The 61,004-nt window shown below is 38.3% G+C and overlaps 1 protein-coding gene across 1 annotated transcript; it reads right to left on the bottom strand.

Annotated features, from left to right (window-relative positions):
• Positions 1 to 19,563: 19,563 nt before the first annotated feature.
• Positions 19,564 to 38,515, bottom strand: LOC145984423 (NADH dehydrogenase [ubiquinone] 1 alpha subcomplex subunit 7-like). Its single transcript, XM_083118086.1, has 3 exons — positions 38,269 to 38,515; positions 23,736 to 23,932; positions 19,564 to 20,109 (listed from the first exon to the last, which is right to left on the bottom strand). The coding sequence occupies exons 1-3, from the start codon at positions 38,332 to 38,334 to the stop codon at positions 20,049 to 20,051; spliced, it is 324 nt and encodes a 107-aa protein (XP_082974212.1). The 5' UTR covers positions 38,335 to 38,515; the 3' UTR covers positions 19,564 to 20,048.
• Positions 38,516 to 61,004: the final 22,489 nt, after the last annotated feature.

The raw sequence follows: 61,004 nt of genomic DNA, 5'->3' as shown, positions 1-61,004 counted from the left end.
AAGGTAGTGATCCTCATACATATCAAACGCCAGAGGAAATGTACAGACAAGTATTTTTTGAAATAATTGATGTGGCTGTGGATTCGCTAAATTGTAGATTTCAAACAAAGGTTTTCGAACTTATTTCACAACTTGAAGCTTTTGCTATCAGTCAAATTGGTACTCATCGAATTCTGCAGTTCTATGGGACAGACTTTGATAAAGACACGCTAACATTGCACAGGGACATGTTTCTAGATGTGTGCAGAATGATCAAAGAAAAAGTGGCCGACTTGTCAGACATTACAAATATTTTAAGTAGGGAAAACAGTGGTCCCATGCGTGAAATGCTCACATAATTTGTGAAGTTTGTACGGGTGATTTTAACTATACCTGTTACTTCTTGTACCTCTGAGCGGTCATTTTGATTGAAAACGTTTTTGCAGTCAACAATGACCCAAAAAAGATTGAATGATTTGGCAATTTTGCATGTTCATAAAGAAATGACTAAAAATATTGACATTACCAAAATTGCAAACAAATTCATAAGTGCAATTGACATAAGAAGGAATGTGTTTTATATTGATGATGTCATGATTATTATTATTATTATTATTATTATTATTATTTGGTACAGTCATGTTCAAAAAATCTGTCGCATGGATTTTTTCTAAGTCCAACGTCTTACGAAATTATGTTGGTAGCTCTGAAACAAGGAAGTGTTGTGAAATATACGATCCTCCAATCAGAGTGAAGTTCGATTCGGAGGAGCAGGAGGCGTGACTCACGGTCTTGTTCACAGGAAGTTCAACCAATGCAGAATTTCCAAATATGAGATAACGGCCCCATTGGTTAAATATTGTTTCAATAATGCGAATCGACAGAAGATTGCGCAAAAGTTTAATTTGTCCTTTTAATTGCCTTTAATCGTTTCAAATTAGTATTAAATTGTCCCAATTATAGTTCACGAGCTATACATTCATACCACCTTTATTTCATTTGCTACAAAGAAGCGTTTGGGTACGTTGTTTATAAAGAGGTAGGTGGGGATTATATTTCTAATGCATATTGAACGAATTGGTCTTAACTCGTAATCAGGCCGTAAGAAGGAACGAACTCGTGGGGTAGTGGTTATTGCACTGGGTTGTCACTCTAATGGTCGTAGGTTCAAATCCCCACGGTGGCAAAAACTTTTCGTAAGCTTTATTCGTTCCCATTGTTACTATTTGAATTAGTCTTCTTTGAAACTAACAACGAAATATTATACAATTAACTCTCTCTCTTTCAAAATGGTAATATGAGGACAGGTTTCTTATTATAAAAATTGGAAATTTTAGTGGTCTCAACGCATCTAAAATCCAAAATACTAGTTCGACGTTATTTTCTACTGAATTCTAAATCCACGTTATACACAGATAGGCTAATGGGGTCTAGACCTACAGTTTAAAGTGAGATACGAACCACTATATGTCACCACTTGTTATCCTGCACTGAACGTAAAGCAAACAGCTCCCCGCCCCCATTTTTAAAACACATTACATTAAATATGGTATTTATAAGATAATCATCATTGATTTGATTGTTTTCATTACTGAACGTCAAATAAAACATTTTCCACAATCACCTCTTCGTCCCATCTCTCCCAATATCTTTCTGTCCCTCTCTTTTCCCCCTTCCCCACCCCCCACACACATGTTCCAAAATAAATATTTTCTTAGGTTTGTATGTGTATAAATACCCCCAAAAATACTAGTTATTTTCTACTTTCCGTCACCCCTCTCTAACTCCCACAACCCCTCATTATTATTGGCGTTCGCCAGACCAAGTGGTAATGTATCGACGTCTTGTAATCAGTGTGTCCTTTTCCGAGTTCCAGTCAGGTCGCATAATGTTTCAGATTCCAATTTAAATGTATCCGGAGTCGTGATTAGCCTATGTGTGCAAAAAGTGATGTTAAAACGAACTCTTGACCTCAATAATACAAGTTGTGTATTTTCTTTCAGCTGTGGTTCCCTCTTTTCGCGAGAAATAACGAATTAACCTAATCATTAACTCAACAAATAAAAATGCATCTCTAAATTAATTAATGAAAACTGTTATTACACCCAAACCACTATTTTATCGTAAATGTAAATGAAATGTCATCTCACGTAGTGAAAAGAATGTGAAAATTGTTCTAATGAGTGATATATGATTGTCAAACACATACATGAATAAATTATATTAAGCTCGTGAACTATAATTGGGACAATTTAATACTAATTTGAAACGATTAAAGGCAATTAAAAGGACAAATTAAACTTTTGCGCAATCTTCTGTCGATTCGCATTATTGAAACAATATTTAACCAATGGGGCCGTTATCTCATATTTGGAAATTCTGCATTGGTTGAACTTCCTGTGAACAAGACCGTGAGTCACGCCTCCTGCTCCTCCGAATCGAACTTCACTCTGATTGGAGGATCGTATATTTCACAACACTTCCTTGTTTCAGAGCTACCAACATAATTTCGTAAGACGTTGGACTTAGAAAAAATCCATGCGACAGATTTTTTGAACATGACTGTACATAAAGATAGTCATTTTGTAGTTTCTGTTAAAACAAAATCCTTGCATAGTTCTTTCTGCAATACAATTAAAATTATTTGCATTTATGAAGATTTTTTCATTTTAATTTGTATGAATGTGGTATTTTCTTTTAGTAACGTGTTGATAATATCATTGCCTCTTGCAATCATTGTGCATGTAAGTTGTTTAAAGTATACAATACTTGATAATTACAGATCTAACCGCCATTGATGTGCACCCACATAAATTTTGGATAGATAGCACCCTTGTAGATAGCTCAAAGTGTGTACTAATGCCTGATGAAAAAATTGGGATGGGTGGTTCAGAGACAGGGTGATAAAGAAATCATTTGCATCAAGTGTCATTGAAAGATAATCTTATTAAAAATGCTTATGTATTTAGCACAAAGCCTGAAGTACAATATGTTTTAAGGTATAATATTCAAAATTTCTGTTCACTATGTGTGAAGGTAAGCATAGGCGTAACCTGGCGGGGGCAAACGAAAGCATTTGCCCCCTCCAAAATTTATAGATTAATTAAAATTTACCAGTTAAATATATATATTGTGAACCTTCTGGCACTTTAAGAACAAACAAATAAAGAGTAATAATTGTGATTTTTCAAATGTATATTAGGAAATAATCTTGGACACTATTTTTATGGGATGGAAAACTTTGTGATTCTTTCAACACAAAGATAGTTCCCAATTTACGCCCATGAAGATAGTACTAATAATACATTCACTATTGTACTCTCTGCATTGCCAAAAACTCATGTACTATTAATTGTACCCTTCACATTTTAGAAGAATATTTTGACTATTTCGAACACACTAAATTATTTTGACTTATCACTAAGTACATATGTCCTTTAATTTGTGTTGTTAATGTCCACTGGACACAGAATATTTTGTGGCCAGTAGTAGGAAGTTGATGGACCAAGTGGATGCAAAGTAACACATAATTACTTTCAAAGTACCAGTAACTGTAACTGAGTTAGTTTTTAAATGAGTAACTGTAACTCTGTTACTTGTAAAAATAAATTTACCGAACCTGTAGCCTAAGTTCAAAATAGTGCATACTTAATTTTCCTGGTTCTGTTGTTTAGCTGACGCATCGTACTGCGCAATTTGTCATTTCACCTTACATGATTAATAAGAAATGTATGTCTTGAATACTATTTCTAATTGGTACATCATTGCCACACTTGTTACTTGATACTGTAGAAGTCAATACAAGTGTTTTAACTGTTCCAACCAGCCCGTCACAAGAGTTTCTGTGGTATATGGCAATAGCTCCATATTATGTATCCCCGTGAAGAGTAGCCAAAGAAAGAACTTCCATATTGAGATAAAATGCACAAAAAGAATGTTCTAGAAGATAATTTGCTAAACTTGGGAATATGATGATGATTAAATTTCTTAAAAAAGTGAAGACAGTTGAAACTGACTTGGATCATAATCATAATAATCATAATCTTTATTCATACAGTGGAACCTCGATTTTATATTATTCAGGCGACCAAGCTGAATAAACTTAGAATGCAACAAAATGTAAAACGGAGGAAAATTTCTTAGCAATTTGCCATGTTTGGACCACCAAGATTGAATATAAAATGCAGGACAGTGTAAAATCATGGAATTTGAAATCGGGGTTCCACTGCAATTATTATTTGTAAATTTTAATTAATTTATGAATTTTGGAGAGGGGAAATGCTTCCCTTTGCCCCCGCCAGGTTACGCCTATGCTTACCTTCACACATAGTGAACAGAAATTTTGAATATTATACCTTAAAACATATTGTACTTCAGGCTTTGTGCTAAACACATAAGCAATTTTAATAAGATCTTTCAATGTCATTTGAAGCAAATGATTTTGTTATCACCCTGTCTCTGAACCGCCCATCCCAATTTTTCCATCACGTATTAGTACAAACTTTGAGCTATCTACATATAAAATTGGGGGGAAATTGAAGGGGTCAATGAACGAAATTCACTCTTGAAGTTAGTAATTTATTCTTCTAAAAAATACATGAAACTATACATAAAAATACATGGTTATTAATACAATCATCTGAAAGCTTATTTAAATGAAAGCTTACACTATTTTGAACAAAAGAAAAGAAACATGAAATTTCTATGGCAAACCTGAGGGAAGATATCATCATTTATAACCTAATGCATGCCATTCAAAGTGGAGCCGCAAGTGGCATACACAGAGATTTGAAAAAGGTTTAACTTCTGAACCCCTTGACCAATCTAAAAAAAATGTCATTTTTGTAATCAGCATTAAAAATTCTATTGAGTATACCGAATTTCATCAAAATCGGAAATGGTGGGTGACATTTTCACAAAATTCTGGATGATTTGACGTGGAATGACCCAAATATAACTAACTGTTCCCAGCAATTCACTTATTCCCTTTCAAGACAAAAATTCATATAATGTATTTAAAAACAAACTAAGCTGCATTACTTTAACAAAATAAGTACAATTACTGATTGCACTGCCATCTATTTTGTCATCCGATTCAGAAACACAGTTTTTGGTCACTTTCTTGTAGGCAATGTAGTAAAAAATATAATTAATTACCTTTGTCTTTAGATTGTTCTCATTTGGTTGCTGGCACGGGGTGCCATTGATACTTTTCATTCAATATTCTGCCTTCATATTAGTCTATTCAAAAATGGTATAATTATTCCTAATAAAAATATGTTGACATACATGGCCTGTCTAATAAAATATCTGACCATTTATTTTCCGTCTACACTCTGCACAGAAGTGAAGAGATCTTTCATGCACACGTACGCATGTTGCTGGGCATGTCAGACTCACCAGTAGATGAAAATCAGCTGGCGAGTGAGGTAGTGTTTTTGTGTAATGTCGCATTTTCTTGTTTGCTCGAATGACGGAATGTGTGGAGCAGAGATAGGGTCAAGTGCCCATATTTCGGATACTTAATTTCAAATTAGATTTTCAGTATCTAAATGTAAACACAATAAGCCATAAATGTGTTGATAAACATTGAACATGTTTCTGAAAGTTATATTAACATTTATAAGAAATACTTGGTGTATATTTTATGAAACAAAGAATTGTATGCATATTTTTAGTCTGACAAAAAGATTGCCTAATGTCAGATAGGGTATTTCCTAATTTCAGATAGGGTTACTAATGACAATTTCAGCTTTCAATACAGTCAAAATATTTGCTAAACTCATAAAATGAAATCAACTGATTGTATAGAAAAGACGTGTATGTTCTTACAAATTGAAAAATATCATGAAATCAATTTAAGTTGTCTTTATCACTGACAGTATTCACACTTGAAAGTCTTCCATTTATTCTTGTCTGTTTTTGCACACATCTCGTGGACCCATTTGAGGCACTGCACACATCTTATTCAATCTTCTCCAGATGTATCTTCACGGTAGGGAACGGAACAATAGATACATTCTTCATCTGCACCGTCTTCGTCGTCTGTGGAAACGAGATGGGTAGATTCTTCGGAGACACTTCCCTCATCCGAGGATGAATCCTTATCAATCAATTTTGGCTTGCTTTTTCTCGATCTTTTTGAGACAGCTGGTTTCTTCTTTCTCTTTCCTTCATCATTTTTCTCTTCTCTGAAAATATTTCTCTTACATTTCAATTTCTTATTGCTGCTTGTTTCGCTTGTTTGATCCTTTTTTTCAACTAGTTCCTTCTGATAATGAGATGCAGTAATCACAGCTGCTTTACCAGCTTGTCTACTGATCATGGAGGAGCAAGGCAATGTTGGTGGAGGCCGAAGGTCGAAAGGCGAGACATGTGCAGGAGATTCAATTTCAGAGATTTCCTCTTGATTTATGTTTCCTCCACTAGTCTGTTGTTCTGGTAAGAAATCAGCGTCACTAAAAACTGTGGGGTCAAAGGGTAATATTCCACATTTCTTGAAACTGTTCATAGCAGTTTGCATGTTTGCTGCCTTCACATATGCCTTGCCGAATATTTCACCAATTTGAAACATTGACACTGCTTTGAACGGGTGGTTATCAAGTCACAAATCTATTTCCTGTGAATAGTGCTTTCTGAAGGGACCCATGAAACTAACATCGAGGGGTTGCAATTTGTGGCTTGAATGTAATGGGAGGCACACAATGTGGACTCCATGTTGTCTTCCTAGCAAAACTATGTCCAAGTTTCTTATATGGGAATAGCGCCTGTCTAAAATAAGAACTACCGAATCTTCGTTTGATGGCTTGACTGCTCGAATAAAATATTCAAACCACTGAGTAAAAATGTGGGTTTGTATCCACCCAGACGGATGACAGACTGATGGCGTTCCAATCAGCAGCTCAGGCTTCATCCTGGCACGTGGGAAGACGATCAGTGGAGGGGCAAATGTTCCTGATGCACTCATGCACGTCACATTGTGATTAACGAACCTCTCTCTGCTGAAGACAGTCGAGCTACTTGCCTCTTGCCTTTGATACTCAGGAATTGAGATGGAGTACCCTGAACTACACAAATTTCAGTTTCGTCAACATTAAAAACTTTTGTGGGATTAAATGTCACCTTTTGTAGTTCTGTTCAAAGAATATAAAAAAAGTGCAGTGATCTTTTCTTTGGTAAAATTCTTAACCCTACTTAACAAAATCAGCTCTGGCTTTCTGAATGAGTGTATAAGATGCCTTTTTAAAAAGCGTCGCAACCAATTCTTTCCAGCTAACCTTTCATTGCTGAGAATGGATGTTTAATATTATTTCGCACTGCAAGCTGGTATGCTAATATCACTGGTCTGCATAAAAATCGGCCCTGACACTATCCCTGCTGATTCTTACGTAAAATGACCTCCTGAATCCGAATATGACCCCCGTTTTCCCCCATCACCCACTGTTTTCGGTGGGAGCCCCCCCCCCCACCTATTTTTATCAGTTTTTGATAATTTGGAGGGTTGAAAAAGGATTATTTCAGCCTTTACATTTCTTCTGAGGGGCTAGAGAGGTGAAAAGTTCTAAAACATGAACATTTGTAGCAAGGAGTTAGATTTGGGGGAGGGGTTTGCCCCCTTAAATTGCAAAAAAAAATCATTAAAAATGATCGATTTTTCCCATTTTTTCGCAATTTTTTCACTTATTTTATACATATTCTAGCTTCCAGCCCCACTCGTCCTCCCCCAAACACCCCCAAATAATAAAAATATATAGCAACAATAATAAAAATATATAGCAACAATAATAAAAATATATATAGCAACTGTTCAGAAGATTCACTGTACCATGCTGGCACTCTCAATACCTCGTGCGCCCTCCCCCCCCCCCCATTTTCTGCTGATTTCGAGGGAGCCCCCTTCTTTTTATCACTTTTTGATATTTTATGGCCATGATTTTGATTTGGAGGGGTGAAAAGAATATTTCAGCTGTAAAGAATAATAAATAAAAGGTAAAATAATAAATCTAGAGAATAATAAATAAATAAGATTAGTACATTTATTTGGTGCTTCTTTTCCTTTTGTACCCTGAGGTAGAAGTTTCTCATACCAAAAGCCATTAGTACTCTGCTAACATGCTCGAGTTCCACTTCCCTGAAAATCTCCTCTCGAACTTATTGATGTCTTGATGGAACCGTCCCCCGTGTTCATCCGAAACTGCTCCTAAATTTTCAGGGAAGAAGTCCAGGTGTGAGTGAAGGAAATGCACTTTTGCACTTTAAGATACAGGTTACATCCCATGGCCTTGTATGCTGACAGCAATTCCTCGACATGAGCGACACAATCATCACTTTTGTTATTACCCAAAAAGTTGTCACACACGTTTTGGAATGCAAGCCAAGCTCGTTTTTTTTTTTTTTTATTATTCAGGTGTTCAATAAACGTCGAATCTTGGAAAAGTTGTCTTATCTGGGGGCCCACGAAAACTCCTTCCTTGATTTAAGCCTCACTGAGACGAGGAAATTTTGTTTTCAAAAATTGAAATGCATCAATACCAATTGCTTTTATAAACTGTTTGATCAATCCGAGTTTGATGTGCAAAGGCAGCAAGTAAATATTTTCCATCAGGACCAGAGGATCGTGAGTGACATTTTTCTGACCATGAGTAAAACTTTCTCGCAGAGGCCAGTTCCGTACGATGTAATGTTTGTCTCGGGCTCGGCCATCCCATTCGTAAAGTAAGCAGCAGTATTTTGTGAAGCTTGATTGCAGGCCCGTGAGTAGAGCAACAAATTTTAACTCAGCGCAAAGTTTCCAATTATAATCATAACTGATTCTATCAAGGATTCGGCTGATGTTTTCGTACGTCTCCTTCATATCCACAGAGTATGCGACCGGGACTGACGGTAACTCATTCCCATTGGCCAACGGGACAACTTTCAAGCTTGTCTTTTATGAGTCTATAAACAGTCTCCATTTGTCTGGGTCTCATGCCATCTTCAGTTCTATCATCAATGCATTTGAATTAGGGCAGAACACTAAGCCTTCATCTTCCGAAAAAAATCATTTCATGGTTGACTGCCTGGTCCTGTAACAAGAGATTTTTATGCCCTTTTCTAAGAGATTCCACTGCTGAAATCGAGATCCAAGAAGTTGAGATTTACTCTTAGGTAACTCCAAATCCCTGACGATCATTCAATTCCAACTGAGTAACGATGTGAGGTTGTCGATGAGCTGAATAAGCAGAACACTCTTCATCATCGGTGGGCGTATCATTTGATGGTCCAGGCTGTGGATCAAAGTCTTTCAAATCCATTTCTGGCTCTAGAGTATACGTTTTTGGGGGCACTGGGATTGGCAAAGATTTGTTGTGAGGAACTGTTCTTAGAGCTGAAGGGATATTAGGATACTGAATTGTATGCTTACTTTTGCTATATAACCTGATGATGGAAGCCATACAAAAGTAACAATCTGTGAGATGACAGCGAGGTTCCCGCCAAACCATGGGCACAGCAAATGGCATTGATTTACGGGTACCTTTGATCTGACCTTCCCCGTCCCTCCATCTCCCTTCATTCGGGGTCCTACTCCTGAGCGTTCACCTATACTGAGGGAAGATAAGGATTACAGTGCAGGACTATAGTGACAAGAGCAATGCAAGTTTAAACTTGTCAAAGCATGAAAATTCCTATGCAAACCTGTTCCCTCGAGGTATTGAGAGCGCCAGCATGGTACAGTGAATATTCCGAACTGTTGCTATATATTTTTATTATTGTTGCTATATATTTTTAATATTGTTGCTATATATTTTTATTATTGTTGCTATATACTTTTTATTATTGTTGCTATATATTTTTATTATTTGGGGGTGTTTGGGGGAGGATGAGGGGGCTGGAAGCTAGAATATGTAGAAAATAAGTGAAAAAATTGCGAAAAAATGGGAAAAATCGATCATTTGTAATGATTTCTTTTACAATTTAAGGAGGCAAATCCCCTCCCCCCCAAATCTAACTCCTTGCTACAAATGTTCATGTTTTAGAACTTTTCACCTCTCTAGCCCCTCAGAAGAAATGTAAAGGCTGAAATAATCCTTTTCATCCCTCCAAATTATCGAAAACTGATAAAAATAGGTGGGGGCTCCCCCAAAAACGGCGGGTGATGGGGGAAAACGGGGGTCATATTCGGATTCAAGAGGTCATTTTACATAAGAATCAGCAGGAATGGTGTCAGGGCTCGATTTTTTTTTTTCAGACCAGTGTATTCTTAATCCATAGAAACATTCATCCATCACCTTGCAATATTCTGAAAATTCCTCTTCTAGCTCACTGCCAAGTGCACACTTCCGGCCAATTGATGATGACAATCGCTCATCAACATTTTTAGTCTTTACATAATTCAAAAGAGTGGATTTTGGAACTTTAAATACTTAAGATGCTTTTAGAAATCCCATTTTTTTTCTTCACAGCTTCGATAGCATTTTTCATTGCTTCTTGGGACCAGTTTTTCCTTTTTTGCCCAGGCATCTGTGAAATAAATAACACATCATGAGTGTTTGGAAAGGGTGCACAATTTCGGATAGTCGAAATTACGTGCCCGTGTAACATTCTAAATTAGGAAACCCAGTCGCATATTCAATATGGCGATTCTGTGCATTCCCCCTCTGAAATAATGTGACTGAAACTACGTAATAATGTTTGCTGAATCTCTCAAGATTATATAAAATTTAGACAGAAGTGAGTAAATACTAACCTTCTAGTAGTAGGCCTTAAGTTTGGATGGTGAAATATTACATCAAAACTCCGGAAAAGTCAGAAATATCAGCCACACACTAAAGAAACATTGCTCAAGGTCACACACAAGGGTGCAACTGGGGGACGAAGTGAAGTGTTAGTTGGCACCATCTGCATTTCGGCGCTGCTGTTCTAACGTGGAAATTTCTTGGTATCCGAAATTAGGAACCTACCCGAAATATGGGCACTTGACCCTACTACAAGTTTTGCCAGAAGCTTGGGGATATGCAAACGAAAACAATTCACAAGATTCAAGAGGCGTTTGGCGATGATGCCATGGGAGTTACCCAAATAAAGGACTGGTACAACTGCATCAAAAAAATGGAGAGTGATCAGCGTTCTGGGCCATCAACAAGCCAGAATGCAGGAAACATTGAGAAAGTGAGGTCTTTGATAATGGAAGATCGTCGTTTGACAGTCAGGCAAATTGCTGATGACATTGGTATTAGCAAAGATTCTGTGCATTCAATTTTACGAGAGGCATGCACAAGGTAGCAGCAAAACTTGTGCATAAGCTGCTTTTGCAGGAACAGCGAGAACTTTGTCATGAAGTTGCACAAGACATGCTGGAGACTGTCAACAGGGATGCAGAGTTTCTGAATACTGTAATAACTTGAGATGATGATGGACATGGCTCCATGTGACTTATGGTTGTTCCCAAAGCTAAAATCTCTACTGAAAGGCTCATGTTTTGACAGCCGAGATGACATTATGCGCAACGCGTCAGTGGAGTTGAGACACATTCCAAAAGAGGCATTCCAGGGGTGCTTCCAACAATGGCAGGCTTGTTGGGCTAAGCATGTAAAATCCCAAGGGGACTACCTTGAAGGGGATTAGGACGTGAACCATACCAGGCAACTGACTTTCTTTTCCCGGAATAAAGACGGATACTTTTTAGACAGGCCATGTAAAAACACAAATAATCCTACCAAATTACATTTATATATGTTTGCAAATATTAATTTGGGTAACATCCTAATTGCAATACTCTGATATCAAATTTGAATTGATATATAAACACCTTATAATTCTAAAAAATTAGTAAATATAAGCCACAAAAGGTAACATTGTCATCAAAATATATCAAATGATGGGTATCATGATAATAAATAACAGAACCAATTACCTAGTAAGTACAACTGCTAAGAACTTCTTTTGAATATCATATGGTGGTTTAATTTTTATGCAAAAGTAGCAAGTAGTGCAAATTAGTAGCTGTAGTGAAGCTACCTCTAGGTAAATGTAGTTGTAGTGAAGCTACCTCTAATAATATATCAGCTACTATCAGAATAGTTGAAAATGGTAACTATTTATGTGAATCCATTTGACTCTTTATTCCAATAAAATGCATTAATTTATTCCTACTGTAAGCTAACATTTGAATGATAAAACTCAATCAAAGCAACCTCAGGGTCTGAACACATTGAACAGGACTTGTAGATTTGTCACAGAGGGTATAAACATCAATTACTGGAGATCCAATTTGATCTACGATCTGGGAATGAACCGAGTTCACACTTCTATCATGTTGCATAAAGCTAACTGTCAATTCATCGATCTTACATCAAATCCAGATCTTAGGTCAAAATACAGTATACGAGGTGTGACACAAAAAAAATGGATTAAACTGTATTAACAAAAATAATTAACTTGATGTGTATTGCTTTTGCAGGGATAAACTACTGTACCTGCCCTCCCTAGCACTGTGAATTGGACTCACCCGGGCCAGCCAGTCCCAAGATAAGCTTCACTGTGTGATCATGTGTCAGTGCATTGTCGGAAAATGACTAGCATGAAAGTAGAACAAAGTGTTAACATCAAGTTTTCGAGTGGCACAAAAGGTTTTTGGAGGGTAGGGAGAGTTATGATGATGATGATGAATGACCAGGTCGCCAGCATTCTTCTGTGACTGAAAGAAACATCAAAAATGTTCATTGTGTTGTGAGAAATGAGGGGCCCTATGCCCCGTTTCTTCCTATGCCATATTTACATGGTTTCGGGGTCAGATCCCCACCTGAATTTCTCCTCATCTTGACATTTGAGGGGGAGGGGGGTTGCCCCCTAAAACAGTTTTTTAGCTGAAACACAAAAACACGTACTTCTTCCTTTGGGCCCCTCCATACACCTGCCAAATCTCATGGAAATCGGAGTGGCACACAGGGATCAATTCCCAGGATATACGAGGGGCGATCAGGTTGCTCTGACCCTAACATAGAAAGAGCGGCTATAGGGTTTCAATTTTTTTATTATTTTTCAACATACTCCCCTGCAACTCCAATGCACTTTACCCATCAGTGCTCCAACGCCTGGATAGCTTGCAAAAAAAATTCTTCTGGCTGGTCCTCCAACCATGAGTCTATAGCCCTTATCGCCTCAGAATCATCAGAAAATTTTTGCCCACGAATGTCATTCTTCAAATGTTTGAACAAATGGAAATCACTGGGGGCCAAATCTGAGGAATAGGATGGGTGGGGCAACAATTCGAATGATGCATCTGTGATAGCGACCCTCGCAATGCGTTAGGTGTGGACAGGTGCATTGTCCTGGTGAAGGAGCACACCGCGAGTCAACATCCCACGCCTCTTTTTCTTGATGGAATCACGTAATTTTTTGATTAGGTCACTGTAGTATGTGCCAGTGATGGTTTGGCCACTTTGTAGATAGTCCACAAGAAGGACACCCTTGCAGTCCCAGAAAATTGAGGCCATCACCTTCTTGGCTGAGGTTTGCACCTTGAACTTCTTCGTTGGTGGAGGATGTGGGTATTTCCACTCTATGCTTTGTGATTTTGTTTCTGGGTCGAAGTGATGGACCCACGTTTCATCCATAGTTACAAATCGGGCAAGGAAATAGTCTATATCAGCACGAAACTTGTCAAGAAGTTCTTGACTGATGAGCACTCGGGTGCGCTTCTGATCTGGGGTGAGGTTTCGAGGGACCCATCTTGCAGCATTTTTTTTCATTTGCAATTCCTGGGCAATTATGTTTTGCACAGTGCCATATGACAGGTCACACATCTCAGCAACATGACGGATAGTGACTCAACGATCCTTCAGCATGATATCGTATTTTCGGTCGTCATGACAGTTTTTGGTGCTCCACCTGCATGTTCATCCTCACACGACTATCTCCCACAATGAAACTCACGACACCATCTCTTCACCATACTCTATGAAGGAGCAGTGTCCCCTAGTGTATCCACCAAGTCCTCATGAATTTTGGATACCGTCCACTTCTTCTTCACAAAATATGTGATCACCACTCTCACCTCAGTTTTCTCCATTCTGGCACATTGACACAACTTTGCTCAGTTATACTCCTGTAAAAAGAAAACTGTATGTTACTTAGACTTGCAATTCAGATTAAAAGCATATAAAGGATCACTAAACAATAACAAAATAAAAAATCAATCATAACGTCATTCCTTCTATGTTAGGGTTGGAGCAACCTGATCGCCCCTCGTATATACAGGGTGCTCGGAAATTCCCTTTACAAACTCCTAGGGCTAGTAGAGGGGACTGAGTAGACAATATTTGGAATGGAAACCCATGTCCGGAAACGTACCGTTTCCGTGCTACAACCATGACAAAGTGTCGGATGTGCCTGTGTTGGTATGCAACCGGGTAGGCAGTACATGACGTCAGAAGATCACCTGATGACCTAAAGTGTAATCATTTATTACAACCATGTCAATGAGGTGTTACGTAAGGTACAGAAATGAATGACGTGTGACTCAGTCCATAATACAAGCAAATTTATTTGGTAACAATGCCAAGGAAACAAGAAATAAATGTACTATTCATTGCTCATAATAACACCTGTGTTGACAGTGGAACGCAACAACTTGTTTCTGTCTTCTGCACTGGATGTGTCACATATGGCACTGATGTGACGACCACGAACGTCGTTGCACACATTGTACCAACGAATCATGTTCCGGTACACTCGCTCCATCACACCTGGTGTTCCGTCAATCTCTTGTGCAGCGAACATAACTCCTGTCAGCAATTCGTCCTCTGTGTCTACAGGAGTCTCGTACACCATACTCTTCAAACGACCCCACAAGAAATAGTTCAATGGCATTTAAATCCGGCGATCATAGGGGCCACATGGTTGGACCACCTTGGCCTATCCACCTTTACCCGAATCTTCGGTTAAGATGTCTCCGAACGTCACATGTAAAGTGAGGTGGTGCAACATCATGCTGAAACCACAGTTCCTGACGGATGTCACATGCCATCAGGTGATCTTCTGACGTCATGTACTACCTACCCGGTTGCATACCAACACAGGCACATCCGACACTTTGTCATGGTTGTAGCACGGAAACGGTACGTTTCCGGACATGGGTTCCTATTCCAAAGATTATCTACTCAGTCCCCTCTACTTGCCCTAGGAGTTTGTAAGGGGAATTTCCGAGCACCCTGTATATACACTATGTTGCCATTCCTCACCGGATACCCCATAAAAGTGTGTTAATCAGGTCGGAGCACCATATCAGTATCGTGTAGGGCCACCTTTTGCTGCAATGACGTCCGCAACCCTTCGAGGAAGACTTTCCACCAATTTGCTATACGTGTCGATGGGAATCTTGCCCCATTCCTGCTGCAAAGCGGCATACAGCTCAGTGGTGTTTTTTGGAAGGCATGGCCTGGCTCTCAAGTGGCGCTCCAACTCGTCCCAAAGGTGTTCAATGGGGTTGATATCTGGACTTCGGGCTGGCAAATCAACTTTTTGCACACCCATGTCCTCAAACCACGTGTTGATAATGCCTGCCGTATGACATGGAGCATTGTTGTGCTGAAACAGGTAAGGGCCAATACCGAATTGTTCCCACAATGTTGGTAGCGCAGAATTGTCCAGAACTTTTTGGTACATATCGGCATTCATGTTTCCTCGAACTAAAACAAGAGGCCCAAGACCATACCATGAAAAGCAGGACCACACCATGATGCCACCTCCGCCGAATTTCACTGTGGGTACGATACAGTCCTGTAAACAGCGTTCACCAGGCATACGTCACACCCACACATGTCCATCAGACCACCACATCTGGTAGCGTGATTCATCACTCCATAGGATGTATTTCCATTGTTCGAGAGTCCAATGGCGGCGTTCCTTGCACCACTGTAACCGACGGGTCGCATTGCTGGCTGTGATATGCGGCTTGTGAACTGCTGCGCGACCATGAAAACCAAGTGCGACTATCTCCCGGCAGACAGTACTATCACTTGCAGCACAACTGGAAGCCAATCGAAACTCCTGTGCCACCATCTGTAATGACGCCTTCCGGTTTGACTTCACCACACGTTTCAAGCATCAACAGTCATGTTCTGTTAATATTTTCGGTTTACTGGGTCTGGGTCGGTATGTCATGACACCCTCTCGCTTCCACTTCACGATAACATCACTCACTGTCGACTGGGGTATCTGAAATTTGTCTGAAATCTTACGGGTCGAATGCCCAAAGCTGTGGGCTCCAATGATCATCCCTCTTTCCACCTCACTCAGTTCGCGTCGTTTGTCCATATAGACTGCTGTAGCTGGTATGAGTGTATTCTCAACTGACAATGCCTTTTATAGGTTGTATGACATGTACAGACAATCCCGAGCACTTTTTGAGGGGTGTCCGGTGACGAATGGCAACATGGTGTATATCAAGGCTATCTAGGCTATCTGCGAAGCCCACGCTCAGAAGAGAAGAAAAAAATCGATCACAAAATGTGCATAAATTGTTCATTTCAATGAGAAGATGATGGCGTTGAGTTAGCACACTTATTTCTTAGAAGTTGTTACACTGGGATTTAGCTATCTTGCCTGCTTTCTTCGAAATCCACAGGGAGCTGCGTGCATTGAGCTTGTCAGTCTTCTTGCTACGATACCATCAGTGTTGCGAACTCAGTGGCATCTTCGCTACAAGGGCAGGATTTTGGAGTGAAACTATTACAGGAAAGGGAAAAATGGTTGCTGATGACAGAAACTTCCCACTGGGCCAAGGACATCATGTGGGATGGCAAAACGGATCTGGATCCGTATGGATCCAGATCCGAAAAATCTTAGGATCGGGTCTGCCAGGATCTGGATCTGGCCATCTTAGTACTCAACTGATTTGGCACCTTGCGACTCTTTTTTTGTTCCTAAAAATCAAATCTCAATTAAAAGGAACACATTTTACCTCCGTTAATGAGGTTAAAAAAAATGGAAAACGTACTAAAGGCCCTTACAGAAGATGACTTCCAGGGATGTTACAAACAATGGCAGTGGCAAATTAAGAAGTGTATTGAAGCAGAGGGGGAGTACTTTGAAGGTGACACCACCGACAGGAACCAATAATGTAAGTATTCAGAGTTATTACTTCAATCCGGTTTTTCTTGTGTCACACTTCTTATGAACATCGATAAATCTATACATATCACTAGTATGCCAATGATGTTACCAATTGTCCAACACTGAAAAGCAAAGTTTTAAAAGTTGTTTTTGGAAAATGAACATATTTAATTATTGAATAAATAATAAATCTGAGGTACTGGACGCAGCAAAAATGTGTACACTGCAAATTTAGTAAAATCACTTAAATCAGATAATATACGGCCATTTATTGTTGGTGCAAGTGTCACGTGGATGATTTGTCAATAATGACAAAAGCAACTATTGGTTGCATAGAAATGAAAATATTCTAACATAAATACAGAGCATTCCCTGACATTCGCTACGAGGCTCAGTGGCAAGATACCCAGCATAAGCGCTTGTCTTTCCCAGTGAACGGGTCAGCGACAGTTGCTAGAGTCGGCTATTAAAATTAAAAAAACAAAGTTTTCATATTGTGTACTAACCTTGACTACAGAAGATGTTGAAAATGATGTCCATCTGCTGCAACACATTCCTGGCATCTCCGAAGGAAATTGGCATTTACACGTGCAAGTTCATCTACTGTAATTCTCCAGATTTTTCATACAATACTCTCTTTTAACTCGCAGATGGTGTGTGGATTGTCTTTGTATACTTTATTTCCCCTTTTTTCTTTCGACTTTTATTCAGAACTGACCCTGTTACTCTAAACTTTTTTACGAGGTTTAATATAAGAGACTGTCATGGACCCGTTCACTGGGAAAGACAAGCGCTGATGCCGGGCCGCATGCCGCCGAGTCTCGTAGCAAATGTCAGGGAATGCTCTGTAGAAATATTTTTAAAACTATATTTCCTTTTCATGCAAAAAAATGATATAACAACTTCCTCACACTATTGAGCTATTGTTCATGTGAGGAGAGGTTTATTGCATTCACATTGTGATTACACAATAACGTGTTGCAGGCAGACCATTTGTTCCTGGATAACATAGAATTTTCCTTCCACTTTATTGAACAACTTAAGTTTTGACATGTAAAATGAGTGAGTTTTCCAGAATGGAAAAATATTGAAACAACAATGGTGTTTGTCCTCTCAGATGGAAATTATGCACAAAATATGATTCCATCTTATGATAAATTAAACAACTATTCTAAATAAAAGAAGAAATGTATAGTCCGTGGCGACGATTGGGTACCAAAACTAGTGGGGCAAGGTGCCAAAATTGGGGGAGCAATTGGCAGATAATGTTTAACACAGTGCGGGGACAACTGGCCCCCCTCGACTCCCCTAATTGCTGCCACTGTGTATAGTTTCCATTTCACAATGAAAAGTTTAACCTTTTGATTACCGAGCCCATTTTGCCAAGTAAGCATGCTGTGACCGGGTCAATTTTTAGCAAAATGCAGAGTTTCATTTAGTGTAGATCGGAGGCTAATTGCCCTAGACAGACGCCGCAAGGAAAGCTTCAAGAATTACTTCAAATGAAGTACCGTTATACACGGAATGAACCATAGATTTGGACTATATACAATTTATGCACATCGAGTGTATCTACGGATGCGGGGGGAGGGGAGGAGCAGGAAAATTCCAAAATTTCTGAAAATATAAAGACACACTACAGCCTAAGTTACATGCTCTGTTCCATTCTGCAGACAAAATTAAATCACAGTGGCACTGGACTGGATGAAGTAAAGCATAATGGTATTATTTTTATGCCCCCTCTTCATCCCAAGGCGTGTTTCACAATAATATCAACAAAAGAAAACTTAAGTGGATCATATTTTCTGTCTGTGTCAACACTTCAGCTCTCAATTTACCTCTTGCTGATTGTAAAATTAAACAATATGCTCTAGCTGCTATTTAAAGTCAATTTAAAGTAAAGAAATACACTGCAATCAAACAGTAAATAACAATGACACATAAAAATATTCTTTGTTCACCTCATTGTGCATGCTTGGTTCCTCTTTATTATTATTAATGGAAACAGAATTTATGAATTGATTTCATCCTGTCTTTCAATCTTGCCACATATGTTCACTTGAAACACATTTTTTTAAAAGCAAATATACACTTGTACAACCATGGTACAACAGCTGAACTATGTTCAATTCTTCTGATCAGAGAAAATTCGAGGGTTAACTTTGACCTCAGATCACAGGAACTTAATCTCAGTTCAACTTTTATACAACACAGAATCAAAGTTCAGCATGACTGTAGGTCAATTTTACTGGCTAATCAGGATCACCTGCCTGGATGTTTCTTTGCGAGTGTCCCTTCGTGAATTTCATATTATCCTCACTGACCTGATTATCCAAACGAGCAGAAAAGAGCCATAAAACAATATAAAACTTAGAACTATTTTGTAATATAGGTATCACAATAGCTAATTACAACTACAATTATGCCACTAAATATAATTGCATAATTTTGCATGTGGAATTACAGGAATTGCATAAATAATAATACATATGAATTTAACAAATAACTTTATTTACAATTTGTTACAAAATGTTATGCAGTGTTAATAAAACACTAAATTCATGTCTTAATAGAAGAATACTATGTATGGGTATTTATTATGCATAATTATTATGATTTTTCACTTTTTGTTTTACTATTTTCCATTAACTTCCATATTTGAGTAATGGAGGAAAGTTATGTGAATTTTACACTTCTCTTGCCAATTATATATTTTCTGGCAACTGGTGAGAATATACACCTCGAAAAGTGATCTTTATTTTTATGACTCATGAAGAATCTAAAACACATCAAATTGTATTATTCTGACACTGCTGTACCGAGAGTTTAAATTTAGAAATAGAACGAAAATGTACATTATTGTGTAGCTATTGCAACTAACAATATTTGAACCACTACAATCTTCATGACAGAACACAAACACCACACTTGTTTCTCTAGTTCCTATGGTACGAACTATTTAAATACACAAAAATTTAATCCCAGTGCCATACTTGTCCTGGCAGAGGTGGTTTCTTTTGAACAGCTGCAGTCTCCCTGAAGAATAAAAAAATATATGGATGTTAGTACCAATTCTCCCTACTTTGCATTTCAATATATTAGGGATGGGACAGATTAACCAGTACTCGATGTCAAACGATATTGGTGTATTGGCAGAAGTACCAATATTTTTACCGATCCAATATATCTATAAATATCTTATAATTTAGTACAATATTCTGTTGTTTTATTGTAATTTTATGGATATAAACATATAATCTCCATTTCTACTTTTTAAAACTAAATGTGTAGATATGCAGCTTCTTTTGCATTGCAGCCATCTGGTAACAGGTCAATGAAGCTTTCAGGTTCTTCAAGAACCATTTGGAATTTAAATAGGGTCTGTACAATATTGGTTATCAGTATTGGTACTTTATTGATATCTGCCAGAATTTCACATCAGCCCATGCCTACAATATACAGTATATACAATATACATTCAAGGGTTGAGTCAGTAATTATGTTCACTTTTGCTGTAATTTGTCAGTGCTTTAGCTCATATTTGACCATCATCCATTTTCTTGTTTTTGCAGGGTAAACATAGCCGTGCCACTGTCCATTTGTACCAAAGATTGTGTGGGGAATAATGTGTACGTAACTTGCCACTACATCGACAGTCACTTGTTGGTTTGTCAGAATCATGGCATGGACTTGCTCAACATTGTCATCAGTAGTGGATGTGAATGGGCATCATGCTCCTCCTCTGTGCTTGATACTTGTCCGACTGTCTTTGAGCTTCTCAAACCATTTGAACACACTCCGCCATGGTTAAGCACTTTTCTCATATTGTGATTCAAGCTTTTGGATTTTTGGCCCCTGGTACACCTTAAAATCACAAGAAACAAATCACTGCTTGTTGTTGTTCTTTGGTGCAAATCAAGAGTGGCACGACCATGTTTCCTCCCAGATGGCACAGTGGTTCCGTCGTTGCCTTGTAATCAAGGGGCCCCGGGTTCGATTCCTGGTGGAGGCGCATAGTGGTTTGGATCCCACTTTAAGCTGTAGGTCCAGTCCCGATTAGCCTTACTGTGCATAAAGTGGACTTAAAAACACCAACTCAATCAATCAATCAAAAGCATGCCCATGTTTATCCAACAACAACAACAACAACAAAAAGAGAAAATGGGTGATGAATGTCAAACATGCACTAAAGCAACAACAAACTCTCTACTGACATGTGAAAAGCAATATGGCCAACCTAAAGAAAAGTGTGGATAACCATGGACTCTCCCTTGTAGAAGGCAAATTCATATTTATACCAACTATTGGAACTGTTGACTGAGCAGCTTAGCTCATGTAGTTACCAGGAATTTTTCACGTGGCACACAAAATGACCCCCATTTGTTTTTTTTATTTTTTTCACATTTCAGATGAGAAATCACGTCATGTGTATGAACAGCAGTTGCAGTAGTCATTGTAAAAGTGGCGTAATGAAATGTGAAGCATAATTCATGATGCTGCCGCTAGGGATTTAGTGTAGACAACATGGCAGACAAAGGAAGACTTACGATGCAACAGCGATCAGCCAACTGTGCTACTTTTTCCTGAAATGAAAAGCATTGTTGCGACTCAGAGGCGTTTTTGTGCACATTTCCATCCTCGGCGGGTCCCCTCTAGAAAAACTATCCACAAACTACATGAAAAGTTTTGAATGGAAGGAACAGTATTGGAATCAAAGTGTGATCATCCCCAACCTGTGCATTTGCCTGAGAATATTGAAGCTGTTCGAGTTGCTATGCAGAGGAGTCCTAGCAAATCAGCTAGAAAAGCTCTGTTCAACGGATTCTTAAAAATGATCTCGATATGTATCCACAGATTACCATGGTTCAAAAACTCACAATTGAACACAAACAGCAGAGGATGACCTTCGTTCATTGGGTTGAGAATAACGCCAACAGTGAACAATGTTTTGTTTTCTGACGAGGCACACTTTCATTTGGATGGTGTGGAAAAGATTTCCCGAAAAAAAAAAATCATCAAGATTTAATGGAACTGAGAAAACGTATGGTTCAAGCTTGCAGTGAAATTACAGAACTCAAGTGCCACAGGGTAATTGGTAACATTGGTGTTCGCTTGACTGCAGTTACCAATAACAACTGGACCTCCCCGATGGCGCAGTGGTAGCGTCGCCGCCTTGTAATCAAGGGGTCCCGGGTTCGATACCCGGTGGAGGCACAAAGTGGTTCGGATCCCACTTTAAACTGTAGGTCCAGTCCCGATTAGCCTTACTGTGCATAAAGTGGACTTAAAACACTAACTCAATCAATCAATCAACCAATAACAACGGTGGTCACATTGAGCATGTATTGTAGTAGTACATTTTCCCAAAATGTAACCTTTTTTGTGATATATGTTTCATTGAAAACTTCTTTATAATATAATTTTTATCCAAGAACAAAATGGGGGATCATTTCATGCGCCACCCTGTACCTTGCTTTTTTAAAGAAGATTCAATCCAGATCTACTAGTAAAAGTTCTTCAGAAGTTTCTCATTCATCATATAGTACAGTCATAAGCAAAAGTAATTGGAATTCCTGTCCAAACTTTACAGCAGGCAACCCAATACAAGCAATGAATTAGCATATTGCATAAAGTTGCAAGAATGGGTGCCCATGAAATGACAAAAGGATCATTTAATCTTTGGTGTTTAATTCTAGTATTTATTATGGAATACATAATATCAGCAGAGAAAAGGAGCATTTTGAAGAGAACAATCACCAAAGAAGATCCCTATATCAGAACTTGCAAAAGGACTGTCCTAATTACATTGCTCACTATATGATGTTCAAGTGAGTGAGAGAGTGTGTGTGTGTTTGTTTTAATAAATTTTATAGCTTTTGTTATTGATTCCAATTTCCCAGTTCAACCTTTCATACTGCTTTATGGTTGTACTCCAATATAATTCTCATGATAGTTGTTATACAATAACGTAATACTCAATTTCTTGCTTCTCTTTCTCTTCCTCTCTCTCATTTCTTAATTTCTCTGCTCTTTCTACCCTGCCCCTGTTTCTGAATTATTTGTCTTCATTTCTCTTAATCTCTAGTTTACTTCATATGTCTTCTCTCCTCCCTCCCTTTCCTTCTTCTGATGACACATAAATATTAGATCAATATATCCTGTCTAAGGACACAACTTTCTGATTTTGAATCACCTTGCAAAACTTTCTGCAAGTGCCCATGATTCCCATCATAAAGACATATGCTTGCAATGAATACACCTATTTGGGAATAACACCACAATTAAATAAATACTGAAGGGAGGTTCTGTTTTCATAGTTTTAACTACACTTTATGATGTGAAAGGTAAATTGAGACTGGGCCTGCAGTTGAAAGAGGGATCCACAACACTGTGCCTCCAATGAGGATCAAACCTTGGATATCTCGTGTACAGCCAACAGCACATCACTAAGTTATTGGAGAGGCACAAGGGAGGTTCTGAATAGTTCACCACATAATCACGCAACACATGGGGAATATTTAAAACCTTATTAATGTTCCAATTTTTTTCCAAAAAGATATGTTTTTACAAATCAATTTTGATTTATATGTATATGTTACACAACTTGCAATGGTATTTCAAACTTATATATTGTAAACAAGCATTGTACAAAAATTACTTACACTGTCTCTTTCCCAGCAGCAATGGCCTGTCTTGAATTATCTGCTAGTACAAGTGGTGGTGTCACTTCTCTACGCCCATCACGAGTGTAATAATGATTAGCGGACAACTTATCTGCTGAACCAGCTGGCAAGTTAGGAGGAGGTTGTGTGCGTGCAGCTATCCAATCTTGAAAACGTAAAGCCTGTGTATGTTTTCTCTAAAAGAAAGACAGGAAAAATTTACAGAAAATGGTCAGAATTTGGTTAAGAGCAATCAATTTGCCATATATTTAAATAATAGGGGGAAATATTAAGCAATGACCTTAATATAATTACTGCATATTTCAATTATTAGCATATTTTCCCTACTTTCTTCACAGTAAATATATAATAGGTATAAAAACTACCAGGCTACTGCATAGCTACATAGTCAGCACTTTTACCTTTGCTACAATTAGTCCTAGGTTCAATTTCTTGTGGGAGCTCAAAAATAAATTTGGGTGTTGTCCCACAATCATGAGAACAATTGGGGAGCTACTTGAAAAAAAGAAGTGGGTTGAAGTGGGTTCTAGTCTAGAACAGGCGCGGCTCGTGCATAATTTTCCTGGGGGTTCACCAAAATTATGCAAAGTGGACTTATCTAAACCTTTTGAGACACTACACGCTTTTGTTCGTAGAGATAGTACTGGGAAAATTATCAAATTTTGGCCGGTAGATTACTGACAAAGTTAATTTGCTTTATGTTCAGATAACAGTGACAGCACCAAGGAGTGTGTGTGTAGGAGGCGATCATTTTAATTTAAGATTTTCGTATGGTATTGTATTTAGGGGTATCTCAGAATTCAGAAAATATTCCCGCCTCAATTTTGCCTCTTTCACTCTTGCCAACTCATTTCTGATCCCACCACTGTCAAATAGACTATATTATTGGAACTGGATCCTGAACCTACAGTTAAAAAATACAAATCTCTGCCTGCTAAAATGAGTATGTATCAGTAATCGAACCCAAGACCCCTTGATTACAAGATAATTCTTATATAACTATTCGAAAGTATATCGCTAAATCAAAGCGATTAGATTCTATTCTATGCAATATGTTAACTTCTCGCACAGCAACAACTACACTCCTTCCAATACACAATCCACCTCACTTCACTCAACGTATCACTATGCCACATATATTTCAATCACCAGCCATGCACTTCAAAACAAACTAACAAGTATGGAGACAATGACACGTAACAAAGTTAAATGCGCGCGTCCCTTCGAACACCCTCTCTTTCTAGAGTATAACTGATCGCACGAAACCCAAACAACTTTTTGGTCGTCTTCTGACGTAAGTGCGAAATGCCTTCATTGTTAGGTTAGGCTTGAATAAATAGCAAATATTACATTTTTGGTCAAGCACGGTAAGCCCCGAAAGTTGAGTGTATATATTCTAAGACAACTAAACCTAAAAAGCCTAACATGTCAACAAAAGCATTTAATCTGACGTAAGAAGACCAAAAGGTTGTTTAAGTCTTGTCCGATAAGCAACCCCTCGCCCTCGCGCTATTTTTGACTTTTCGGCTCCTTCCACCTGAAGTGTTTCCATCTTAAAGATGAAAACTCTAAATGTGTAGTCAAGTTGTTTTCTATCATATTTATCTTATTTGTCCCATCATCTTTACTTCTAGCTTTCGTTCGGTGCTACCTCTACATTTATATTACACCCTCTTCATTAATCTAATAAGTCTTGTAAAATATAAAAATACAAAGAGAATGCCAAATGAATTCAAATTGAAACACATAGTGCAACACTGGAAGAGAGAAGAGCGTGATTCACTCCAGCTCGCTGGTGATCCTACGAACTGCGCATGTCCGTTTTGACTATACGGCCTTCCTCCAGTCTCAGACTGCATGTATTTTCGCCATATGTACGCGTCGAGCTTCTGCTAGCCGTCCTAAGCTTTTAGCATGGTAGGGGTTGGCTTGCGGAGGTTCAGCGGAGACTTTGCACGAAACGGAACTAGAGGGGAGCTGAGTGGCTCTGGCCCGCGGTTTCTCCTTCTCACTAAGAGAATTTGCCACTCTACGCTTATGAACTTCTCAGTTATTGTTTATTTTGTATATTACTGGGGGTTCACTGCACATTTGCGCTATACAGCCAACCGCGCCTGGTCTAGAAAGTCAGATAATAACAGTGATGGTCACCCAATGCATCTGTAAAGCTACATGGTAGGCCTTGGACCTCAAACAGATGCTTGCTGTCACAGAGTTTGGGAACAGTATCAGTACTTATAGTTATTACTGAAGCATTACATTGGAGTTGGTAACTAAATGCTAAATGGCATCAAACCTTCTTTGTCTGCCAGTCTCTGTACAGACAAGGTACAGGATGAGGCAAAAGTCCAGCACCTCCCTTTTAATTTGCAAATGGCTTGACGGAGAATGATGGAACTTCAGATACAGGTAATGGGGGTGGGATCACACCAGATAGGGTCAGTATGCATCATGGTGACCTTCTTGAAAGCTGCCATTTTGGAATTACCTCCAGATTTTCAAATGGGAAGGGGGTCATGTGGTATGACATTAAAATGTGCATTTTCTCAGACATAAGAATATGCAGTTATTTTTCCCCTACTTTTTTTGGTGAGACTATTTTGACAGTTGAAGTTCACTTTTGGCGTAATGTAATGGGTAGTTATTCATTCCTTCCAGGTGATGTAACATGGCTCTAACCCTCCAAAAACAGATTGAAATTGTTGTGATCAGTGGGGAGCGCAGTGCCAGGGTCGCTGCAGAGGATTTCAATGCCAAGCATCCAGAGAGAGATGGCATCTCACATGTCACAGTGTTGCCGAAGTTTAAAGAGATGGGATCCGTGGACGACAGAGAACGTAGTGGATGGCAGAGAACTGCTACTTACTAGGAACCAGCAACGGCAATTGTGGCATCCTTGGCCAAGAGCCCAAAATGCAGTACCAGACATTTAACATCAGTGTCAGGAGTCAGAGATCCATACTCTGCGTGTTGCATATGAACAAGTGGCACTTCTATCAAATTCAAATGCCGCAGGACCCACTGAGTGGCCAACACGTTCTCTGGACCTTACACCCCCTGATGGGCCATCTTAAAGCCATGGTTTATCAAGACAAAATCAATGATCTCAGACATCTTGCAGCACCAGATCCAACAAGCGTGCGACTCTGTGGACCCTGCAGTGTTACTGTGTGTGCATGAGGACTGGCAAAAATGTCTTGCATTTTGTGTGGCACAGAACAGGCAACACAGAGCACATCTAGCAGGATGCCAAATGTGAAACTTCGTCAAAATATGCTTACCAAATAAAGTTAGGGGAAATATAACTGCATATTCTTGTTTCTGAGAAAACACAAATTTTAAATGATGTGCCACATGACCCCCTTCCCGTTTGAAAATCTGGAGGTAATTCCAAAATGGCAGCTTTCAAGATGACAATCATGATGCACACTGGCTCTTTCTGGTGTGTCCCCACCCTCATTACCCATATTCGAAGTTTCATCGTCCTCTGTCAAGCTGTTTTTAAATAGAATCAACCAAATCAATCAATTTCCGGTTTCACAATTATTTTTCTTCTTAGTCATTCTCTTCGAACGCCAGTACTGTAACAGCCAAGTTCACTGTTGAAAATCTCTTAAACATTGTAGATAGCACAATCGGCAAGCTCTCTATACTGAAAAATCGTTGTGCTCTGTCAAGAAACCAATAGCAGATGGACGATGATTATACCGGAGCAAAGCTTGTGGATATCCCCTGACCGTCAGTGGACTGTGACCTGAACATAGATGTGAATCAAGCCTTACACATGTAAGGTGGTCCCACCTGTTAAAAGTTAAGGAGTGAAACAGATGATACTCAATTTGATATCAGCAGCGCAGAGGAGATGGGGAATCTAGCTCAAACTACCAGAGTTCCGGCAATCGACGTAAAGCATGTAGCAAAACAAATGTTGCATGCATGAAAATAAACCTTGCATTTAACACTTTTGAAGTGGAGATTTAAAAATGAAAATTGATCTCCTGTTTGGTCAATTAATATCTCTCTCTCTCTCTCTGTGTGTGTGTGTGTGTGTGTCTCTCTCTCTCTGTCTGTCTCTCTCTCTCTCTCTCTCTCTCTCTCTCCATCTCTTCCAATCCTATCTTCTTCCCCACCTCTTCGTTAATTGCATCCATTGTAATTATAAAGAGCAGTCATCCTGTTTTAGTCCATTACTTATACTGAACCACTCTGTTCTTCCCACTGGTGTCTTCACACAACTCTGATTGGCCTTGTATGTGCTCTGCACTCGACACACTATCTCTTCCTAGACTCCTTTCTCTCTTAGAGCATTCCAAATCTTTGTTCTGTCCATGCTATTGTATGCCTTTTCTACATCTAGGAATGCTATAATCAAATAATTTCCATAATCAGAGTGCCTTTCCTGTAATTGCCTTATGGTGAACATCGTAACTACTGTTGATCTGCCTCTTCTAAATCCATACTGTTCCTCTCTCATGTTCAGCTCTGTTAATTCTCTTATTCTTTTCTCTAATATTTTCTCATACATCCTTGGACCTACCATTAGTGGGATTCAAAACACTATGTGCCTCCATCAGGTATTGAACCTGGGACCCCTTCATTACAAGGGAGACATTAATGTGTATGCATGTATGACACAAATTATGTATTAATCATGAAAAAAATCTTACTTTCCAACAGTTCAGGTGCTTAGGATGGTGTAATCTCCCCTTCCTGGGGTGAAATACGATGTACTTGAAAGGCAAGTACTGTTTTTATTGATGTAAAGAGTTGAATTTTATGCAACTCTTTACATCCTGATTATTTTTAACGTATGTGGTGGTTGTATGACTTCAAAACTGGAAAAAAATAAGTTAATTTGTATACAATTTTCAGTGTATCATCTGTGACTATCTCAACACATATACGAAATGTGACAATGATCTGTTATGCCATTTTCTTTAGTTCTTTTTTAAAATACACAATTTTGTACTTCATTCAAACTTTGTTTTACATTCACTTTATGCTCAGAAGGACTGTAGCTACTAGATCTACAGTTAAAAATGTGCCTCTACAGGGAATAAAAACCTGCAACTCTTGATTACCAGGTGTACCGGTTAATAATTCTTAATTTCGTCGCTGGATGGTACTGGAAACAAGGGTTAGTGCACAGTCTAAACTGTTACGTCAGTGTGTTGCCAGGACAGTACTTGTCAAAATGCCATGGATGTGCAACCAAGTGCGAGTGATCACGATATTGGGTTTGTGTGGGAAACATGTTGACCTTCAAACCAAATAAGGTGCATGAGCGGCACGTCCTGCTTTTCTTGTTCAATCAAAAGAAAAATGCGAGTGAAAGCCATCGTTTCCTTGTGGAAACTTACAGCTACAATGTCCTAATGCAAGACATGTGTGTGCGTTGGTTTTGACGATTCAAAAGTGGTGATTTCGACTTGAAAGACAAAGATCGCCCGGGCCAGCCGAAAAAATTCCAAATCGCCGAAGTGCAAGCACTGTTGTATGAAGACGATATGCAAATGCAACAACAACTGGCAGAGAAGTTAGATGTTGGTCGCCAAACCATATCTGATCGTCTTCATGCCATGGGAAAGATCCAGAAGACAGGAAAATAGGTCCCACATCATCTGAACGACAGACAAATGGAAAATTGAAAAACTGTGTGTGAAGTGTTGCTTTCTCAGCATGAAAGAAAGTCTTTCTTGCATCGGATAGTGACTGGGGGTGAAAAATGGATCTACTTCGAGAACCCAAAATGCAAAAAGTCATGGATTGACCCAGGACAACCTTCAACATCGACTGCAAAACCGAATCGCTTCGGAAGGAAGACAATGCTGTGCATTTGGTGGGATCAGAAGGGTGTGGTGTACCATGAGCTTCTGAAACCAGGTGAAACAGTGAATGCCGTTCGCTACCGTCAGCAACCCATCAATTTGAACCATGCATTGATCGAAAAGCACCCAGATTGGGCGACAAGACACGGAAAAGTGATTATGAAGCACGACAACACCTCATCACACACAGCTAAAGGCGTCAGAGACACCATTCATGCCCCACCCGCCACACTCACCAGACAGCCCCTTCGAACTACCACTTCTTTTCATCGATGTCTCACTCACTTTTCCAGCAACACTTCAACAATTACGAAGACGTCGAACAATGGCTTGCTGACTGGATGACCTCAAAATGTGAACATTTTTTCTGGAAGGGCATCCACAATTTGACGGACAGATGTGCACAATGTATAGCTAGCAATGGTACATACTTTGAATCAAGCATTTGTTACCTTTCTCCCCAGATACACTTGATTTCTTTCGGATCAATTAAGAATTATTAACAGGCACACCTGGTACAAGCTGACAGCATAGTCACTATATCCAGCATATGGAAGTCTAGCAGTTGATGAAAAAGGCGTCTGAAACTTTCAAAATGTGTATGGATTCAAGATTGAAGCTAGTAACATACAAATGTGTCAGTTTTATAAGTTTCAGTCCTTGTTGGTACTGTAAGAAGTTCATCAGGACCAAGTTCTGATTGTTTTATCCTGAATTGATCATGGTACACAGACACTTTTTACATGGTTTGATTTCTAATTGTGTCTGTTAACACATACCTCAGGGTTTTAGTGATTTCTTACTTTGTGTTTTCTGGAGAACAATTTTCCCTACCATACACTAACACATTGTTCTTTGTTTGCGAGCAAACAAACTGCCATCCCCTTTGTGTGTGTGGGGGGGGGGGTGCTTAGATGTATTACATTGCAAAATGTGGTACTTTAGTATTATACGGACTACCTGATTTCAGAGTCAGTTTTCGGGGAATGCAAAAGAAAACCTAACCGAATGACTCATGCTTGCGAGGGGAATATAATTTAACGTAGACAAATGAGATAGTCCGTATAATACTAAAGTACCCAAAATGCTTTCGTTGTTAGGGGTTAGGTTTTGGGCTATTAGCAATAATCAAACATCTCTAAATGTTTGAGGCTCTTAGCATTAAAATGACGTCCCTAAATGTTTTAAACATCTTATCTCAAACTCAAAAGTCCCTTCGAATCTTGAATGAAAATTCGCCAGACCACCGTGTTTTAGATGACCATAAACCAAACACTGCTGCTTGCTGTGCGTCACTTTTTAAATCATCATTACTTTGGTAAATAGTACTTAGTGAAGGCATTAACAGTAACAGTTTCATGTATCTGAGACATTTCTTCATTGGTACTAATTTACTATTCCACAAACAGATATCTTCATTTTTACACAAGAAACTACTTACGGTAATAAGTTCCTGTAGCATTGTCTAACATCTGGAAGGTGTTTTCTGTCATATGGGAATGTATCATAGCGGAAATTCATGTTTCTTGTTGAAAATTAATTCTCCGACTGACAATAGCCTTTGGCGCGTTTACCTTCGTAGATGATCACATGTCGTGTTTGTGTTTTGTTGATGTTCATTGGGATGCAGTGTTTCCAACCTTATGTGTTACCAACCAAAAATACAAACATGACGTGTCGTGGATGCGTGGTGAAATTCATACTGGGAGCCCCACAAACCATTGATGAATAGCCCCTCGAACTATTTCCGGCAAGGTTAGGTTAGGTTAGGCAAGCATAGTTAAAATTTTGTTCGTAAAACAATGCGAAGTAAAAAAAAATATTGTGAAATAAAAATTAAATTACATCAGCTTTCTTCACGAATGTTTTTTGGGTTATGAAGGTTGGAAACACTGGATACCAAATAAAAATCAACAAAACACAAGCACGACGCGCAATTATCTACAAAGGTGTACGTGCCATACTGTGTCATACGAAAGCGAGACAACGCACATAAAGAAGTACTCGTAATGTGAAAAATTGACATTACTTTCATCAAAAAAACGTGAATACACATTAAAGAATGTTCCGCAAAGCACATAGGTAAGTATGAATGTTAAAAGTGATGAAACAAAGAAGTTACAGGGGTTTGTAGAATAGTAAATTTTTACCTTTTTTTGCCGGTAAATCATGTAATTTTCGACATTAATTTCACTCCGATGCACGAATGCTGTTCCCTTGATGTCTGTCTACTACGTGAACCAAATTTTTGCATGTGTTTAATGATGTAACAACCGATCAGTGTTTCCAAATATGCGGTTTTGTAACTGTGTAACAGTTGTAGAACGTAAATAAATGTGTGTTACTGTTCATCATTTCTGATTACGAACTTGCGACAACATGATGTGCACAGGATGCGTGGTGAAATTGCATGGCGTTGAAGATCCATTAGAATTTGTCATTAACCATGGAATTGTGAAGGAATTTGAATGTCCCAAAAAATAAATTATCTTCAATTTTTCTAATTTTAAAAAACAATTTTAACTGTTTGCCTAACCTAACAGAACCTAACCTTGCTGTGAATGGTTCGTGGGGCTATTTATGAATGGTTCATGGGGCTATCAGTGAATGGTTCGTGGGGCTATCTGTGAATGGTTCGTGGGGCTATCTGTGAATGGTTCGTGGGGCTATCTGTGAATGGTTCGTGGGGCTATCTGTGAATGGTTCGTGGGGCTATCTGTGAATGGTTCGTGGGGCTATTTATGAATGGTTTGTGGGGCTATCTGTGAATTGTTCGTGGGTTTTCGAACCCGGAAAAATATATTTTTCTAATTTTAAAAAACAATTTTAACTATGTTTGCTTAACACTAGAAGCGCCAAGCCGGTCATTTTGGCAGTTTTTCAAATTGCAGTTTCTGCTTTGTACAGAAACTTTTTTCTTCGTGCGTTGTAATTTTGTGACTTTTCCTAAAATTTGCAGTACATTATTACTGCTATGAGTTATTTACAAAAAAATAATACTAATGGAAATATTTGTGTTTCTACCTAGAAGCGCCGTTCCCCGTCATTTTGACCGCTAATGTATTTCAATGGAAGACCACTTCTAGATTGGAACGTTGCACTTACAGTTTCCACCCCTATTCTTCCTTCCTCTTTTGGACTTGCCCATATATGTTGGCGTATTGTCGAAGCTGATAAGGAGGGGAAAGTGAAGACTCAGTTTTGTTTGAACACTGCAGTTTGTAAGCATGTTTTCTAGACAATGTGTCCTCAGTCCAGAGGAATATTTGAAAGTATTACAGGAGATTAGTGAAAATGAATCCGATGTCGAGGACCCAGATCTTACTGATGATGATATGGACTACATTCCTACAACAGATGGTGATGATGTAACTGATTCTGTGGATTCCGAAGATGATGCAGTATTGAATGAATCTTCAAATAATGAAGAAGGTAGTTGTGCAAATACATCCTCTGTGTGCATTTGTGTCTGTGTGAGTGTGCAAGCATACATGGATATAAGTGAATGTACTGTTCATGTTCGCATGCATGATATTGTGTGTGTGTGTGTCTGAGTGTGTGTGCACACAATAATGATTCGAACCCCTGGGACATCCCGAATGCCTGTACAATGGTCCACTAGAGAGCGAGGGCGAGAGAGAGAGAGAGAGAGAGAGAGAGAGAGAGAGAGAGAGAGAGAGAGAGAGAGAGAGAAAGCTATTCTTGATTTATAGGTATTCAATTTTGATAAGTAACATGATGTCTTCTGACGAGTCACTGGCACTAGACACTGGTCGTTGAACATTCTTTTTTTTTTTTTTTTTTTTATACTCGCTCATTCTGATTGTAATAATTGCACTTTGAATCATGATACTATTATTGTTGCAACAAACAAATAATAATAATACTTTCAATTTTTATACTAATATCGCTGCAACTCAGTTCTTTTTCAGGACCATCTCCTAGAAGAGGGAAACTGAAAAATTCGACAAACAAGACATCTGTAGGAGCTAGAGGTTGAGGAAGGAGCCCTGGAACAGACCGAGGAGGACGACATTTCTTTGGAAGCCACAAGGTAGGTTCAGTGTATGTTGGCAAAGATGGTATAAATTCTTGGACAGTTGAATCTACTGGAGCACATGCTGGAGGGCGACGTAGCGCTCAAAATGTATTGAGAGAGACAGCAGGTCCCACTCCATACGCAAAACCCCATGTTGGTTCAAACGTTGCCAGTGCATGGCGACTTCTTGTAGACGATTCCATGCTTCGACACATACAGAAGTGTACGGAAGAAGGAGCAGCTCGAAACCAGCAACCCAACTGGTGTTTGTCATTACAAGAACTTGACGCTTTCCTGGCTATTTTAAGGCACGTATGGGTGCAGTTCTATAGACTACAATTTTTTATGGAAAACTACTTGGGGACCACCTTTCTTTCAACAAACAATGTCAAGAAACACATCAGGGAAATAATGAAATATCTTAGATTGGATTCAAAATCATCCAGATCTGAATGATTACAAACTGATAAATTTGCACTGTGATCTGAAATTTGGGACAAATTTATAGGTAATTGTAGGAGTTGCCACACTCCAGGGGAAAAACTGACAGTTGACGAACAATTGTTTCCTTCAAAAGCGAGTTTTTATTATTATTATTATTATTATTACTCCATGTAAACCATATACATTGGTATTTGGAGGGTTCAGTACAGTTCATATAAAAGAAAAATAATTACAAATTTTCTATAATTTACAATCTAGATATTCACTAACACTATAATATTCCTTATTAACTAATAGTTTATTTAATTTATTTTTGAAACTTGTCATACTTTCTGCTTTTATATCATTTGGTAAATGGTTGAATATTTTAATTGCCATCTGTTGGGGTCCTTCTTCAACTAATGTTAGCCTGGTGAAGTAAGGCTTTCAGAGCTGTTTATTTCGGGTGTTATATGTGTTTTCTATTGAAGATTTACACAGTACATGCCAAACAAACCAGACAAATTTGGTATAAAATTTTGGATGCTAGTGGACGTACATTACAAATACATGCGCAATGCCTTTCCATACCTTGAGAAAGATGAATCAAGGAATGATAATGTTACTGTACCTGAAAATGTTGTATTGAGAATTACTTCACCTTATCTAAATGCAGGTAGAAATGTAACTACTGACAATTATTTCACATCACTAAAACTACCTGAGAAGCTAAAGGAGAAGAAGACAAGCCTAATTGGCACTCTGAAGAAAAATAGAAAGGAGATTCCTAATGAAATTGTGAACATTAGAACACAAGTGTATGAAACATGTTTGCTAAAAAAGGGGGACATTACATTGTGTGCATACCAAGCTAAACCAAACAACAATGTTCTACTCCTAAGCTCCGTGCATTCAGATGTAGAAATAGATTTGCAAAGCCAGAAGAAACTCCCAGAAACAATCAAGTATTACAACAAAACTAAATGCAGTGTTGATGTTGATCAAATGGCACGCAAATATTCAGTCCGTGCTTCATCACGTAGATGGCCGGTACATGTGTTTTACAATATCTTAGATCTGGCAGCAATAAATGCATGGATAGTTTACAAGGCAGTCACGGGGAGGAACGTTACGAGACATAACTTTTTGATAGAATTAGCTGAGGAACTGAGAGAAGGACATTTGAATGCAAAGCCCAATAAAATATTGTCAACATCAATATCACATGCACGGAATGTAAGTGGCTCTGATTCCAGAAAGAGGCGCCAATGCCAGGTGGCATTGTGCAATAAAAACAAAGCAAGTGACATTTGTTCAATGTGCAACAAATGTGTTTGTGGAAAATTGTTTCTGGTGTAGAAAAGGTACTGAAATGCAAAAAATGTAATATGTGAAATTTCATAACGGAAACTTATTTCCTTGAAGAAAATGAATATTTATTTTTGTAATTAGTGCATGGGAAATAAAAATCGCTGGGTTTCATGATATTTTTGTATTTTTTTACAAAATATTTTGTTTTATTACTGTAGTAATAAGATCATTATTGTATCTCCATTTTGAGAAATGGTCAAATCTTAAATACCGGTCATTTTGACCGGAGGTGGTGCTTCTAGGTAGTAAAAAATCCTAGCGCTTCTAACAGAACTTAACCTAACCTTGCCGTGCATAGTTCGTGGGGCTATTTATCAATCGTTCGTGTATTTTTTGAACCTGGAAAGCAATACAAAATCAGGGTAAGAATTTACAATATAGAGAAAGTCTCCAATTTCGTTAATTTTGGTATACTAACTAATTTTGGCCTCCTAATCACGGATCTGTTGTAAAAAACTGGGGGTCACGTCTGGAAATTGTACATTTTGATGAAAAATTGTTTGTTAGCACAAAAAACCATCCACGGGTAGCCCCACAAACCATTGACGTTAGCCCCAAAAATCATCCACGGGTAGCCCCACAAACCATCTTCGGGTAGCCTTACAAACCATTGACGTTAGCCCCAAAAACCATCCACGGGTAGCCCCACGAACCATTCACATGAGGTTAGGTTAGGCCTGTTAGGTTAGGTTCCATTAGCACTCATTTCACCCCTAAATTCATCGAAAGAATAGTGATCGTACTAGAATTGAACATCATAAATCATTTTCTTGTAAAAAAAAAACGGCGTGGTTGGACACAATGACAGGAGATTACATTTTTGTTCGTAAAACTACACATATACACCTATATATATAAAAAAATCAATCGGCTTTTTTTCAAATTTTCAGACGTGACCCCCGTTTTTTTTCAACAGATTCGTGATTAGGAGGCCAAAATTAGTTAGTATACCGAAAATTAACAAAATTGGAGACTTTCTATATATTGTAAATTCGCTCCCAAAATCAGTAACATGAAAGTAGGTATTTTTCTATGAAGAAGGTTGCAACACTGCATAACCACTGATCATGGACAACGCTAGTCAAGATTTCTCCGCCATATCATGTGTAACGCAAGTGAAAGCAAACAAAAAAAAATTACCCGATATGTCTAAAATTGAGATTATTTGCGTGGAAAAAACGAAATGCCACCTTCAAGAATCCTTAGGAATGCAGAATACGTAAGTATCAATGTGAAAAATAAGAAAATAAAGGAATTTGAGACGTTTGGTGGTTACTGAAATTTTACCGAAATACATTTTGCGGATACGAAAATTTTACCGATTTTTTTTTATTCCTTTCTTCGCTTCCGGAACACACAATATGGTGGGCACATCTTGACTCACATTGTGGGTATGCAGTGTTTCAACCTTCACCAAAAAATACCTACTATAGTGTTCGTCGCTGGTGGAAATTATACATTATGAACGGGTAGCTGATGGATAGCCCCACGAACCATTCATGGATAGCCCCATGAACCATTTACGGATAGCCCCACGGGTCATTCACGGATAGCCCCACAAACCATTTCCATAAAATTAGGTTAGGTTAGTCAAGCATAGTAAAAAAAAATTAAAAAAGGAGTTTGAAACACTGACAGTGGGTTACGTCATCGAACGTGCAGAGCATGCAGTTCAAGTACAGGAAGCATGTCAATTGTGCGTCGGTGGGATATTTCTCTTGAAAAATATATGATTTGCCGGTCAAATAGATTCCATGATTAAAGAAAAGGTAACATTATCGTATGAGGGAAACGGATTCCTTCAAATTTACAGGAGAAAGTACTTACGGGAATCATTTTCTTTAGCGTTGTGGAAGTTCCTGAATATAGATTTGATCCATTTTAATGTGAATGCGTGTTGTTTTCTGCGAAAATCTCTGTCCGACACGCTGTTTCTGCTCCCGCCATTTGCTTTCTGCATGAGAGTGCAATGTTCTGTGTGTTACGATGATGCAACCCTGTAGCCAGTGTTTCAGCCTCGCCGTGTTTTCACTAGAACCACGTAACGTAACCCTACCATAAGAACAGCAGCTCCACGGAAGAAGACATTTCCCCCGAATAGGTGTCACTTATCGCACAACACAGTACCAACATTTTGTTCTGACGTCACAGGAGAGAGCTTTTTCATGTTAGGCAATAAAAGGTAACGCGTCTCTTAGCGAAAATATTATTTTTTCTTTGTATTTATGCTAATGGAACCTAACCTAACAGGCCTAACCTAACCACGTAGGCATTCCTCGTCTGACGTCAATATTCAAGGTTGCAAGATTGTTGTGCATAAAGAAAGAGCTTTAGCGAATTGCGAAAGAAAGATGGTTCCGAATTGCTGTGTATGGACAATGAACGTGGTAAATCGCAAGGTTATTTTACAAGTTCTACACGTAAATGCGACGTATTACCATAATTTCAAATCCGGGCACGAAAGTAGATATTTTCCGGTGAACGAGGTTGCAACACTGCATAAATCGACAAAACACTCTCAGAACGCCCCCTAAACCAGTACGCTATCACGGCCATAATGTGTTACAGATTCGAAACAAGTAACAGTAAGTACTCGTAAATAGAAGAAATAGACATTATCTTAGTTAGAAATGCATTATTTCACCTTAAGAAATGTTCCGCATTCGAAAATAACACGTTAGCAATGTAAAGAAGTCCGAAATATATGATTCGTAGGTGTTTCCCTCATACGATAATAGTACCCTACGATATAACGAACTGTTACCATGAACTTTTCGGTCTAAATCCAGGGAATTAGTAATATTTTATGACTGTATAGTGCGTAAAGACTAGTATTATTAGCGAGACTTACCCCTAAAAGAATGTTTCTCAAAGTTTGTAAAATAGGAGATATGTCTCGTGGCTGGACTTTTGACATAATTTACTTCAAAAATGCAATATATTTCTCCAAATCCACCAAAACGGACAATCCCTATTTACAAATTAAAACGATATAATAGTTACAGCAGTTGTGGTTTCAAGTACCACACAACACAGACAGCTGGCAACGAGATAGAATATGTATAGCACAGATTAGACGTATAGAGTCACAGATTAGTGGTCAGCATAAAGCCTGTGGTTGAAGAGGGGTCTCCTGTTTTGGACAACACTAGAGCAACCTTGCGTTCTGACGTCACAGGGAAAATCTTTCATTGGGCCCGTTCCGAAAGTCGCACGAGTTTAACGCGATTAACGAGTTATGGTAACTGGCTGTCCCATAAGTGCTTCAGTCAGGGTTGGCATGTTTAAAACAAAAGTGTTTAAAACACTTTGTTTTAAGCGTTTAAAACACACGGCTTTGTTTTTTTTACAATTGTTTTAAACGTTTAATATTTTCAATAAATAATACATATGTCTATAGAACATGTTAGAAAGTAATTGAAAAATGACACTTTTCAGTTTTAAAAAATTAATTCTTAAAAGCAAAATTTCAAAACTTGCAATCATACTAAACAATGCACTTCTTACTACAAGATTTAAATAATACTTCTCAGAGGAGCCAATTTTTCTCAAAATTTCAGGTTTAGTCAAAATATATTTAGGTTAGAGTGGACAGTCAAACCATAGAATGGTCAAACTCTTGAAATTATATATTATACCAAACATTTTACAGACTTTATGAAATAAAGCATTTCTCTTGTGAATCTGTTGTGCTGATGGTAATGAAAGTACACTCTCAACATTTGCACTAAGACCTGTAATGGCAAACAAATATTCAGCAATTACCGTAATTTGAAATGGTTCCAAAAGTTTCATCTTGGATAGTTTTTAGTTCAATAACAGGGTGTCTACCAAAATAACACATCCAGAATTCTTGACATTTTCTGGACTTTCCTAGACTTTTTCCGTTTTTCTTAACGTTTATTTATTCGACCCCTACTTAGGAAAAGTTGGAAATTCGTAATTAAGAAAATAAATATTTATTTAATGAAAACCCCTAGATGAAAACTGAAGCTGCAACTATTTAAGAAGAGAATTAGATCTGCTTTATCTATTAATGCATCCTGGACTGTTTTTGGCAGACTAGCAATGCTTTGGCATCTGGATTGATTGATTGAGTTGGTGTTTTAAGTCCATTTTGTGCACAGTAAGGCTAATCTGGACTGGACCTACAGTTTCAAGTGGGATCCGAACCACTATGATTCTCCATCGGGTATTGAACCCGGGACCCTTTGGCGTCTGGACTCATCCAGTATAATCTTATGTGGGGTTTGTGTCTGTTGTCCCTATATGTTTGTGACTGTCCCTTCATCCATCTTTGCTTACCACCATTCATCCTCACCTTCGCGATTAACCAAAGGGGCAGAAAAAGTGAAGAAATAAACTAAATCAACCAATCAGTTATTGTGATAACAAAAATTCTTGACCACAAGAATAATTTATTGCTTTTTTATTGATTTCTTTACTTTTTCTTGACTTCCATTACTCTCTTGACTGGCAGGCACCCTGAATAACTTTGTTCTCTATACGCCTGCTTTACAATCAAAATATTGAATCAGAATGGGAAGCACCTTATTTCATCAGTATAAACTCAAAGGCAAGAAATTACGCTTAGGCATTGAATAGTAACATCATAGAATGGTAACATCATCAGAAACTGGTCCGAAAACTTTGTTCATTAATTGCTTCCGTTTTATCGTTTGTTTTCTAGCAGGACAAACTTTTATTTTCTTCTTGGGCAATGACTGAATCAAAATAAATTTCACTAATGAGTTTGGTAGCGCAGTCCATAGACTTGTAACTTGCATGATTTTTGTTATGTATTTCCCTAATTTAATTAATATTATGTGATGCTCAAAATGTAGGACATGTATGATATTCTTCAAAGTCCTCCCGGACACCGGACATAAGGTTACAATGTAGGACATGTCCGGGAAAAACCGGACGTCTGGTAACCCTAGGCATAGAGGAGTTAAGGAGTAGAGGATTACCCCACATTTAAACCTCGCTGCGCTTTGAAATTGCATATCCATCGGTGGCCAGTAGATGGCGCGGCCGTCTTCTTTTGCTGTTTCCAGCACAAATTGGGGGGAGAGCTCTTTCGGTGACAGTCACGTGGGTTTCAAACGTCCTTATTGGTCAGATCTCTTGTATCCCAGCAAGGCTGTTACCAATGGCAAGGGCTTTCTTTTTCGCTGGTTCCCTTCCAAGCACCGCTGTTAGGGGTGGAGTGAAGAGATGGGATGGGTGATGCATGCGTTTCCGCCACCGCAAAGTTCTTCGGAATCTTTTACTCGAAAGTAAGGTTGCCTTTCCTATGCAATTGTTAACAGATTCTTTGAGTGTTTATTTGAAGGCGAAATTGGGAATGTAAAATGTAGACATTTTCAACTGGCGCCTGAATTTTCAAATTCAGTTCTCAAAAAATATATCATTTTCGCTTGTTGGAATAACGAGTACAGTGTGTGTTTTTTCTATATGGTGTATCATTAAATCAGAATAACAAGCATACCAATAAATTCTTCAGATTTACTTGAAAGAGGCCTCCCCGATGGCGCAGTGGTAACGTCGCCTTGTAATCAAGGTGTTCGGGGTTCGATACCCGGTGGAGGCACATAGTGGTTCGGATCCCACTTTAAACTGTAGGTCCTGTCCCGATTAGCCTTACAGTGCATAAAATGGACTTAAAACACCAAATCAATCAATTAATTTAAAGTAAGACTTCGACCATATCGCTAACACTAAACCCCATGGTTTCAAGTGCCGGACCCAGTGGCCGAGTGGTTGCCAGACCCTGTGGCCGAGTGGTTGTCGGACCCTGTGGCCGAGTGGTTGGGCGGCCCCTGTGGCGGAGTGGTTAGCACATCGCGCTACGACGCCAGGGGTCCCGGGTTCGATTCCCGGCTCGGCCATGGATGTTTGTGATTGTCTGTCCTGAAAAGTCTTGAAATTGAAATATGAATGAAATGATATGAGTGAATGAAGTGTGATGGGGGAAGCTTCCGCATAGGGGCTTTCCTTTTTAAGAAAAAAAAAAAAAAAAAAAAGTGGTTAGCAGAGCGCGCTGCAACACCAGGGGTTCCGGGTTCGAGTCCCGGGTAAGGCATGGGTATTTGTGTCCGTCCAGATAATAAGAAATGAAAATTGAGCTAAAATGAGAAATGAAACACAGTGAATAAAAGTGAAAAACAGCGAAAACTACCGCTTAGGGATATTCCTTCAAAAAAAAAAAAAGTGGTTATCTCATCGCGCTGCAATGCTAGGGGTCCCGAGTTCGAATCCCGCTCAGGTTTGGATGTTTGTGTTTGTCCGAATAATGAGAACCAATGTGAATACAGTGAAACTTGACATGTGTAAAAGATTGTGAAAAATGTGTGAATGACGGGGGATACTGCCGATTAGGGGCATTCCTTTTTTTTAAAAAAAGAAAATGAATAGCACATCGCGCTGCGACGCCAAGGGTCCCGCGTCCGAATCCCGCTCGGGCATGGTTGTTTGTAAATGTCCATTCATCAATTTCATAATTTTATCCCTCATCCCCATCTTCGTAAATTAGCCAAGAGGCACAAAACGCGAAGTAAAATTAAAAAAAAAAAAAAATGAATCAAATCAACCATGGTTTAAAGTGCATCGCCATTATTTTAATTTATCAGTCGTGGCGAAGTCTGAAACGTTATTAAAGGTAGTAACAGTTTTTTGAAGACACCCTTCTGACTTTTTAAAACATATATATTTTTTCCTTTTCTTCTAGCCTTTCGGAATCCCGATTCAAATTTACGAAATGTCCTTCGTTCCCTAGATATTTAATTTCTTCACATAATTCCGATTCTACGCATTCGCACACACTACTGTCTCAAACAAGAATGACTCGAAAATTGTTGGCACTCTGGCATAGTTGTAAAATGTGGCAAAATGCCCCTTCCCCGTCTGCGGGAAACTTCATTCTCCTAACCAAGTAATTTGCACTGGAATTCCAAATGATGAAGGCCCTCAGCAGCACTGAACAAAAGGAAAAAATGACGATAACTCATAACTGAAGTACAAACTGGTGGCGGCCACCTCTTTCACCGGCGGAACAATCATTTATTGACTGCAACAATCTTTACTCGCCTCCGCCGCACAAGAAATGAAAATGAAAAGAATAACGTGATTCACATAATTTTTGTCTCACTTTGCTCGAAATAAAATTATTTCTTTAAGATAGGGTGACCATTCGTCTCGTTTTGACCGGGACAGTCCCGTTTCATAGGCGTGTCCCAGTTGTCCCGTCCATAAAAAAAAAAAAACACTATTTATCCCGTTTTATAAAAGTCAAGGAGTTAGCTTGAAAACCAAGTTCCTGTGTCTTGACAGAAATTCAAAAGACAAATCCCGCGTTTCGTGTTAGATATTGATAAGTGATGCAACTTTTTCAGGGAGTTCTGCAAATACTTCTGGCACTCGTCTACTTCAGCGTAGGACTAACATCAAAGGTTGATCAGAAGAGTCCAGAAACACTATGTAGTCAAACCGGGATTATAAAAATTAATAGCTCTAGACAACGAGAGATCATATTTTACATATATATTGTTCATGATGTATCATTTATGTGATACATACTATAATAAATAATAAAAAAGGTAAAGTGCTCCCCTGTGCTTTGCACCATGCCATGAATGCGTATAGGGGGTGTGGAATTAGGGCCCCACACTTTCTTGATCTCGGCCGAAGCTTGGAGTGATGTGATCAGCACCACACCCCTGGCCGCCTTTACCCCCCAGAGTTTCCTCCAGGTTTCCACTCTATACAACGCTGGGTGATCGCCGGAGCCTCATGAACAGGTGGAAAAAGTCCCGGTTATCCCCCACCGGGGATCGACCCCGGGCCTCTCGCATGGTAGTCAGACGCCATGCGGACTTTTTTATACGCGTATATAATAAAGGAATACCCCTATTCGGTAGTCTCCCTCGTCATTCACACACTTTTTCTCAACATTCATACATATCAGTTTTTCCCTTAATTCTCGGTTAGTGTTGCCCACGAGACGAGACTTTGGCCTGTCTCGTCTCGTGGAGTCTCGTGGAATAGCTGTCTCGTCTCGAAAATATTCGTTTGTCTTATGACACATGGTCAATCTCGTCTCGTCTCGAATTTTTAAAAGCCTGTCCCGTCTCGTCCCGTGGGCAACACTATTCTCGGTTTCTCTCAAACATGCAAGTCCTAGCCGGGATTCGAACCTGGGACCCATGGCTTCGTAGCGTGCTATGCTAACCACTCCGCGAATACCGACTGAGCTACCGCGGCTACTATAATAAATTATAATTATAATGATACGCTAATGACAATTAATGACAATAATTTTATAATTAGTCCTAACCAATTTTTCAGGAGGGGGTAAAGTGACCGCCTTGGAATGTCTCGTTCGTGGGTCAAAATATTACGGTAACCCTACTTTAAGAGCAACATCAAAACGTAGTTGACCATGTTTTTATGTTTAAATTTTTGCAGCTTTTAAAAATTACGATATACCTACTATTGATAAAATCCTATGAGCAATACTTGTAGTTTCCTCGACCACTATAAATTTTTAATTCACCATACTCCTAAAAACTTGTAAAATTATTGCTTTTTTATTTTATGTTATTTATTTTATTTTCTTGAAGAGTGTCAATGGTCAATTCAACCTGTATGTGGAGTGAGTTGACTATATGTTCAGGGTCGGTTGACAATACTTGTCAACTTACTTTTGAAATGCCTTAAAATTACAGATTGCAAAAATGTGATCTAATGAACAGCATAAATGTTCCAAACCAGGGTTCGAAATCCGGGAGGACGGGGGGGAGGGGAATTTCCCCCACCAACGATCTTGTCCTGAAATTTCCCCCAATTAGTTTGAGATTCGAATATACATGACTGGAATAATATCGAGAACATACAAAAAGAACTGACAACAAAGAGCCTTATCTCTAAGGACACTGAACCCAGCAATCCCCAGAACACAGAAATTGGACCGACTTGTTACTTCTTCTCCATTTCTCATCGTCTTTCGTTAGCAACCACGAAGTATATAGATATATTAATAAGACACGTAATAGCATTTATATGTGAATTTTATACAGGAAACTATTATCTTCTTAATATCTCTTAATTCTTGTCCTTCCTCCCTTACGCAAATCATTGTTCGTCAATTTGCAATTACATTTTGAATGAAAGACAGTATATTTTATAATATAATTTGATTACTTAATAATTGACACACATTTAATGACATTATATAGTATATTGTGTGTGTGTGTCTGTTTGTCTGTCTGCTCCTTCCCCCCCCCCCCCCACCAATCTGCAGTGATTTCACACCCTGTTCCAAACTAAAGAAAAAAATAACGATTACTACTCAATTTTTTACCCAGTGTTTTTACGCATATTCACAGAAATCTGCAATGTTGCCCATTCTCGTCTTGTAGGAAAAGGACACAATTTGGAAACTCACCCCAGTCTCCCCCACCCCCTACCTACTGATTGATTTCATTTTTGATTTTGATTTGCTTTATTTTTCTTCGCTTTTTGTGCCACTTTTGGCTAATTTGCGAAGATGGAGATGAGTGATGACATGATGAAATTCATGAATGGACACACTGACTTATAGAAAACACTAGAAGTGATAATTAAATGAATGAGCATTTTCTGCAAAGGCAAAACTGTGAAATAATTGGTAATCATTTTTATGAAGTTGTTTCCTGCTATAGCTGTATTTATTACGAGACAAGAAGTATTCTCATCATTGATTATTATAGTGTCAGTTATTAAATAATACCTCGCTGTCGTATCAAAACAACTCACAAAGAAAACATTACAGGAAAAGTTGTACTCCTTGATGTTGCCTACGAGTTGAGAGAGTTCAGTTATGTTGTATTCTGCATACGTCGCTTAAACAGAACTTTAAAACTAAACTAAACTTCGCGACGCAACAGCCCTGTACCGGTGGAGTAACATAGTGGTTCGGATATATCTTTAAACTGTAGGTCCAGTCCCGATTAGCCTACCTGTCTGTGTATAAAGTGGAGTTACTCAAACTCAATCAACTTTCATTCGCTGACGCGTGGTCAGCTCATCGAGTCCCATCCCCGCTGTTTTCTGTTATATTATTATTAATAGAAAGCAATAGTTAAATAAAATCTAATTCTTATTAAAAACATTTAACCTATCATTTGATTTCTTGACATTTTAAACCAGTTGCTAAAGAAATAATATTAATGATTTACATGAATAAATGTACGAAATTAATTTCTTTATAAATATTTAATTATTTAATAATTGATGTATTACATGACTATACCTATAATATACATAGTTTCGGGCTTGGCCCACCTCCTAAAAAATCCTGGATACGGGCCTGACGTAATAAATCATGGGCACGCCACTATTCTTTACATTATGAAACCAAGATTCCTCAATGACTGCAATACGAAACCAACCATATAAGGGGGGCATTTAGCGTTCCACCCGCACCGCAAGATCTGGTCCCTTTTCGCCACCACTGAGCAGAAGGACAAAAAGACTTTGATTTCTTTCTCCAACATCGGGCTTTTCTGCAACTGATGTAGGTCCAGCAAGTCAATGTCTCAGGCTTAATGAATGTCTTAGGCTAAACCCCATGGTTTCAAGTGCCGGACCCTGTGGCCGAGTGGTTGCCGGACCCTGTAATTGTAAACAGGAGAATCCACTTCACAGCAGAATCGTTGCTAGGTCTTTTGCCAAAATATTGCCTGAAGTACTTTTAACAGATAGTGTTATTTGTCCAAAACAATCAAGATTTTTTTTATTTTTATTTTAAAATTTTGGGTGCGTCAGCACTAAGGCTATTTTGCACCCGTCACACTATACAGAATCTAGCCCCTTACCGTTTCACATAACAACTCTAACGTTGCTTAATTAAAATCATAAAATATTAAAATGTTCTGACTTTCGTTAAAAGCCGAGACTGCAAGGAACACTCAGCACTAAGGACAAAACACAGGATAACACAAACAACATTATACTGGCCATGGGGCCAGTCGCCAGAGCCTCGTTAGTCTTCAGTCCAGGGTGTACTAACGTGGAAGTGAGGTTGACATTTGGGTGTACTACGTGGAAGGTCACCCCTTACACCCCAAAACACTCAAGAAATTAAGTGTAATATGATTAAAGAGATTCTGTCAATCGGAATATATTTTACTGCTACTTTTCTTCATTTCTATTTGTACTTGTCTTGATCATAAATACACACGGGGTGCGACCGTACAACAGTGACAACTTTCACAGCGTGTAGAGGATATGAAGGTGAAACAATTCTGAAAATGGCATTTTGTATCCCCCATGCATGCAATTCCATTCAATAGCTTCTTGGTTGCCACTGTCATTTATTTTTACTGTAGAATTAGATTCTAAAAGCGAAAATACACCATGAAACGTTATTATGCCAACGCACACACTGCCAGAAAAATTCATTTACAGGGGTCGCACTGGGCTGAAAATTCTGGATAACTGGAGAAGACAGGAAAACAAGGCTAGGAATGAGATGATCATTGGAAACACAGAAAATTTATTATAAGCGTTCGAAACCTGGACTCGGGGGAATTTTTATTGCCATATTTGGTAACCGAAAATACATTTCGTTTTATCTTACATAGTGATTAATATATTTACAACATTAATGAACATAATGTCCTTCTCCAGAGAAAATTTTTAAATTCCACCTATGGGTCTGCCCCCTCCCTCCAAAAAATCTTGGGTACGAGCCTGACCCGTGCCGTACCTACCAACCGACTGCTGGCCTCACTCCCACCAGAAGTTGGATATCATCCAACCAGTTACGGGGTGAGGTGTGAATTGAAATTGAAATCGTAATTTTGGGTGCGTCAGCACTTAGGTTATTTTGCACCTATCACATCATACGAAGCCCAGCCCCTTACCATATATAAAATATAACTAACATAACAATACTATAATGTCAGAGGACTAAAATATTCTTACTTGAGTTAAAAAAGGGCAACACAGGATTTATACTGGCTCTAGGTCAGCAAAATGCGGTCCAGGGTATATTACGTGAAAGTGAGGTTGGCAATTGGGTGTACTACGTAAAAGGGGTGACGTGCGGTCAGCACGACCAACCCCAGTCATTATCGTAGCTTTTAATGACACTACTCGTTCGTTCAATTTCCTCACGATTCTGGGTGGGTGACCACCTGCCACGACCGAAGGAGATGCGTCCAGCTCCAGACGCGTGCTCATGGGGAAGGGGGCTTGGTGTTGGTGGATGTCAAAATATAGTGCAGAACTACTAAAAAAAATAAGATGAAACACCTTTCGAAAACCCTGGGCACAGTGGCGCAGGAACGGGGGGGGGTACAGGGGTACATTGTACCCCCTAAATCCGTAAATCGAGTTGGACCCCTTGTACCCCCCCATGTTAAAAGAACCTATTTTCAGTTCGCCCAATAAAAAAGTGTATATTGTTTATAACAAATAAACGTTATCTTCCTTAACACAGAAATTCAAACCATTCTGAACTTATTCTACTATGGTGCGACCACAAGGAAAAAACCCTGGACGAAAAGTCCCCGCTTTCCCTTCTTCCGTTCAGCTCGGGCCATAAGTAAGCATGGTCCACTCTCCCCCGCCCCTCCTCGCAGGAGTACGGTGTACAGGAGTCGCGGGTGTGCGCAGGTTGTTTTGCTTATGGTTCCACTATACATTGTGGTTGCTACTAGTTAGTTCATTGACCTAAGTTCTTGGGAACCTCTTTAAGGAGATGAAAATTGTTTAAAATGTGAATGGAACGATGGAATCAGATTTGCTCTCAGAAAATCACGCTGCAGACGAATGCACATTTTCTAAAGAAATCTTCGAAGATAAGATACAAATCTTCATCAGAAGGGTATATGACTGATCCATTTTCTTTTGAATATTTAAAATGGAATTTTCCAAAACGAAATACTTACACGAACGAGACGAGACACTACAGACCAACTTGGGGGGTACAATGTACTGCTGTAACTCACCCATATTTTTGATAACTTTGAAAGAGGGTGTTCGGAAACTATACTTAAACCTATATATTAAGAGATTTTGAAAATAGAGTCCCGATTAGCCTATCTGAGCATGAAGTGAATCTAGAATAAGTTTTAATGACTTCCGAGTGGAAACCGAAACAAAAATTAACACAAACAAGAACAAGTAGGACCTCGCCACACAGGAGACGAGATGAGGCTGTGACAATTTTCTACTCATTTCATCGCGATATCATTCCTAGGTAAAATGAAATTTTTCCCAGACATTCAAACAAGGTGCAATTTGCGATATTATCAGAGGGGGGAATTATTTTTACCTATGTATTAGATATACTTATAATTGGACATTAATTGCTTAAAATCTAATTTTGGTATCTAATGCCACACAAACACAACGCCATTTTAAGTTAAACCCTAAAGTCAATCTGTACGAAAATTACATTAGTCAGATGAATGCACGAGATAAATGAAACGCACTGCAGGTTCTATTGGTAGATTTTGGATTTGATTCCCAAGGTCTTTGAGTGAGATGAGAATGTTTGATTGATTTATTTGGTTTATTTTACTTCGCATTTCTGCCACTTTTCGCTAATCGCAAAGATGAGGATGGGCGATGATATCATGAAATTGATGAACACTCACATGCCCCACCTCTGGCGTCAAAGCGCGCTATGCCAACCCCTCCGCCACGGAGGCTGGAGAGGTGGGAATGTTTTGGATTTTCCTTGTAGATGCGAAAATCTTTAACTCTGACGCGCACATGCTTTTGCTTACATTAAAGTTTACCTTTTCACATAAACGAGAAATTGACATGTCACCCTAAAACACGCATGTATCTGCATTTAATACCACTACATACGAAAAGAGACTTTGGGCGGCTCTTCATATTGTCCACCAAAGACTTAAACTAAAAAAAAAAACATTTTGAGCGTATGATTGTCCTTGCTTCCTCTGACATCTGAAGGATTTCGGTTTTGCATATGTAATGATAGTACTTTCAGTGCTTGAAGAGTGTCATTAGGTACAGCTAATTATATAACAAATAAATACTTTGTCAAATGTTTCACAATATTTTAAAGTTAGACTTCTTACGAGTTGGTCGGGAACCATCTCAACTCAGTTTATTTCTTTTTTTAATACAACGCCCTACAGATGTCTGAGTAAATACCAAATACATGGCTTCTAAAAGACATTGGATGTGGTACACATATGCCATAAATTCTTTAAAGATATTTTTATGCGTAGCTATGGGAATTTAAAATTAGAATGGACTGAACTCAAGTGGAACTCTATAGGTATGATATATTCATAATGTGGTTTCTATATTCAGTGGGTGGGAGCTGATTATTCCTGGTTGGGGTGGCTCAAGATCCTCCTCACCCCGTTTAATCTCAACCTGCATTAAAATGAATAGATGTATCTTTGTTCGCAATATTCACATTTCGAACTTCTGATTTTCCGTTCCGTTAAATTCAAATAAGGCCAGAACGAAGTCCAGAGCTTTATATGTTTCAGAATTGTTATCTGGTTTTGAAATCTGTTTAAAAAAAAATTCTAAGAAAAACAAAGAAAAAATAGTTATGCAAATTTTGCATTAAATAACAGGACATTCGTGTGTGCTGTTCTAAAATAGAATATTTCCCATGCCTTCACATTATACCTAAGTATCAAAGACATATTTAGGAAGGGTCCGGACACTCCCCCGAAAGACTTACCAAGAAGTAAAAGTAAATAATCAAAATATAATTGTTTAGCATTTGTTATATAATCGGTGGTTATTTCCGCTGAACTTATGGGAAGGCAAGGAATTTGGCTCATACGGCTTTGAAGGGTTCCAAAAGATTTATGCACACAACTAATGATAATATCCATAAAATATTACTCAGAAACTTTACTTTTCGTGAATTGGATCTAACTCCCTGTTTGTTATTCAATAAATATTCAATTATTTTTCTATTTGACATTAAATTCCTTGCCAGGGCAGTTGTTTTTTATACAAATCTTGGCGATCTTAACTACATGTAACTTAGATAATGAATATATGCTTTTATATCTCTATTATTTTACTATCTCTTACCTATTCATGTAATAACAACAAAACAATATTAATTAACTTACATATTTAATTAATATTTTTATTTAATTAAATATAATAATTATAATTATTTATTATTATTATTATTATTGCAACACTTGGTTGGACCTCCGAAATGTATTTCTAGGTGCTGAAGCATGTGTGTTTATACAATATATATGGGAGGCTGAATTTTGTACCCCCCCCCCAAATGAAAAACGTTCCTGCGCCACTGCCTGGGCACACCATTGAATGCGTCCCTCCCAACCAAGACAAAGCCTACATCACGCCGAAAAAAGACAGCACGGAGTTTGGGGGTTGTTTTTAAAGAAATCGTTGACGCACGACATCACTATGGTCAATGAATTCGTCTCTCCCCCAACTTTCCCTCGCTCAAGGACGACTGGTCCCATGGGGTTCCTCTATGCTTCGGAAGAAATCGTCCCTTCTCCCCGCAGGCAATTTCCGTCCTGTTCTCTGCCTGAGAAAGCACATTTTTGCAAGGCTAAGGCGCTAAGGCTTTTGTTAACCCTCGCGGTCTGAAAATTCTGTGCCGTCATCGTCCAAGCTCCAAGAACTTGCCTTCCTGTGATATCGTGTGAACTGTTCGCGTGGAAGCACGTTCAGGGGATACAAGATCTGTGGCGCATATAAATATTAATGATTGATTAATTGATTGAATTGTTTTATTTTACTTCGCTTCTTGTGCCACTTTTGGCTAAATTTGCGAAGATGAGGATGAGTGATGATATGATGAAATTGATGAATGGACACTTACAAACATCCATGCCCACGCCAGGATTCGAACCCGGGACCCCTGCATAGAAATATTAACATCAGTGGCGTACGCAAGGGGAGGGTACCGACGTTAAACCCCCTCTTGAGTTTTTAAAAGATAATGGAAAATTATGTGGTAAAAATGGCAAGTTTATTATTATCTGCGACAATAATAATAATAATCATTTGAATTATTATTCCCATACAGCACAGCATTCCGTATATTTAAGAGTGAATGCCTTGAAAGTAATGACGAATTTTTGAAAATAAAATATGAGGGCAACTATGAATTAAAAGAGAAAAAAGTTTGTTTTGTATCTTCTGCTGCAACAATGTTCACCGAACATGTATTTTTTTCCTGTGAATAATGAGTATCAAGTAAAGAAAGTTCTTGGTCCATTGTAATCGGCTAATAAAGACAAAGGCTAGGCCGACAAGAATACGCAATAACCAGTCCGCCACCCTATTGTTTACTACAGCACGTTTGAATTTTAGAAATCGGACGACAATAAGCCTAACTATTGTGAAATATTTTGTTGATAAGAACAGCGAGGCAATCCAGACGTAAATTATTGTACATGTGCATGGTAGATTTTGAGAGCGGTATTGGAGATTTCTCACGAATCTTTACAGTGTCGTTTGAGAACTTTCGATATGAATCCATGTAAGCTACCGCCACCGCAAAATTCAATTTTGTACCCCCCCCCAAAAAAAAAAAATCACTCAGTGACTCACGAAAAAAAGGGGGAATCTAATCAAAATGTCCGAGAGCTATTCATTGATTTCAAAAAAGCATATGATTCGGTCAAAAGAGATAAATTATATAACATATGATTCGAGTTTGGAATACCTAAGAAGCTTGTTAGTATGATAAAAGTATGCACAAGTGAAACAGAAAATAAAATTCGTGTGGGTATTAATATGTCTGACAAATTTACAATTCATGATGGGTTAAAAGGAGGAGATACATTATCTCCATTGCTCTTTAATTTTGCCTTAGAATATGCTGTTAGGAAGGTAAAAGAAACTAAAGAAGGACTAAAATGAAATAGTGTGACTCAGTTGTTAGCATATGCAGATGATGTAGACTTACTGGGGGATGATGTGAATACAATTAAGAATAATGCTAAAATATTTTTCAAAACTGCTAAAGAGATAGGTTTGGAAGTTAACAAAGAGAAAACTAAATATATGCTTACATGCCGAAACCAAGTGTTAGGTAATAGTCAAAATCTAATTATTGATAACAACTCGTTTGAACCAGTTTCCAAATTCAAATACTTAGGAGTGATATTAACAAATGAAAATTATATTAAAGAGGAAATAAAAAGTAGGCTTAATTCAGGAAATGCATGTTACTTCTCTCTTCATAAACTTTTGTCTTCTCGTTTAATATCTTAGAAACTAAAAGTTAAACTATACAAACCAGTAATTTTGCCTGTAGTATTATATGGGTGTGAAACTTGGTCCCTTACATTGAAAGAGGAACATAAATTGAGAGTATTTGAAAATAAGATCCTTAGGAAAATATTTGGACCACTCGACTCCCCTGCTTTCATGCATTAACATTGTGTGCCAGAACCATCTTAGTGTTTGTGTTTGTCCATTTCTTCTCATCAGGCATCAACACATCTACGGTGTCGGAGTGTGTTTACGAAGCCGTTACACATGCACGGGATGGACAATCCACTTGACAACGCAAGATTCAAACTGTCGGCTACGAGGTGGACGCAGACAGTTCTCGAATATTTCTCTGATTCGAGCCTGAACAACACTACTGTGTCTTGTCCTCCCATGTTTGCAGCTCTTATAAAAGCCGAAACCCACTAAATTGTTCATATTCAGGCCCCTGAAAACCCTTCAGTTCCCAACACATCTAATGTTTCGTCTCGAAATATGATCAAATGCTTACTTATTTATTTCTAGTGACGTGCCCAAGGGAGGATTGGTGGGGTCATAACCCCATTTGATCCAGGATTCCTTAAAAAAGGAACGTCAAAGACAGGAAAAGATGGCAAAATGAGGACTGACTACCAAAATAGTATTCGTAACCCGTCTCCCTACCGATAATCCTGGGTACGCCATTCTTTATCTCGGACACATTTTTTAAAATCAAATCACCATAAGTTTTTATCATTTCGTATTCGAGACTTAGGTAAAATGCGTTCTTCCTGCAAGTTTGGATATTATCCTTTAGGGTGCTTTCGCCTGCCTTCGCACCTAACCTTAACAAAGCCCTAATTTTACATCCTTGTGACTTGGATCTCCAAGACTTAAGTAGATTTCAGACCGAAGGAATACGCGATACATGACGTATGGAACGAGCCAATCAACAAAAACGTTTCACACCGTAGCGACACAAAAGGCCTCACAAACCGACGTTCGACTTGTGAAATCCTCAGGCGACACGGTGTGAAATCTCCCTTAGTAGGCCACTGTCATCGTCACCTCGAAGCGGTAGCTCGCATTGACCACCGAAGAAAAATGTCTCCTCAACCGATGGGAATGCCCTTCAGATTTCTTCTTTCTCCTTTATTTTCTGTGCTCGTTAATAAAACTGGTAAAATCTTACAATTTGACATACACAGAACATGTACTACTGTATGTAGCCTATACATTTTAGAGCAAACTCAGTCGAAGTCAGTGGTGGCTCGGTGGTTCAGTTGGTAGAGCAATGGCATGGTATGCCAGAGCCCTGATTCGGGTCCTGGTAGAGCCTGCAATTTCCCTTAAAATAACTACATAGGCAACATCTTCTTGCTTTCTCTTCTCGACATTCATAAAATTTTCGGCTGTCCCTTCATGGTAGTTACGTATTTGTGTGTGTGCGAACCCAGTAGGCTTAAACAAAATTATTTCTTTTATGCCATGAAATTCTCGGACTGCATACATGAAATTTTGTTCGGGCACAACTAAATCATCACTCAAAACTTTGATTTTCAGTTGCTCTGTGAAGCTTATTTCTGTTTTAATAAACCGCTGAAATATTCACTTTAGAGAGAGAGACCTTCCATCTCTTCGGCTCTCGACCTGAACTAGATGCACTACACTGAGGCTCCGGAACTTCCGCTGTCGTCAATGTCTTCAGCTTTGAACACAAAATAATAGACTTCGTTACTTTACGATATTCAGTCCTTTTTAATTTCGAATCACTAGATCTTACAAAGCAAGCAATGGACACTCACAGATCACTAATCGACTGTATGAATTGCCATACTCTGAAAATTCTGAAGTCTCATTAACCGATTCTGTTGTACAGATCAACCGGTAAATTGAAGCCGCATATTTATATCCTCATTATATTCTAGAACGGTCCGCAGATAAAACGATTCGTTAATATTGCCAGTAGTTCCACTCCTTCTCTTATTCAAGAACGTGATAGTAAAAATAAAATAAGAGTGGTTCTGAACTGTCAATATATGAGGCTCACACCACACAAAAAATAAACTTTTTTAAAAATGGTCAAGCAACCAGGTTGTATGACTTCATATGGATTGACCCTAGCGGAAGTTCAGTGCAGTGCTTGAAATGGGAGGACGCTATCCCCAGTTAAGAAAAACCTTCATGTGAGCAGCGTAGATCATAATAAAATCATAACGCACTACACAACAACAAGTTCGACAGAAATGTTCACAAAAATTTCAGTATTGCAGAAAATGGATTTCACAAAATCCCCCAAAATGATTTGCTCCGTGCAACAGAAGAGGGGGTACTGGCCATCAGGGCAAGATAATAACTGCCCTCTGTGTACCACTTCCTACTGGGTTATTGGGCCCCTGAAGAGTTTAACGTTTACAAGAAAAATCAACTACATTGTCACAGTATAGCAAAAAATTAAATGTCGTGTAACATGCGTTAGGTGTGAATTAAGTGAGAATCTTTTTACTTGAATATGAAAAATCTTGGGAGCCCTTGGAAATATTTGGTGCGAAGCTCCATTCTAAATACCTAAATATACCTTTAAATATTCTCCAACCTCCTTCATCTGAAAAAATTGAAATGATACACCACTATAAAACTTACCAACTAAATAATAATTTAACCGAAAACTATAAGACGTGGTTATTACACACGCAAAACTAATAACAAGAATGGCAAAATTTGAGCAACTGACTGTTACTTAATCATAATTCTAATTATGCCGTTTACACTCTATAAGCCTGCGCTGCGACAAACAATGTATAAATGAATGAGATGAAATCTTCCCCAAACTCCCTTATTGATGACCATCTGCTAGCAAGGGGGACCTACATGTGAAGTCGCCCGCTTATCATGGCAGCCATGTATTACTAAATTCTACCGAGAACCCACTCGATCACTTCCTACAGTTCTAAAAGTAATAATGTTGAACACGGAGTCGTCAAGTTATTTGTGGAGCCTGTACGTTACAACGAACATGCTCTAACTTTACCGACACAAAAAAAAAAAAAATCGGATTCTTGCAGTCAGTGTTCATCTCAAAGAGTTTGAATTGCGTCATTGTTGTCTTACATACGTTTCGTAAATGTTTTTTTTATATATAATCGACATTTTCTGTTGAATTACTAGAATTAATCAAAATTTAAGCATCAGAGAGAGAACACTGCTTGCGGGGGTGGCCAGTACGCCACTGACCTTCAGTTTAAAGTGCGACCCGAACCACTATGTTCCTCCGCCAGGTATCGAACCCGGGACTCCTTGATTAAAAGGCGAAAATGTATTCACTGCACCATCGGGAAGGCAATTATAAATATCTGATACATAAAAACTACCAAATTAATTCCCTTATATGTATTTCATACTAATGCATTAAATTATTACAGAGATAGCTTTCAAGGTACCTTTTTATTTATAGAGTGAACATTTAATCAAGGGATTTCGGTTCGATTTCCAGTGGAGCCACTGCCATCAATGGCTCGAATCCAGCTATTAACAAAGTCCACTCCCGATTAGCCTACCAGAGAATAAAGTGGACTTTAAAAAAACTGCCATTTTTTTTCATTTCCCCCATTACTTTAAAATGTGTTTAGGTTGAAGCAATTAACATTCTAATTTGGGTTGAAAAGGTATTAGTAAATGATGTTTGTTTCTTTCACTTTATTTCTAACCGTAGCTCGCGTGTGTGATTAAATAAGATACATTAGTGTTACAATGTTTGAACTTGACGAACCTATAGTAATTTTGTTGGAAAGATTTCTTATTACTAATTGTTGGTGCACACAGCATGCTCGCACAAACAATGCTAAGAATTATTAATTTTGAGATGAAATTGGTATTTCTATTTCCATATTTTTCAATTAAATTTAAGCTCGATATTTTGCAGAAATCAACGTCATAGAATAACAATTTTCAGATAGCCATTCGACTGTATTATTATTTAGCATTGTAAAAAAAAAAAAAGAATTAATTAAATATTAAGACTTTTATTTGCCCTTAAAATATACAAAATTTTCCGAAGTGGTAGAAGTTTACCATTTCAACATCAGAAAATTCATTTCTTGTACTGTACTGAAAATTAACACACGTGCCACTAATTGCCCAAACATAATAGATTCTCACATATACAATATCAAGTTACCTCTTATAAGCACAAGTGCTACAAGCAAATAGATACAAATATACAATTGTACTTAGCTATTATGGATTATATAACAATGGCACATCAGTTAACATGTTCCATATGATTGCAAGTAAAAATTATATTGTTATACATTTCTCATTTCTTTGACAGTTAAGGTAAGTTGTTTTTATGTCAATCAACAGTAATTAGGCTCTTCTTTCACCGTTGTCTTATCACCACAAACACATATGTGTGGAACATCCACGTTCATGGAATTTATAGATTTTGACAGTTGACCATCTCTTAAATCACCTTCTTAGCTATCACCTGAAAAGAAAAAAGGACTTTTAACAATTTTCGGCCCTGAAATCGAACCATTCACAAGTAACGAAAACAAATTACCCTTGTGCTCTTCCATCTTGTAATCAAACGAGATTCTGTGAGGCAACTTTAGAAGCTCAATTGAGTGGAGGAGCAAGCTACTTTTTACCAGATCTAGAAGAGTGAGAAATCTTTGTTTCTAGTGCGTTTCTTAAAGCAAACAACATAAGAAGAACTGAGTAATTAGAAACTTTATTGAGTAATATTAGTTTATTTCAGTGTGTGAGCTTTGGTAGTAATCTTTGGGAAAATATAGACTATATAGCACCAATCTTCTGTTGTAACAATTAATATAGACAAGTTCATTTTTTTCCGGATTGCAAGTGCAAGAATTTTGTTGCAAAATATTGTGAATAACATTAAAAAAAATGCTTTCACATATTGCTTTATTTGAAATTGTAGCGATATTCGATTCACTTTTCGTTAATGTTGAGGGTCAATCTAACTTCGACGCTTTGAGAAAATGCAAACCACCTTATGACTATGAAATGCGAAATGTGAGTTTCTTTTATTCCACCTTTTTAACGCGATCATCTTGTTATGGTAACAGTTATTCCCAAAAGTTCACACCTGCAAGAGACACTATTCACAACGTCTAATGAATAAAATTTGAGACATTAGTATCCATAAAAGGAGAATTCCACGAAAAGAAGTCCTTCTCCATGAAAATAAAATTATTCTACCTGAAAATTATTCTTTCTGATTTCGAAGAAGGACGTGTTTCGGAAGGGGTCCAGGGAGTCCTGAACCCCTGAAAGGCTTACTAAGTAAAAAAATGAAAATAATGAAATAATAAAATAACTCAAATTAAATAATGAAAGTATACTTATTGCTTAATCGAGGGTTATATATTTCCTCCGAACTAATTGGAAGGCGAGGATTATTTTGCTATCATACGACTTTGAATTACAGTTCCAAAGAAGAATTGTGCAAGATCTATTACTAATTATAAAAATTCACAGGAACTTTACTTTTCGTTAACTAGATTAATTTATCGTATTTTGATATTCAACAAATATTCAATTCTTCATCTATTTTACGTTACTTTCCTTGCCATGGCAGTTGTTTTTTTTCTTTGTACAAATGTTGCCGACCTTAGTTACATGTAAACTAGATACCTGATGAATATATCACTGTTCATCTTGTCAAAATATAACATTAACTAATTTGGATGTTTGAATTAATGCTATTATTAATTATAATTAATTTAATTTAATTATTTAAATTATTATTATTATTATTCTTGTGAGACACTTGGTTCGGAGTTCCCCCCGAAATATATTTCTAGATATGTGCCTGATTGCAATAATGTGTAAATGTTTGATTCATTTGGAGTTTTATGTCCACTTCATGCCCAATAAGGCTAATCTGGACTAGACCCACCGAGTATCGAATCCGGGACTCCTTGATCATAAGGAAACGACGTTACCAATACGCCACAGGGAAGGCCCTGGTTTACATGTTTTGAAACAAATGCATAGCTACTATAATTTTCATTATTTCACCTACAAAAAATACTATTGTCTGTAGCCCATATGCTTCAGAGACAAAATTAAAAACTTTGCTACATTTTTAAAGCGTCACACACGTAATACACTTGCGTTAATGCATTTAGATTATGTCATCACACTAAAGTTGTTTTCTTCTTCATTCGTTATCAGACACCACGATGTTCTTTGCAATTCTATGAACTTAGTTCGTTATGAATATATTAATCCAAGCAGGAGTCCCCCAAAATCTGTGGCGACGATGCGGTTCCAAAACTAGGGGTCAAGGTGTCAAAACTAGAGAGGCAAGAACAGTTTACTTTCCCTTGTTAGATAAGGATTCGCATAGTGCGGGGACAAAAGTGGCAAAAAAGTGGAGGATAACTGCCCCCTCGCCCTCCTAATTGCCGCAACTGTTCAAAAAAGATAGTGTATTGTTTCATTAAGTACGAGAAATTAGCTTAGTTTCACCTTAGTTAATTAAATTTTAAACTGAGAAGTGTTATAGGAAAATTATAAACGGTTAACCAATATCTTATAGGAAGAACTGGACAAACGAAAACGAACAATTTAAATAATCAGTTCTGAACGTACCTGGGTTATTTTTCCTGCACATTGTAGCCGGTCCATCATTCATTCATGCCGCAGTTTCTTCAGTTTTTTGTTTTCCTTTATTCCTGACCTTTTCTTCTTTCCAGGGCTGCATTTCTGTGCGTGTTTTATATCTCTCGAAAGCCATTTTAGGTCATTCCTAATTTTAGTCAAAATAAATTTTTGTAGCATGAACCTCCGATGAACTGAGCACGGCCCCGTAAACCATGATGCATTCGTCTTAATTGTTGCCTCTTCCAAAATTTTCGTCATTTTGTTTACAATGTTTGTAAGATGCCGAATGGCAGGATAATTAGCATCGAAGGAAACATTTTGTGCTCTTACAACACTTAGTAAGGACTCAGAAGGCGCATGAAGGTTTCCCAATTCTGCTCCTTCATGGGTTTTGAATGCCTTCCAAAAGATTAGCAATTCGTGATTGGATTCCATCGTCTTGTTGTCTTTTCTTAGGTAATGTGAACATAAATTGCACCCAAACTTCTTTATGGTTATAGAAGCAACATAACCAGCAACATAAACAGTACTGCAGGATTGCAGATTAGCACTCTGAAAATGAAGTTCACTCGTGTCTGGATAACTTACATTTACTTGTAATTCATTATCTTCCTCTTCCAAGTTGACTGTTCCAAGTTCTTTTGGTTCATCAATTCCTACTGCGTTTAAGACGACTTGAATATCGTCGTCATTTTCACAATTAGAAGATTCCGATGGAATCACTACATCAATTGCCATCACTTGTTGCAGGCTTCTTCGAAATGTTTGGGCTGAAGGGTTGCTACAAAATCCTCCCCGTGCACGTACAGCGGAGAAGAGATTTTCCAGAGGATCTTGGTTCAATCGCGAAGTTAGAAGAAAGGGAATGTTTTCGGCTTTCATGTCCTCCAACAACATGAGTATGCTTGTTAAAGTTATTTTAAGACCTACGAAGCATGGAGGAATTGGTTTGCTTCCAGCGATTTGCCAATTGGAAATCCAGTCCAAAGATTCTCTTAAGAATAACTCAATTTCTGGTTTTTTGGAAGATAATGCACATTTTTTCGGATTTGCACTGAATTTCGTGCGGGTGTTACATGTGTCAAATATGTCGTTCATTTTTTTTAGGTAATTCGCTGTATTCATTGCAGATGGTTCCTTCATTTCTCCAACGAAAACAGCTGTCATCATGGCAGAGGATACGGAATGGCTAAAAACTTGTGTAGCAAGCTTCACGTTCATTTTCTCAAAGGCTGTGGGGTAAACATGGCGATTGCTAAGTTTTGGGGCTGCTCTCGTGAGATTTAATTTCTCCATATTATGTAATTCTCTTATGCTTTTCCACGACACTGCTTTTTCATCTACAATGAAATCATTGCTTATTAAGTTGTTTCTGACGCTTTTCATGAGATGAGGCATGTCATACACAATAAAAATCTTTCTGCTGTTTACATAGATTGAAGTGTTGTTATCAGATAACCCAAGTCTTGTGAGGGCTGCCCTGTTTGTTGCTCCTTGATCACATATTATTGTTCTTATTATTAGTCCCGTTTTGGATACTTCTTCTATAACATCTGTAATTATCATTGTTAATTGTTGGGCTTTAACAGACCCGCACGATAAAAAGTAGGCTAACGGCAGTTTCCATTTGTAGAGGAGTCCTCGTGCCATAAACACTAGAGCATGAGTTGCTATCTGCCCAGAGCGACCCAATGTCCCAAGATCCTGATAGCCCTCTAT

The sequence above is a fragment of the Lepisma saccharinum genome, chromosome 2 (assembly GCF_977018435.1).
Source record: "Lepisma saccharinum chromosome 2, izLepSacc3.1, whole genome shotgun sequence".
Lineage (NCBI taxonomy): Eukaryota > Metazoa > Arthropoda > Insecta > Zygentoma > Lepismatidae > Lepisma > Lepisma saccharinum.
This window is presented reverse-complemented; position numbering and strand designations above follow the sequence as displayed.

Bases quoted from the DNA above. Each gene is read 5' to 3' on its own strand.
- LOC145984423 (XM_083118086.1), bottom strand. From the start codon at position 38,334: ATGTCAAAAGTCCAGCCACGAGACATATCTCCTATTTTACAAACTTTG. The intron at 23,933-38,268 runs GTAAGTCTCGCT...TCTTTCTTTTAG, and splicing joins TGAGAAACATTCTTTTAGGG to AGAAAACATACACAGGCTTT. The intron at 20,110-23,735 runs GTAAGTAATTTT...TTTATTCTTCAG, and splicing joins GCTGCTGGGAAAGAGACAGT to GGAGACTGCAGCTGTTCAAA.